At 53.3% G+C, this 65,101-nt stretch overlaps 15 protein-coding genes across 15 annotated transcripts in view; 8 read left to right on the top strand and 7 right to left on the bottom strand.

The window, feature by feature from the left end:
* The window catches only part of HER10_EVM0001379 (uncharacterized protein), a 3,916-nt gene extending 109 nt beyond the window's left edge, over positions 1-3,807 (bottom strand). Inside the window, exons 1-3 of the mRNA XM_035482859.1 lie at positions 1,860-3,807; positions 1,318-1,769; positions 1-1,248 (exon numbers count right to left, since the gene is read on the bottom strand). The exon at positions 1-1,248 is cut by the window's left edge and continues 109 nt beyond it. Coding sequence (XP_035334633.1) covers positions 1,121-1,248; positions 1,318-1,769; positions 1,860-2,401 — 1,122 coding nt within the window. The 5' untranslated portion in view covers positions 2,402-3,807 and the 3' untranslated portion in view covers positions 1-1,120. The remainder of the gene's footprint in view (positions 1,249-1,317; positions 1,770-1,859) is intronic.
* Positions 3,808-18,910: 15,103 nt separating this feature from the next.
* HER10_EVM0006565 (splicing factor 3B subunit 1) lies at positions 18,911-23,097 on the bottom strand. Its single transcript, XM_035476148.1, has one exon. The coding sequence runs from the start codon at positions 22,990-22,992 to the stop codon at positions 19,342-19,344; it is 3,651 nt and encodes a 1,216-aa protein (XP_035335022.1). The 5' UTR covers positions 22,993-23,097; the 3' UTR covers positions 18,911-19,341.
* A 398-nt stretch (positions 23,098-23,495) lies between these two features.
* On the bottom strand, positions 23,496-24,946 carry HER10_EVM0009714 (8-oxoguanine DNA-glycosylase; the record flags this gene model as incomplete). Its single annotated transcript, XM_035479191.1, has 3 exons — positions 24,700-24,946; positions 24,307-24,643; positions 23,496-24,254 (listed from the first exon to the last, which is right to left on the bottom strand). The coding sequence occupies exons 1-3, from the start codon at positions 24,816-24,818 to the stop codon at positions 23,496-23,498; spliced, it is 1,215 nt and encodes a 404-aa protein (XP_035335255.1). The 5' UTR covers positions 24,819-24,946.
* Positions 24,947-25,197: 251 nt separating this feature from the next.
* HER10_EVM0002117 (U6 snRNA-associated Sm-like protein LSm2) lies at positions 25,198-26,078 on the top strand. Its single transcript, XM_035471843.1, has 4 exons — positions 25,198-25,263; positions 25,372-25,519; positions 25,622-25,724; positions 25,787-26,078. Exons 1-4 carry the CDS (start codon positions 25,250-25,252, stop codon positions 25,816-25,818), a joined length of 297 nt encoding a protein of 98 aa, XP_035334695.1. The 5' UTR covers positions 25,198-25,249; the 3' UTR covers positions 25,819-26,078.
* A 46-nt stretch (positions 26,079-26,124) lies between these two features.
* HER10_EVM0003636 (DNA repair metallo-beta-lactamase) lies at positions 26,125-28,931 on the bottom strand (the record flags this gene model as incomplete). Its single annotated transcript, XM_035473303.1, has 1 exon — positions 26,125-28,931. Exon 1 carries the CDS (start codon positions 28,006-28,008, stop codon positions 26,125-26,127), a length of 1,884 nt encoding a protein of 627 aa, XP_035334817.1. The 5' UTR covers positions 28,009-28,931.
* A 442-nt stretch (positions 28,932-29,373) lies between these two features.
* On the bottom strand, positions 29,374-29,886 carry HER10_EVM0012967 (uncharacterized protein; the record flags this gene model as incomplete). The annotated part of the gene is made up of 1 exon (XM_035482341.1): positions 29,374-29,886. The coding sequence occupies one exon, from the start codon at positions 29,884-29,886 to the stop codon at positions 29,374-29,376; it is 513 nt and encodes a 170-aa protein (XP_035335502.1).
* A 985-nt stretch (positions 29,887-30,871) lies between these two features.
* Positions 30,872-32,991, bottom strand: HER10_EVM0002664 (uncharacterized protein; the record flags this gene model as incomplete). Its single annotated transcript, XM_035472366.1, has 2 exons — positions 30,872-32,404; positions 32,563-32,991. 2 exons carry the CDS (start codon positions 32,989-32,991, stop codon positions 30,872-30,874), a joined length of 1,962 nt encoding a protein of 653 aa, XP_035334731.1.
* Positions 32,992-34,918: 1,927 nt separating this feature from the next.
* On the top strand, positions 34,919-36,159 carry HER10_EVM0003179 (uncharacterized protein). The gene is made up of 2 exons (XM_035472863.1): positions 34,919-35,263; positions 35,471-36,159. The coding sequence occupies exons 1-2, from the start codon at positions 35,125-35,127 to the stop codon at positions 35,746-35,748; spliced, it is 417 nt and encodes a 138-aa protein (XP_035334781.1). The 5' UTR covers positions 34,919-35,124; the 3' UTR covers positions 35,749-36,159.
* Positions 36,160-38,307: 2,148 nt separating this feature from the next.
* On the top strand, positions 38,308-41,703 carry HER10_EVM0008851 (autophagy protein Atg22). Its single transcript, XM_035478359.1, has 2 exons — positions 38,308-40,585; positions 40,663-41,703. Exons 1-2 carry the CDS (start codon positions 39,962-39,964, stop codon positions 41,569-41,571), a joined length of 1,533 nt encoding a protein of 510 aa, XP_035335194.1. The 5' UTR covers positions 38,308-39,961; the 3' UTR covers positions 41,572-41,703.
* Positions 41,704-42,151: 448 nt separating this feature from the next.
* HER10_EVM0012241 (BAH domain-containing protein) lies at positions 42,152-44,771 on the top strand. Its single transcript, XM_035481639.1, has 4 exons — positions 42,152-42,928; positions 42,989-43,303; positions 43,354-43,484; positions 43,543-44,771. The coding sequence occupies exons 1-4, from the start codon at positions 42,640-42,642 to the stop codon at positions 44,182-44,184; spliced, it is 1,377 nt and encodes a 458-aa protein (XP_035335437.1). The 5' UTR covers positions 42,152-42,639; the 3' UTR covers positions 44,185-44,771.
* Positions 44,772-45,162: 391 nt separating this feature from the next.
* HER10_EVM0011715 (F-actin capping protein) lies at positions 45,163-46,680 on the top strand. Its single transcript, XM_035481138.1, has 3 exons — positions 45,163-45,312; positions 45,399-45,826; positions 45,893-46,680. Exons 1-3 carry the CDS (start codon positions 45,281-45,283, stop codon positions 46,282-46,284), a joined length of 852 nt encoding a protein of 283 aa, XP_035335395.1. The 5' UTR covers positions 45,163-45,280; the 3' UTR covers positions 46,285-46,680.
* A 4,967-nt stretch (positions 46,681-51,647) lies between these two features.
* Positions 51,648-55,144, top strand: HER10_EVM0001395 (NAD dependent epimerase/dehydratase). The gene is made up of 3 exons (XM_035471143.1): positions 51,648-52,772; positions 53,005-53,305; positions 53,413-55,144. The coding sequence occupies exons 1-3, from the start codon at positions 52,571-52,573 to the stop codon at positions 54,035-54,037; spliced, it is 1,128 nt and encodes a 375-aa protein (XP_035334638.1). The 5' UTR covers positions 51,648-52,570; the 3' UTR covers positions 54,038-55,144.
* A 1,476-nt stretch (positions 55,145-56,620) lies between these two features.
* On the top strand, positions 56,621-57,898 carry HER10_EVM0005320 (uncharacterized protein). The gene is made up of 2 exons (XM_035474941.1): positions 56,621-57,097; positions 57,182-57,898. The coding sequence occupies exons 1-2, from the start codon at positions 57,044-57,046 to the stop codon at positions 57,710-57,712; spliced, it is 585 nt and encodes a 194-aa protein (XP_035334935.1). The 5' UTR covers positions 56,621-57,043; the 3' UTR covers positions 57,713-57,898.
* A 16-nt stretch (positions 57,899-57,914) lies between these two features.
* Positions 57,915-59,476, bottom strand: HER10_EVM0011454 (uncharacterized protein). Its single transcript, XM_035480887.1, has 2 exons — positions 58,728-59,476; positions 57,915-58,617 (listed from the first exon to the last, which is right to left on the bottom strand). Exons 1-2 carry the CDS (start codon positions 58,827-58,829, stop codon positions 58,198-58,200), a joined length of 522 nt encoding a protein of 173 aa, XP_035335375.1. The 5' UTR covers positions 58,830-59,476; the 3' UTR covers positions 57,915-58,197.
* A 494-nt stretch (positions 59,477-59,970) lies between these two features.
* HER10_EVM0007949 (uncharacterized protein) lies at positions 59,971-62,519 on the top strand. The gene is made up of 6 exons (XM_035477487.1): positions 59,971-60,374; positions 60,448-60,472; positions 60,665-61,045; positions 61,201-61,410; positions 61,491-62,069; positions 62,132-62,519. Exons 1-6 carry the CDS (start codon positions 60,058-60,060, stop codon positions 62,198-62,200), a joined length of 1,581 nt encoding a protein of 526 aa, XP_035335126.1. The 5' UTR covers positions 59,971-60,057; the 3' UTR covers positions 62,201-62,519.
* Positions 62,520-65,101: the final 2,582 nt, after the last annotated feature.

Genomic DNA, 65,101 nt, shown 5'->3' with positions numbered 1-65,101 from the left:
TGGTTTCCTTAAATCACAACCCATTGCTTTGCTCGCCGCCGCCGCCGCCTTCGCCGCTCAAGTCACGCGGGACATGGAGCAGGGAGTCTCAAAAGTTCAAAAGGAAAAAGTATGTCCTCGACGATGCAAACTAGAAAATGCAGTGGCATTTCTTAGTAAGATGGGTATAGTCATCGTGTGTGGAAGCTAATAGTACAAGTCGCCCTCCCGGTTTGGGAACAGGGTCGAGTTTTTGCGAGGTGTGCCGCCAAGGCACCAACCTCTGGTTCGTCATCTAAGAAAAAGGACCCTTTTGGTGGAAAATCCCAACGGGCGGAAATGACATGATGAGCGCGCAACAAAGTAACAAGATGACGAAAAAAACAAAACGCAGAAAACAACAAGAGTGCAGCCCAGTAGCCGTTCAACGCCAAGGGTGAGGGTATCGCCAGGTCCTCCGTGACCTCTTGGAGATCTTCTTCCTCTTTCGAACATTTGAAAACCGAAAATGCACAAGAATGTGGTTGGTCCAGCCACCAACCAGACCCGTATCCTGGGGGTTGTATGGTGTGGGGTTGAGCGATCGACAACGAAGTGAATCCGCGCCCTTGTTCCCCTTTCTCCTCCTGCAGTTTCCCCCTTTCCCATGCGTACCTCACAACCATGAGGTGCCGTCGATTCTGCCGCATCGTTCCGGAGCCCGCGGGCTCGAATAGTCGCAGGTAAAAATAAGCCAAAAAAATTGGTAAAAAGATCTCCAACATATCATGAGACACCCTTTATGACGATGATCCGAAAGTGACAACCCGCCCGCCAATTCCTTTGCCGCCGCCTGACTTTTGTCTCTTTCGCTCGCAGATAGATGGATATTATAACGATTGTAAGAATGGTATCGTGTGAAAACCGATGAAAAAACGAAGACCGTCTATAAGAAATTTTGAAAAATCACAACCCCGTTATCGAGCCACGCGCAGATGTGGAGGGGGTTTTGGTGTCGAGAGTGGGTATAGACTGTTGGTCATGACTCGAACCGGGAAAACTCGTGAGCTCGTACTAATCCTACTCGCCGAGGATTGTTTCGAGGACAACAATGTTGCCGTTACAGCTTGTTGTACAGGTGGGTATGGCGAGTTGAGTCCGATTAATCGGAGTGGTGGTCTTCAGAACCAGCCTCGGAGCGAGCGTCGCCCTTGTGAACCTTCTTGTGCCTCCGCAGATTTGAGACTACGGAGAAGTGACGACCGCAACCTTCGACTTCGCAGGCAAAGGCTATACTGCTATTAGCGTGTGTAATCTGGGAGATATGCCTTGGCATAAATGATAATGAGTGTAACATACGCTTCTCGCCAGTGTGGCTGTACATGTGCGTCTGAAGAGAAGAAGGGCGAGTGAAGCGCTTGTCGCAAACCTTGCACTTGTGCTTCTTCTGCGTGCTGGACGACACCTTGGAGCTGAACTGGCCCATCATGGATTGGGGCGCAGGCGGAATCTGGGGCGCCATGAGTCCATGGGGCCTGGGAAGGGTCCGGGAGGTGACAGACTCGATGTCTGAGCCGGCAGTAGAGTAGTCGCTAACAGAGTCGGCGCCATAGTAGTTGCCGAATCCAGAAGCGGAGGATACGGAAGAGCTGGTAGAGTGCGTTGAGGGGAAGCCGTACGAGTCACCTGAAGCCCTGTCGCTACGGGCACCATAGATGTTACGGGGGGTCTCTTGGCTCATGGCGAGCATGCCGTGGCTTGCGTCGAGGGCATCAGCGAAGCTCCTGCGCTCATCGTGGTGGTGAATTCCTCTGTTGTTAAAGTCAATCATGGAGTTGCGATGGGGCCGGGCCAGAACAGTGGGGTTTGTGACATCGACCAGGGAGGTTGAGGGTACTGACGAGTGAGAGAATCTCCGAGAGTGTTCGGGTTCCGGAGCAAGGGCGAAAGTAGAGCGCATGGGAGCAGGTGCGTAGCCCATGGTCTCGTAGGGGCTGGGAGAAGCCGTGTAAGTGGCGTTGACGGGGGAAGCGGCGGTCGCGTAGGGAGCATCACCGTAGGCAGGGGCCGAGGTGGCAGCCATGCGGTTGATACTGAGGATATCTTGGGGAAGAGTGAGTAAGTCCGACCTAGGCAGAGGGTCTGCCATGGGGAGACTACCTGCTGAAGCTGCCGTCACTGGGATCTGTCCATAAGAACCCAAAGATGAGGCATTGCTGCTGGTGCTAGTCCTAGCAGTGTGTGACCTGTCCAAACCCAGACCCGAGTTGAGAGAGTGACCGTGGTGAGGGGCATACAAGCCCTGAGGAGCTTGAGGTGATGAAGTGTTTGCCCACGGGTTTGAGAACTGGGGGGAGGAGGAGGATGAATGTGCGTAGGAAGACATGTGGTCGAATGTGTTTAAGGGTCCGAATCGTTGCTGAGAATCTAATGTCATAGTCATGATGGTATGGTTTGGCGGTGTTGATGATGGTGGTGATGAGAGATTGCAGTGGTGGTGGTGAGATGGGATGACGAGGTTGAGCGTCAACAAAGGTAGATGTCCGGTGGAATAGCGTTTGCTGATCGGATGCAAGTGCAACGGCTTTGAGAAAGAGCCAAGTCGTGTTACGGATCAGATAGAACTGGATGATCCCGTGGGAATTGGGTGAGTTGAGGTTGGGGGATCAGCGAGGTTTAAGTGTGTGCCTGTGGACTACTGACACACGAGTATTTGAACCAGTTGAGAGCTGAGACCAATCGTTTGGGCCGACCAGGCAAGAGTCGTATGAAGCTTGTTGCACAGTGGTCAGCGGGACATGGGAGAGTCGTGTGGAGACTCGTTCTCTGCAGACAGCTGTGACGACTCCGACTCAGAGTGATCGACAGCGCCAATATCCCGTGGGAAAGAGGCCGAGGCGGACAGGGTTGGGGGCGATTAGGTAGGGTAGCAGGATGGTTCAGATTAGGACCGGGGGGCAGGCTGAGGAGGAGGAGCCTTGAGGGAGGGAACGACCAGGTTGAGGTACAGTAGTGAGGTACTCCGTAGTGCAAGGTAGTGTACGAAGTAGGTGTAGACCAGCGAGAGCGGAGCGGATGCACGGTAGTGCGTAGCGTGGGTTTAGAGGTGTGTAAAGTGAGTGAGTGAGGATGTGGGATTGTGGATGAGAATGAGAGAGGAGAGAGAGAGAGAAAGAGATGGTGGCCCAATTTTTGACAAGTTGGCCAGGATGGAAGAGGAGGAGAGACCTGGAGTACGTCCCTGGGACGAAGTCGAAATGGGAGAAAGATCTGCGGTGTCGAGGACGGTTTGGTGAAAAGTCTCGAGGTCAATTGGGGAGCCGTGACAGGGACCCCAGGTGTAGTTCAGTAGTGCGGTGTAAAGTGCGGACGGCTCTGAAGTCAGCCGGGAGAAGACGACCGATAATTGGAGGTGCGTTGGTGTTTTTTTTTTCTCCCCTTCCCTTTTTCCTCAAGTTCGCAAATAGTGGGGCTCTCCCGTGTTGTGTGTGTGTGTACGTAGTGTACGTAGCGTGGTGTTTTTTTTTTTTGTGGTGTAAAAGGTACCGGTATCTTTCCCCCGTTCTTGTGTGTGTGGAAGAGAGAAAGATATGGGGGCAGTGTAGAAGAACAGACAGTTGCTTCTTTTTTTTTGATTTTGCTGCCTCTCAATGCGCTCTCTATCTCTTTCTGTTCAGTTGTGACGAACCGAAAGCACAGGGCAAGCAGGAAAGAAGGCGGAGCGCTCTGTCTGTAATGCGTGGTTGGGTCTGAGGTTGGATGATGGAGCTGATGATCTCTCTGATGATGAGCGTTCAGAAAAATTGGGTCAAGGTGTAGAATTCGCAAAGAGGGATGGGGGAGGCGAGGGAACAACGCTTTTACATCCTGTGGTGCTTCCGGGTCAGGCAGGAGAGACAGTAGATGAAGCTATGATGTCGCTTTACTTGGTGTTAGAGTGCCTTGTGTGGAGCGATGAGGTGGAGGGGTGGGGTGAGAAAACTGATGGAGAGGGTGCGTATTTTGTTTTTGCAGCGAGAAAGAAGAGGAAGAGGACGTGTGGTGGGGTCATTCTAGTAAGGGAAGAGGGATGGGGGTTCGACCGGGGGTAAGGGGGGGCGGGCAAGGAAGGAGAGAAGGAAGACAACGGGAGGGAAGGGGGTGTGTAGTTGAGTGGGAAGGAGTGGGTGAAGTGAGGGGGAAGAGACAGGCAGGGACCATGGGAAGTGGATACCCGGCTGTCCTAAGCCAGGCAAGAGAAAGTGTGCACACACACACACACACACACACACACCTCTCTCTCTCCTCTCAGAGTCTTTCTGTCTCTCCAGTGTGAGGAGACTGAGAGGGGGGCACCTACTGCGTATACATCAGAGAAAGCGGTACCCGCAGGCACTACAGATGCGGAAACCTGCGAAGTGAAGAGCCGGGCTCAGGCTTGTACCGTCCAAGTCAGGCGCGCCGCACGCAGGTACCAAGCCTGACGGGTAGAACTACCAACGTAAAGCGCGGCTGTCGACGCCTCGACCACGTCCCGTCTCAAGTACCCGAGTACGTCGTCTATACTTTAGGCAAGGCTAGCACGCTCGAGCATATGCTGCCCTCTCGTCCACCTACGAAAGTACTGTACGGGGACTTTGCAAGTCTACCTACCTATCTACCTTGCTGCATAGTATGGCAAGGTGAGGTAGGTATTCGTGCACCAGCATTGAGAGGAAAGCCCCCCAGTCCACAAGGTGCCGGTATCTGTCTCTCCCGCCCGCCATCGCCTCTAGCGCCAGGCCACGGGCAAGAGCTCTGTTCTCCCCCCATCACTTCCAATCCGAGCAGCCCAACACTAGCCTTCACCTGGGCTAGTCAACTTAAGGTCAGGACTCAGCGTAACGTAGGATAGGGTACGGCGTCACGGCGTCTAGGGCATGCGGATACGCATTGCGCCTCCCTCGGGGTAGGAAGAATCAGAAGAAGCCAAAAAAGCGCCACTGATGATGGGTAGGCAAGGGCACGGAGACTATGGGAGGGGCGGCCATGGCATGGAATGGGACGGGATGGGGGTTCGAGTTGGTGGGCAGACTCTCCTTTCTCGCGCATCTACGAAAAGCAGACCAAAAGTGCAGATTTGTAGAGTCCCCCATGCTGGTTACGGATACTAGCATCGGGTCTGATCAAGGTTGAGGAGGAAGGGTGTGTACGCTATGGTTTCTCTTCTTCTCCTACGACCATGACGGATATGTACGGATAGGATAGTCAGGGCGAGGGGTACGGAGTAGGGAAGGAAGAATTGTTCCTAGGTTAACCGTACTCCGGAGGTGGATTTTGACGGCTGGCTTGCCTGACGTCCAAGCCATGAGTTAATCAATCGCCAATGCCTGTAGAATAGAGATGAGATATGCAGGGTCTTTCTCTGCCAAAGCAGAGGAAGGGGAACAAAATACATCAAAACTCGATTCTCCGACCCTAGGTGCCATCTACGCCATACCGGATACGTAGTCAGCCAGCATCATGTCCAGATTCAGACCTGCCATGGCTTGACTCGGAACGGCGCTTGCTCGCCAGTGTCGCCACAAAGTCCCCTTGGGCTGAGATGGATGTCGCGATATCTGAGAGGGGAATGGCTCCAGGGCCGGGGTAGGGGACCATGTATTCCGGTCCAACGACTTTTTGATACCATCCTCCTCCTTGCGAAGCTAAATGCCTGATGACAGCACTCGCCGTCCCGCTGGCTGAAAGGAGCGAAAGAATGATGGATGTGGTGGTGATGGTGGTAGTGGTGTGCGAACGTGCCTGCCTGCGTGCCTTGTGATGGGATCGCGTTCTGCGGCCTCTGCACTCGGCAAAGTGTGAAAGTGTCAAGACGAGCATGAAAGTAAAAAGAGTGGAGGGCAGACCAAGAGAAGGGCTCTCAATGGTGACATTTCGTCCATACTCCATACTCCATCGACGAGACCAACCGCAGCGTATCACGGGCGTCGAGATGCCGGCTTTGGCTCCTCTCAAGTGGCTCCCGTCAATTTGCTGGGAAAAGGTCTCCGGTCTCTCCCAAAGTCATTGGAAAAGTACGGATACCAGTATTCCGTATGGATACCCAGGTCAGGTTACAATGAAGACTGCGGGAGCATTCTTGTTGTCGTCGTCGGTTCGGTGCCTCATGTCTTTCTCTCTCTCTTGTCCCTTTCCCACTCCAACGCACGCAAATTCGCATCTGGCGTTCGTACGGATACTGCGTTCAACGCTCGTTCGCTTGGGGGCGTCCCACTCTCTGGCATTCAAACAATATCAATGGCATCCTTGCGAAGAGGAGAGACCAGGGCGGGTTCGAGAGGTAGCGTGGGCGTTTGAAAGGGCAAAATGTAGGGGTAAGCCTTGGAGAAAGGCGCAAAGAATCAGAAAATGTGGGCCCGAGGGCTGTACTGAATACCTTCCTCTTGTTCTTTCTTGCTGCCCGTCTGTCTCCTCCCACCCTTCCTTTGCCTGCGCGATGAAAATAAGCAACCACGGGCCAATGTCGATGAGAGCGCCAAGAAATACCTCTCTCAGACGGATCCTGAGCAACTTTGGAGAGAGAAAGAGCAGGGGCTCTCTCTGACGACGGGGGGAAGGAAGAACTAAAGCGGGGGCGTGAAAAAGAGAGAAGGGAAGGGTGGTACGGCGTGCGTTTAACCCTCCAAGTGGATACCAGGGCGTCTTTCGACGGCTACCACTGACGTAAGGCACGTCAATGTATTGATGCGTTTCGAGCAAGGGTGTGCAAGATTGAAACAACCTCCACAGTGCCCACCCGGACACTGCTGTCATCAACTGGCAGGGGCCAAGGCAAAGAGAAGGGGGGGCACGGGGGCCCTTTGGGAGGGGATTGTGCCCTTGGTTCGTTCGTCAGTGAGGAAGTCGATGGTATCCGTACCTACAGTGTAGTGTACGGAGTATTGAAGTGGAGGGAAGCGAATGAGGAGGGGAAAGAGGAGCCGCCAATTCGATTCGACCGCAAGACGACGCAAGAATAAATTCCCCCATGCTTTGCAAAGTACCTGCACTACGTATCTCGAGATCGAAATTGCCAGCAGAAAGAAGCGTCAAATTTTGGGTCTGATACGTACCTGCAAGACTCGGAAGAAAGTCACACGTCCAGGAAGTGGGAAACACACTGCACTTGCACTGCACGCCAGGATCTGTTCTGTCCTGGCCCATCCCACATGTACAGTCAATCCCTTTGCTTTCCACGCCCGTTATTACATGCTGCGTAGAGTACGGAGTACATACTTCACACCTGGGAGGGGGAGGGGGGAAGATGACAAGGGACCTGCCACAAGATGAGAGCGGGCGGTCTTGGATGAGAGGGTGCTGATGGAACCACATCGCAACCGTGGGTTTGGGCAGCAAGAATGCATGGTCAAAGACAGAAGGGTTCGACATTGTCGTCATATCATGGCATCTCTGTTACGATGACGGCCCATGCCTGTAACCCATCATCACTCAACTCAACGCAACCAAGACATATGTGTGTTGCCGAGCAAAACAGAAAAGTGCTTTTGACCGTGTGGGCTGGGCGGGAGCGACTAGCCTTACTGTTCCTGTGGGAATGTCAATTCCGGCAATAAGTGACAGACAAGCCACTGAGCCTCATAGTAAAATGGTGGTAGTCGCGTACTCTTGTCCAGCTATACGTACGAAGACCGCATTCAATGCCTTCGAGTAAACCAGCCTGGTGCTGCCAACCACGAAACAAGCACACAGTGTATACGTACAGCTCCGATAAGCTGCCGCCATAGCTACTGTTGATTCAAGTCAAGTGCTTGGCTCTTCCATCGAATGCGTTTCTCATATGATCCGCTCCAAAAGAACCGATCTCTGGTTGATGAACCGCATGTTGTTTTTCCAATGGCTTGCATGCAAACATGAGCCTGGCTTCTTGATGACGAACTTCGTCCGCTCTCTGATATGAAGGAACCCCTTCCATGATGGATGCACGGAAATCGCGTCAATAATGACCTTTCCCGTGGCTGCATCTAGGACACACAGAATATCCATACTGTTACATGTATGACGCGGGTGCCAGCTTACTCGTCTGGGATGAGGCAGCGAACCTCCCAAGGTGGCCTGCGGTTCATGTAGCCTTGGGTATCCGTATCTGCCTGTGTCGAGTATGACGGGGGTTGACAGAGGTAAACCGCATGGGGGGTGGTAGTGTCGTCTGTGAGGCCAGTGGATTTCGACTGACGTAGCGTGCCTCTTTCCATCCTTTCCATGATCAGGATTCTTTCCTTCTCGTGTTTGAGTTGCGGCATGCTGGACGACAAGGACGACAAACCATAATCTGGCAGCATTGGTTGGTCGGCCATCCAGCCGGCCAGGCATTGCTTGTCAGCATTCAAACGGCCCAGCGATTACATCAACGATCCGGGGTACCCTCGATCAACGCGCTGCCCCTCATGCATCCTACAATGGCGCAAGTGGAGATGTTGCCCTTTCTCCAGTCGTTTCCCAGCGCACCACATGTCATCGTCTGCCTTGCGCAGATTCAGCTATTGCCCGTGGAAACATAACCCAGAAGATCTCTTTTCTTCACGTGTTGAGCAGGAAAAGTGTCCGTCTCGCCGTGTCTGCAGGGTACCGTCCTCCAGCCGAAGCTGCCGTTAACGCCCCCGTTGCACTCCACACCAAGAATCTTTCATCTCTCAGGAAAATTCCATACCCAACTTGGACAGCATCCACCATGGGCTATTGCGAAGATGGAGATGCTTGGCAATATTTGAAGGTCTGGAAGGCTCTCTTGATAAATATCACCAAGAAATGATGGGTCGCAAACGCCTTCCGGACAAAAAAGTAGGCTCAACATGTTGGTATACTCCGTACACTCCCCTTGACTCTTTAGTTTGTTGGTGTCCCTTACAACAAACATGGGATGCGGAGATCGATACACACTCTGGAGTGTAAACACTCAAAGCCTGGCAGCAATGTCTCGCGGCTTCCCGGATCTTCGATGCCTGAGGTCCGAGTGAGGGTTGGCATTGCTCAGGAATATGCCCTCTATCCCCAATGCGACGCATAGCAGGGGCTGTCAGGATTAGCGTAGGTGTCCGCAGAGAGAGAGAGAGAGGGCAAAAAGGGAAAGCAAAAAAAAAAAAAGAGGAACTCGGTACTTGATTGCACCAGAGACAAGATCCACATAATCTGCAAGGATATACAAGGGAGATGATCCACCGTTGCTTTTCAGGGAGATGACGGGTGATGGGAGTGGCGCCGCACTAGCAGCTTTTCCGCTGCAGCCAGACAACGACCGCCGTCGACGACCGCTACCTCTGCAAGTGCCACACACCAACACTTTGACGCTCTCGAAATCAACCGCTCTATTCTCACGATTCGCTCTTTGCCCATGGCCGGTGTCGCGACGCTAGCTAGGACTCTGAGAGTGCGGAACGTTCCTGCAACCCCGGTTGTTTCTCCGCCTCCCTAGCAGAGACCGGGGCAAACGGGATATTGAAGAGCGGTCACGAAGTGCCCATTGCCCGCAACAGACTAATCTCTGACACAATCCCCTAGTGTCATCTAATCGTGCTTAGTGCGCAAGCTGGACCCTGATGAGCATTTTGCCTCCTTGATTGCAACGGTTCAAGGCAGCCAATCATCATTGGCCTATGTTTCAAAGACATGCCGAACTGAGATTCCTGTGTCGACAGCAACACTTCACCTAACCTCCACGTTTTGAAGAGGCTTAGAAGCTAAGGAGTAGCTGCGCTGGCACGATGTTTGGCGCTTCGACGACTTCTTCGCGGCAATCAAAAGCGGCCCGATATCAGTTCAGAGGCGCATGTCCATGTACTAGTGGAATCACCGTGGAACTGCCCAAGACTTTCGTGTGAGCTTCCATCTCGTGGCAAGGTCCGAAGGCAAGAAGAAGTGGCAAATAACATCTGCCGTGATGGCCCAATAGAGATGGCTTCATTTGGCCCCCATCCAAAAACGGATTCCCTGGAGCCGATAACAAGAACCCATCTTCTTAATAACGGATAATTCTTTTTGAATTCTTCTGGATTACGACCCGGATCCCTAGGGCCTAGGAGATGGCAGGTGGGGTCCTCAGCTCAAAGGCCATCTGTCGGCTGAAGACCCTGGCAGCCTGGGCAGAGCCAGGCCTGAAGTGTAAAGTTCTCTTCGGCAATAAAATCCCCGGACGTCTGTCTCCAGTGTGTAGAGTTCCGCAGATGATCGGCCAGGAGCAACCCTGCCTGATGGAACGCCGGTTTAGGAGACTGGCCCAATAAACCTTTCAGCAACAGCCGACAGACAAGGAATTGTTGGATGAGGATGAGCCGTCTTTGGAGGACTCAACAGCCTTTGCTGGGTCAACTCTGCAGGTCCTTTCCCGAAGAAGATGATCAGATGGTGGTGTTTTCGGAATGAGCGAAATGGGATATGCGGAACATGGAGAGTTGCGACAAGGTTCTCAAGATTGCCCCCAGCGTTCATCTCAAATCAAAGCCTCACTATGCCCTATTCGAAAGGATGGCAATTGGCGGTAACCTCGAAAGAGACAGTTGAAACACGCTAGACATGGGAGGTCCATGCCCAAAGTGTTGATAGCAGCAATGTTAAGGTCGCCGATGAGCCCGGGGATCCAGGTGAGTGAACAGACTTCGAAGTCTGAGAACGTGCCAACCAGCCAACGTAGCGGAGACTGACAAGCACCTCAGCGCTGATCCAGCAGTTTTTGAAATGGCTTCGTTGATGGAGTGGGATCTCTCGACATGATAGTTTCTTGTCGTTGAGAGTGGGACATGCTGATTGAGAAAGGTTTCCATGGCAGGCAACCCGACGAGACCCGGCTCCATCAGCTCAAGGGGAGCGAACGCGTCCCCTCCACATGCAGAACCCGATGGTAGGTGGCGACAACAACCGGCTGTCCATCCGTACCGTACTCCGTACACGAGAAGGCCGCGCTCGTCCCTTGACCGAGCAATGGGTCTATTGGAAAACGGCGCGATGGCTCGGTGAGCCACGGGATGATTAAGCCTGGCCCCCAAAGCTTCTGGCAGTCAACGGCATTGAGTAGGGCCGAACGCACAGGAGAATTCATGGAGCCGACAATGAGGTGCAGTCGAGCGTGGAGTGCCACCTGATCCAGATACCCGAGATGATGACGGCGCCGATCACCGCCCAGAGTCCGGCGGCGGAACGGCACCTGACTGATCTTCTCTCCCAAAACATCGACAGGGTCGCATTGAAGGAAACATTCTCTGTCGGCTGGAATCTGTAGGCAATCTGTCATATTACCGTCCAAGCGGGTGAGCGGGCTGCGGGCGGCCGGGCTTGTGCGGAATCAGAGTGGATGTTTGCAACCTGCCAAAGTCGGTGATGGTCAATAGTAAGGGCACGACCCACAGCGCCTCGGGTGCAACGTTGGTGGTGGATTAAAGTTCGAGAGGGAAAAAAAAAAATGCAATGTCGAGGACGGGGTTGAATAGGGTTGCCTAGTGTAAGGCCAGGTGGGATTCGACGATAGTGGATGGCAGTGCAGGCACATCGCGGCAGCTGAGTACGAGAAACTCATCAAAAGCACCCTTGGCGATAGTTGTTATGAAAGGAGTGCGTATATGTAAAGGGGTGAGCATTGGCTGCAGCCTGAGTGTGCACTGCGAGCGAGAGCGGAGGAGACGGGAGGGCATAGCGATCAAGCAGCCTACCCCTTGCTGATTGAATTGACCAGGGAATGTCTCAGAATCGACATGGATTCCCCAAAGGCGGGTCTTCTTGTCTCTCCAAAGCAATCAAGCAATCCAGAGAGACTCCAGACAGCTCCCTTGGCATTGAATTGTATGGAGACGCTACGCCGGAATGGATAGTAGCGCACTGTATCATCCTGGCTCTTCTGCAGCCCACAGCGGGGAATGTCGATCATGACCGTTTTCTGTTGTCCTGCAGACGGCCCAGCCGTGCCAGCCTCACTTTGTCAAGGTTCCTGTGCCTGGGGTGCCTGAAGCACAGAGTACCATCGTGTTGTTTCTTGTCTCTGGGCTCCTAGAGTTGATCGAGGAGGCTTAATTAGAGCGAGGAAGAGCCGTGAGGCGCGCCAGTGGTGAGAAATGTTAATAGAAACATGACAGGATACGCGCTGGCCGTTGGCCGCTTGGTCGTTGTCTCTTGTCCCCCAAGACTCGATTATCTAGGGACCGGGACGGCAGCGAAGCCCTAGCTGGAGATTTTAGCGGCTAGGCGTGTCCTGCGTGCTGCTTCACTACAGACATACCTGGGGGGGGGGGGGAGGAGGGAGGCCTTGCATATCCGTACGGATACTGCTGTTGCTATCGAAAAATGAGGTGCTGTTGGTGACTTGATGTTGCTACTCGAAGCCATGCAATTCGATAACCCTGTGAACAGGCATTGATTTGGATTTCTATGTGGGGCCATCAGAGCGTTGTCGCCAGATAGATGGCCAGCAGTGGGTTGGCACATGGTTTCTCGAAGTCGAAATTTCCTGTCCTCGCATTTTGCGGGTGTGCGGTTGCATTGGAAATAATGGAGCAGCCATTTTGACGATGCTAAGCGGCATCTGTCTGAGAGCGTGTCCAGGATGCGCAGGATGCGAGATGGAGCCGCAGAATTACCAGTACTATCTCGCGCTCAAGATCATGTAAGGTTTTTTTTTTTTTTTTAGTGTTGGAAGCCGGCTCGAAATAGCTATTGAAGGCCGGGGAGAGATGGAGCGATTGGCCCCGTCCCGTCCTGTCATGTCTCTCTCGTGTTTGGCGGTGTGCTATCCGTGATCCGTTCCTGTAAAAAGGGGGGAAAGGCAAAACCGAGAGGCCTTCAGACGTGTTGTTAGTCGACGTCGGAAGCTCGGTTGTATGTTGTGTGAGTTTCTCAGCTCCTGAAGATGGTGGAGCGAATGACGGGTGACGCGCGTATCCTGTTGCAGACGATATGTGGCTGACAGCCAAACGCCCTGAGCAACGCCTACCGAGACGGGACGAACGTCTCCCTGGCAGCATCGGAATGTTCGTGTTGATCCCGTAGCTCCAGTTTAATGCCATGGAAGTGACATGGCCGTAAGAGCAGAGGGAAAGGCCAAAGCCCAAATGCCATGGCAGAGGCCAAAGAGGCAGGGCCGCGAGCCAGGTAGTTGCATCTTCTAATGGCGGAATTGCTGGAGCCGGCAAGCCTTGTGCCAACACGCGAGTAACGGTGCGAATCGGTCAGGACAAGAACAGAATAGCATGGAGCTACCAGGCGGCGGCGTCATGCTGAGGTCAAGGCGATGTGGATTGACTAGCGCTGAGAAAGGGGATAGTTCGAAGGAAATGTCCACCTTGGTCAAAGCCGCGAACGAGGGACCTTGGAGGGGAACAGGAAAATGAAGTCAGCGCTTGACAGCATCGGCGATGAAGTACATGATGAGCGTGCGGATGCCATCATTGCTGAGACTTGTTGTGGATGGAGTTCGAAACGCAGAGTATTGTTGATAGAACTTAGCCGTGTAATCTTGATCCGATGTGGTCGACTCGCGCTGAGGGGTGAGGGGATGGGCTCGACCTGGTAGGAGACAGACGTTGGCGTTAGGAAAGGCAAATGTGGTTTTTCGCTTTCTCAGTGGTGAGGTTGGATGACATGAGGTCAGTGCTGTCGAAATCGGACGGATGTTGTCGTGATGGTTCTTAATTAATTACCTAAGGCAAGGTAAGACGGGAGAGGAAGGCGCGGCTCCCAGGCGGCTGCCCTGAACAGTGGTGAACTCATTCCAGTTGGGTGATTTCATTCTCAATTGCTTCCTTCCTTACCGTGCGATCAGGGCAGCAATATTCTCAAGGCAGGTATCCGTACCTATCTTAGGCAAAGCATTGAATGAGGTACGCTTCTTTCCTTGGTACCAGACATCTGACACCTCTTAGTGTACATACACATCTGATGTTGAGGCAGGTGTATCCGTACGGAGCTCTCGGTACTCGGTAGGGCTGGCTGTGCTTGCCGCATCTTCACGCCTCCAAACATGGGGAAAACCGAGCGTGGAAGGGGCATCGTGGGATATGTTTCGAAACACTCAATGACGTAAACACCCCTTGCAAGCCTGCTTTCGCCTACCTCTTATTCCGAAACAGCAAGAGGTCACCTTGCGATCTTTCCCCTTTCCCAATTAATTATTCACCGTGCTACCTTACCCTTCCAACCTTCCCCCGATTCCACCTTCCGTCTGATATGTGCACAGGCAGGCACGTAGGTAGGTATGCACTCAGGTCATCCTCATGTGAGGTACCTACAAAAGTAACAAAAGTACGGATACCCCCCTCTTTCTCACCTTGAGTAAAATGGAAAGCAGGATATATACCGAGTAGGAACGCCCCAGCTTGTGTACCCCGAGTTTATTAACTTTTCTTTCCCCGGAATTGTTTCGTCCCAGCAATTCAGATCATCCCCCGTAACAACTTTTCGTCTGTCATTTCAAAAGATATCAACCGAAACGCACTCCCGCCTTCACATTTGCATTTGCAGATGCATGCGCCTGCGCAGCCTGCCCCGTGCCTTGCGTTGTCGTACACAGCTGTTGCGGTTTGCCACTCTCGTTCTCCGGGTCAGTCCCTGAGGATGAGGCTTTCCAGATGCAAATTTGATTCGGACAAGGCCTTCCCGATACAACGACGCGCAACCCCCGCGCCAACGCTCCCTCCATACCTTCCTTGTCCGCACTCATCCTCCCTTACAGATGCTTCAGATCTGGAATTCAGCAGGTGCTCATAATGTCCTGCCATCCCTCTCGTCCTTGCTATACGAATACCTCCGTGCCTCCATAGCTGTCAGGCGCTGCTCGAGTCACTCTCAAAACCACTCAACAGTCATGGCCTGCCAAGCTTGACTTACTCGCTCAGTCGAGGAGACGGCACAGTTGCTCCGTCATCTTCCCTGCAACTTGCAAGCTTGCGAGAACTTACTTCGTCGTTCCGAATGTCCCCCGGCGCCAAACCGTTTGCTAGTGGAATGCGCTGACCAGTGTATTCCAATGCGCCAACCTGCACCTTGCGCAGCCCTGCGCCTTTGGCGCAAACTCTGTTCCCAGAAGCGCCTGCTGAGCATTTGCATATGCACTAATCAGCAATCCCGCGGTAAATCCGCCGCTGCCTTCACCGAACTTGGATGGTCACGGGGCACGCTGGCGGCCTGCCTGCCAGTGCAGCAGTGCAGCAGTGCCTGCTTCTTGCGGCTTGGTAAACAAAATGGGGTGGAGCAGTCTGGGGAAGCTTTCGGGCCATGTTGAATCCTCGTGGGAGAAGGGACGACAGCACGATGACAACGATGATCTATGACGATCATGGAGATCTCGCACATGAGACGACACGAGGACGATGCCGATATGATCTAGGGACGAAACGCCAGTTATCGATATGTCTTCTTCTGTTCTGTCGAACACGGTCGAAACCATTCTGTTGCTTGTGAGCATGCCCATTCTCGGATACTGAAAACCGCCACCCCCCCCCCCCCCTCCTTTGGATCAAAAGTTCACAACGGCGCGTCGGCACTACAACCTCATTATCTGTGTCTGTGACGACTCTTTTCTAATCAGATGAGACATGGCGCAGTGGTCTAGTTGAATGCGTACCGCATACCTTAAACACGCCTTGCCTTCCATGCCCTTGGTCTAGTGGTTCGATGGAGGCGGCATGTAAATGAGGCAACGTTGTCTAGGGAATCTGAGTCTCATCGGCTTTCCGCTGTGGCTGTCTCGAACATGTCTTTCCATAGAGAGTCCCGCTATGCCCGCCTCAAGATTCGCCAATTCCTCCTGCGAAGAGTCCTTGTCCTGCCAGTGAATTTGGCCGAGATCACCGAGACAGTGCTTACTGTTTTAGTCTTGGTCGTTATCCACGTTATTTAGAGATGAAGACGGCGCCGCGGGAGTTGAAATAATTCCCGGGGGTGAAATGTCGATCGTTGCTTGAGAGAGGAACACCAATACGGAGTATAGGGGACTGAAGTGGTTGGTCCAAGCACTGTAGAAGGGCGATAATCACACTAGGAACGCCTCAAGTCAGCCCAAACTATGGCCGTCTAGCCTCAACTCTGTTTACCCAGTTGACGCAGGCGCGCAGATCCCCCGCAGTGTCCCTTTGCGCGAGAGGCAACGCTGACGCCGTCGCGACCGTTTCCTTTGCCAGCGAGGCTTGAGAACATACGTAGACGCGGCCTGGAGAAAAGGAAGCAAAGATGGGGCGCTTTATGGTAGTGAGCTGGGTATGAGACGGCGCGGATGTCCGCAAACCGCTGGACGAAAACAACGGAATGTCTCAGGAGCCAGAAAAGCCGCTCGCTTGTACGGATTACCTTGCGTGGTGGGCACTTTCGGGGGTTTGCATATCCGAGCAAGAGCAAGCCCACGGCAGAGACCAAGACCGTATTTCACTTTCCGATGTCGCCTCTTGCAGTCGCAGCGCCACCAGGCCTAGGTAGCAACTTTACATAGCGAACCGTTTGCGATGAGGTTGGCGAACTCAGGAATTGAGGCTCTTTGCACTTGAAACGAGACCTTGATCCCGTTTCCCTCCATATTTTACACTACAACATTCGACAATCTACCCGCGTTGGCTCACCTGAATCTCGCATTTTTCGACAGGAGGGGTTTTCCATTCCCCACGGGAACTGTACCATACAGCGAAGGGGAAGGGGGGAGGGAACACAAGAACAACAAACTAATAAGGGCAGCGTGGTACCGACAGCAACATCAGGAGCGCAACCCGCAGCCTGCCAGCCCACCGCCAGCCGAGCGTGCCAACCGACCATCCAAACCAGCCCTGCCCCTGAGTGAGTTGCATTCCGTCGACATCTCAAACAACACAAAAGAGGGGAGAAGGGGACGGCGATATGCTGCCCTCTGACCCACAAGATAGGTACGGTGGTACTGCTGATCGCGGCGTCGACGACAATGACGGACGGCGACGACACTTGAGTAGGTATTGACTGACGATATTGACGTGAGAGCGGTAGGGACTTGCAAATTTTTATTCAAGCTGGGAAGCTTGAATAAGTGGTTCATTCTGTCAACCAAACAAGGTACCCTTTCACCCGGTTGTTCCTGCGGCACGGGGCCAAGCTCTCCCCCGTACGGAGGTGGGAAAGGATCATGTTTGTAAAACTTTTCTCCTCTTCCTTTCGACCAATATGTGGGATGCTTATTTTTAACCATCCGCCGACGCAATAAGGAACACGTGAGCTGTGCCTGACGGTAGCAAGGCCATCCATCCATCTAATCCATTCGCTGGGCCGAAGTGGAAAGGCAGATGGATCGGCGTTTTCAAAATCCTCTTCAACCTTTGGGTAAACTTATATCGGGGCCATCCTTGGACGACATGTATACCAGGACACGATTCTATTTTTCCCACGTCCTCCTGCTTGGATCAAGCTGGGCACTGGGGGAATCGGGGATGATGATGATGGGGTTCAGATTTCATAGTTCAGACCTTTTCAACGGGGCTGCAGAGTTTCCCCAGTTTAAGAGAGTTGTTGTGGTAATACATTTGTGCTATACGCAACGCGTTTGAGGACGCAAGACGGCCGATGGGACCGAGGCTGACTGGTTTTCTTGAATCGCGCGGCGGGGGTCGGGCAAAAGTTCACGATGACTTCCCATCCCCAGACTCCCCGTGGGCTCGCGGAGGTCTATCACAGCAGACATATTCCGAAGAACAGATTCCCTCCTTTCTGGTTTCTCCTGTGCCTTTCCCCGTTCATCAATCTCTCTCTCTCCCACTCCCACTCCCGTGGCCGCGGGACGACAAGCGGGGGGGGTCCGGGTTTCCCGATATACAATGCTCGGTGAACATGACTAGAATACACAGTATTGTACCAAAACATGACTTATACGCAATCAAGACTCAAGAGCACACCCCCTTTCGCCCCACCAGCTCTCCGCTATACACCAGATGACCCGGGAAGACTGCATTTGGAAATTGTTGATTTTTGAGTGTAAATGTGGTTCCTCTTCTTCTATGTGTGCTCCGTACAATATGCGGAATACAAGTGTAGCTAGGCAAGACGAGGCTGAATCGTGTGTCAAGCTTTCAAGCTTCTTCCCCCTTCCCCCTACTAGGGCGGCAGGCCCCAAGCTTTTTCTTCTTCTTCTTCTTCTTCTCCTCCTCCTCCTCCTCATCCCGCAATATCGGCGAGTGGGTGTGGACGTTAGATGTTGGTCCTTGCTTTGCATTGCGCCCGTTTCCCAATGTCTGAATATAGGATAGTAAGTAGTCACTTACGGATGGATATCTTGGCTGTTGGCACTTGCTCCCTGAGTCCCCTAATGCCTCTTTGACTCCCGCTGCCGGCGTGCCGAGACTGGGGTGGTTTGGACAACATTCATTTCGAGGGAAGGGTTCAGGATGTGAATAGGGCGCGGGCAGGTATACATTGTCAACACGCCACGTCTTGTCGAGAAGACACACTGAACACGAGCGGGTCAGAACAATAGTTTAGCATGCCGTACGGATCCCACATCATATAGGTACCATACACACGGATGAGATAGTAAACATGCGTTCATCCTCCGCGTACAAACTCTCTACCTCATTTGCCAGCCGGTCGTGGGTCGGTGTTCAATTAGGTATCTAGCTACGATGCATTCGCCGAAAAACTCTGTATCCAGAGAAGGTCGTTTGCCGCTTACTATAACCCCATTCATTCGGTGCCTTACAGAATCCGCAGAGTTCTCTCACAGAGTGGGAACAAGAATCCCCGTCGCCTTCAGACCGGTAACCCGTGAGACGTGAAAAGCTTCACGGAGACAGCCGTTCGAGCGAGATACAGCCCACCCCATTTTCACCCCGCCGTCCGGAAACCCCGAGTCATATTACAGCGAACGGACGAGCACGTTTCTCCAGTTCAGGGTCACCCGGGGGGGCTTCTGCGGGCACAGCGAGATGAGGAAGCATGTAGGGAAAAAAAAAGGAGGGAATTATTACTGGTATCCCAAGTTCTCAACAACAAGAATCAAAATGGAGCTTTCATCGTGGAATTTTAATTCTGCCCATTAAGATCAAATAACGCCGCTGATTTGTTTTTTGGCTGCTCTGAATGCTCCACCACATGAAGAAAAAAAAACAACAAGAAAAGTCTACACGATGCGAGTATTATGACTCAAGTACAATGGCTGCCTACCCTGCGCCCGTCGAACACGCGCTACAAGTCTCTTGCTCTTCTTCTTCTGCTTCTTCTTTCTTCCTTCCCCTAAGCTCGGATCAGAGCCTCACCCCCGCGGCCCGTCTGTTCGCTCGCTCTCGGAACACGCTCCCCTAGAGCCTGTGCGGACCCGGACAAAAAAAAAAAAAAGAACACATCCCTTCTTGGATATCGTAGAAGTAAAAAACCCTGAAAACCCGTTGAACCTTATGCCCCGCTTGCCTCTAATATCCCTCCCTTCCCGTGTTCTTCCTAAACTTAGAGCATGATTGCAAGCTCTGACCTGTCAACCTTTTCCTCGTCCAGGTTGGGATAGTATGGTACCATGGCATCGGCACCCTGGACGTACGCGTCGTTGTACAGCCGCCAATAAGGCTGCCGCACCTTGCGCGCAGGGTGGAACAGGCCTGCCCATACATAGTTGAGAACGACGCCGGGGCCAACTGCCATGCGGATGGCTTCGATGGCCTCGATGATACGGTCGATGACGTGTGGACTCGTTTCGAAGAGGTTGGGGTATAGGAGGTTGAGGAGATGAACCATTGCGTCCTCGCATCCAAGGCCGACAACGCCAAGCGCGATATGCTTGACGACAGATGCGGCCGTCTGTCGATGGACTTGGTCGCGGTCGATGAGAGCGTCCTCGAGCAGAGGGGTGACAGCATAGACGTAGTCCTTGGCCATCTCACCAATATACTCGAACAGGAAAGAGAGGGATTTGAGCACACCGTTTTGTACGTTGAGCTCGGGAACGCGGTACTCGTTCATGAGGGCGGGAAGAACAGTGAAAGGGGCGCAAGTCTCGGCAACGATACCAATGGCAACAGCTGTGTTGACACGGGACTGACGCTCCTGCACGCGAAGGTTGTTCAGCAGCGTGGCGAGCACATCCTGGGGACCGATGGCCTTGGCGATGAAACCGAAAGTGTTGTTGGCGGCACGACGGATGCCCTTCTTGTGTGCCTTCAGCATGTCGAGGAGCTCGAAGCAGATACGCATCCACTCGCGGGCGTTCACACTCTCGGGGCCGCGATCCGCGATACGACCGACCAGGTCGATGGTGTTTTCTTGGACCTTTTCGTGTCGGTTGCGCAGGATAGGGGTAAGTCTTGGCAACAAGTCTTTGATAGGAGGTTGCATCTGTGTAATACCGACAACCGTGACGATCGACCTCAGAGCTCCCAAGATGGAACCAAGAACCTCAGGGTACTCCTCACCCAGGTATTCGTAAAGGACGATACCAAGCTTGCCCATCAAGGCATCCTCTCCGCATTGCTTCATGACCATAGCAATGCGTGAGATGAGGTCGGCTGCTTGCTGCCGTACTGTTGCTGACTTGTTGTTCAATCGCCAGAGGATAGTACTGACGATCTGGGGCAAGTATGGCTTGCAGCGCGATCCAAGGGCGTTGACGACAGAGCCGAAACCGTTGAGCATGACAATGTCTTCCACGCTTTGTTCCTGGAACGAGTGTAGAATACCATCGATCAAGCGCTCCTCGAGACGCTCGCCGATGTCTGCTGCGCCCAAACTAGCGACAATCTTCTCCACTGTCTCGACGGTCATTTTCCTGTAGGCCTCGCTCTCGTCCTTGAGGTTCACTACGATTCGTTCCAGGATTTCGCTGACGCCGACCTTTTGGCCAATGTCGACGGTGGTCTCGACAACCTGTCTGTAGTTGCGCTTGTCCAAGGCCATTCTTCTCACCCAGAAGCTCTTGAAGAACTCGTCCAGGACATGCTCCTTGAGGTAGCCTGCGGTGACACCATCAGTACCAGCGCACTGAGACACAACCTTCAGGACAACCTTCTTCATCTCCTCGTCTGGGGAGGAAAATTCGCGAAGGAGAATCTCCATAATCTGACTGGTATAGTAATTGGCATACTCCTCGTCCATGAGCGGAATGATGAAGCCAACGGCCTTGAGGAAACCAGCCAAGCCCTTGCCTCTTTGTTTGCGAGCTCCAGTCCACAGCGGGTTAAGGATATCGTCGAAGCTCTCGATACCGTAGGGGTTTGAAGCTTCAGCAAGCGCAGCAATAGCCAAACTGGTGACTGTCCTGACTTTGGTCTGCTCATCGTTCAGGTTGGGGCCAATGCAGTCGACCAAGCCCTTGAGGTGCGGAAGGACGGCGCAGCCCATTAGGATAGGAATTTGCTGCACAATCTTGACACCGGTATGACGGGCCTGCCATGACTTCTTGCTGCGACACACTGCCCGAAGGAAAGGCAACAGGGCCGGAATACCGAGGGCAGACGCCACAACAGCGAACGCTCTTGCGGTGGTGTTTCGCACGTACTCGTCGACATGGTCGATGTCTGGTCTCATCGTGCTGATCATGGTAGCCAGACCAGCCGCTTTACTGAGGTTGGAAATGATCTCACGACCTTCGACTCTGGCGTAGTAGTCTTGATCGATGAGCAGCGGCTCGATAACGACCAAAATCTTGTGGACATATGGCCGCACCAAGTCATCGAGCTTGTAGAGAATACGGTCGATGACCTTGACAAGCAAATGACGCTCCTGGTCTTCCAAAGTCTTCTCCATGAGCAGAGGAAGAATCTGGTCGAAGAGCGGACCGGCTCCAAACTGCCTGGCATTATCGGTGAGCTGTCTCAGAGCAGTTTTACGCATCGGTGGAGTACCATTCTTGACTTTCAAGAGCAGCCTCATGATCTTCCTTTCCTTCATTTCGTCCACGCTCAAGCTGTTCTCGTCAGAGCCATCGGTCAGCTTACCGAAGTACGCCATATCCTCGGCCTTGAAGAACTGCAGGTCACCAATGCCCGGGATTTCTGCCGGCACAGGCTTTCCGCTCAACCTCACGGCGTCAGGGTCCTGCATCATGAACCCAGTCTGCGGTGCTGGCGTAGCCATGAGCTTATGAGCAGGCGCACGAATCGGAGCGTATCCTGGCGGTGGCTCGAGAATCTTGTACCCCTGTTCCTCGCCTGGGAGAAGCGCGTCCAACTCTTCGTCACTGATGGGCGCGTTGCGTCCTGAGATATCCGTACCGAAAGTCGTAGGCAAGGCTGCGCTTCCCGCCTGCGACGGGTGCATTGGCGTGGCGAGACCCTGGTTACCCATTGGAGTGGCCGAAGGGGCCTGATCCCACCTCGACCGTTTCTTTGGTGCATCTGCAGGCTCTAGAGAGGGGGCCTGGTCCCAACGCGAGCGCTTCGACTTGGCGGGCTCAGATGGCTGAGCAGCTTCCTCGTCAGCTGTCGTGGTCGCGACATCCCACCTCTTCTTGCGCTTCCTTCCAGACGAGACAGCATCGGTAGAGCCAGCTTCCGCGTTTTCCTTATCGTCGTCCCTCAGAGTCGCTGGGGCGACGTTGCCGTCTTCCTCGGATCCCCTCGCGGCCTTGGCCTGGATTTCCCTTGCAACGCGTTCCTCCTCTCTTTCAAGCTCTCTCCGCTGCATGATCTCGCGGTAGCTGTCGCCGTTTTTGCTGTCTCCGTTGGCGAAGGCATCGGTTCGGGAAGGGGAGAGACCGCGATCGAATCGGCGCTTCTGGTAGTCTGTCTCGCGATCGGTAATCCTGTTGCTCTTCTCGCCCCGGCCAGCCAAGGGATCATCCTCTTCGACGCCATCGCCGCGTGCGAACTCGTCAATCATTTCACGCGATGCCGTGTACTGGCCGACGAGACGGCGCGTGTTGTCGGTGTCTTCCATCTCGTCATCATCGTCATCGCCGGCCGGGATGGACGTGTTGTATCCGGCAAACTTGTCGACGCCATTTCGATCGTACAGATCGGTGTCGAAGCTATCGGTGAGTTTCTGCTTGGTGCCAGCGTCGGCACGTTGATTGTTCGGGTCGAAAGTGGTCGAACCCTTCTTCGCAGCGGCGGCAGCGTTGCGCTCCGCCTGGAGCTTCCGGACAGTCTCGAAGTCTGCGTCGGACATTTTGAATTATGGGCAAGGTTGCTTCATGTCACTTGAAGATGCAAGTGGGCGATCGACGATGGCGGCGCGCATCAGTAATGGTTGTTGTGTTGCTGATGAGGCTGAAGGGGGTAGCAAATGGCCGGGTCGCAGGAGAGTTTGCAATCTGCGCAGGCAAAAGCTTTGCTGTCGGCGACGCCACCAGAATTTGGGCGCCCGAATTTTAGCCGAGAACGCCAAGGCTGGGAGCTTCTGCACCTCAACCTGAGACCATCCGCGACTGGTGAACAACAACAAATACGATATCAATTTTATTTTTTCATGGCTTTCACCTGCATAAGATGAGGTAGAAGCTATCTGAGAGATTCAGCTAGGTCCACCTGCATATCACAGTAAATCAATGCTACAAAACTTTGTCTACGCGCTTCAAGACGTGGCCGGGGATGCGAAGCTAGTGAGTAGGCAACTTGGTAGGATGTCGCTCATGTCGAGCATGACGAAGTCGTATAACTAAGGTAGAGGTATCAGCTCGTCTTTCGAGCCTGCGATCGTGTTCTCCTCCGCTTCGGCGATGATTCTAGCAGGGCAGTGTCGGGCACTTCATGCTCAACCTCAACCTTGACCTTTGTCTTCACAACCTTACGTTTCTGACCCAAAATGGGCGTTTCTTGATCAACGGTTACCTCCTTCTTCACCCTCACCGTCTGGTCCTCTTCCTTCTTCACTGTCCGCTCAGAAAAGGTCTTGAGGTCCGCCGTAAAGAGCACAGAGTGCGCCCAGCCCGCATACTTACCCCAGAGCTCCCTAAAATGATCTCCCACGGCATCGTACATCGCCTTGTTGAACGTCTTGGTCTTGGTCTTGCCGAACTTGTAGTCTCTCTGGGCAATCTGCCAGACGTGCGTGTCCACCGGCACGGCCTCACCCCAACCCAGGCCCATCAGACAGACACAATCGGCCACCTTGGGGCCTACGCCCGATAATTGGAGCAGCTGTTCATGTGCCTCTTTGTATGTACACTGTGGCAGCTTAGATCCCTCGGCCGTTTTGATGTAGCATGGGTTCTCTGGGTTGGTAAGACTCTCGAACCATCCCTTTGGCCTATCATTGACCACAATTGAAGCCGTCTGCGCGATGTACTTTGCGCGATAGCCAAACCCGAGCTCCCTCAGATGCGCCTCTACTGAGCTTCCCGTCAAAGCCTCTGGTGTTGGGAAATCGTGGAACGTTTCGTCCCCAATCTTCCCAATCAGCGGGCCGTAATGTAGACACAGCTTGTGAACCTGTCCAAGTGTCAGTCCTGGGTTTCTTTTTCCACTTTGCAGCAGTTCTTACCATTTGCGATATCCTGGCGATATTGTTGTTGCTACTGCAGATAAAGCATATCAATGCCTCCCATGCATCTTGGCTCAGCATACGAACACCTCCAAACTCTGGGGCCCTCTTGCGAAAGTTGGGATCCGCTTTCGACCATTCCTCGTAAAGAGACTTGAGGTCCAACTTGAGGCTCAGATAATGCCGTAGTAACTCCTCTGTGTCATCTTCACTAGCTTCGCTGTCAAAACTTGGAGGGGTGAGCGGATAAGTTGGTTTCGTAGGCCAAGTGACCTTGTAATGCAGGTGAGTTGAATCTTGCTTTAATGACACGATTCGACCATACAACGTGCAGCACCTAGATGAAATCTTAGCGGAATTGAATCATAATACCAAGAGCTCAATGTGACTGACCACATGTCATTGACTTTACGCCATCGGAAGGACTGGCCACATCGAAGAGTCGTGTCAATGCATAGCTCAGCCAGACTAAGCGGCAGTTTCCGCCATTCAGTCACCCTGGCCACAGACATAACTTGTTGTATTCAGAGACCAAGCTTTTCGTAGGGTCACTTTAACGAATGACAGTGACTCTAGAAGATGCCAAGCCTTGTATCAGAAAGGGAACAGAAAACCAGAATAATCGATATGAAGATGTGCGAGTCACATGAAGTTGAATAAAAGTCGCTGCTGAGGCTGATCACTTTGCGAGTTCTTCCCCTGAACGGACTGGCCGATTCAGTGGCCAGTTGCCACCACAGAACTGGCTCTAGCGGAAGCCGTCAGCCACAAGGGCTAAGCCACATCACAGTGTGGTTCATGGTGAAGTCCAATACCGAGACAGCCGTGCACACTGTATAGAAACACAGTACGCAAGCCCCCACACCTCTTCGCATTCAATCAAGAGCATCACGACCTTACTGAGCGGCTCATCACACCCTAGCATCCAGTCCAACCGCCCACCATGCTCTTCTTCAGGCAAGTCTCGAGCTTCACTCGGGGAACGCGATAATCCACGGGCTTTCAAACCCAGAGTTGCGCCCCGCGCAGGCTGGATGATGCAATCACTGACGCTACGCCTGCTAGTTTCTTCAAGACGCTCATCGACCACGAGGTCACCGTCGAGCTCAAGAACGACATCCAGATCCGCGGCATCCTCAAGAGCGTCGACCAGTACCTCAACATCAAGTTGGAGGAGATTTCGGTCGTCGAGGAGCTCAAGTACCCGCATCTGGTCCGTCTGCCGCCTTCCACCCTTGTACCAAGGCTCTCATCTCACGTATCCTTGTGTGGCCGAAGAGCCAGCCTTGAGAATGTCGCTAACGAAACCATGCAGAGCTCTGTCAAGAATGTCTTCATCCGTGGCTCCGTCGTTCGTTATGTACACTTGCCTGCTGGCTCAGTAGACGTGCCCCTCCTGGAGGACGCGACGCGCAGAGGTGAGTCTTGCGTTTCCATCACGTTCATCGCAGGTATGGGGATAGCGCTAACCCCACCACAGAGGCTGCTGCTCAGGCCGCAAAGGCCAAATAGGCTATTGGTAAAAGAGTAGTAGGAGTTCAGAATGACTCTTGTGAATCATGGCGATATGACCGGGGCACTGAAAAAGCCGGTTCTCCCATGTGGTGGAATGAAGGCCAAACCTCACAACTAGGTACACGTGCTTAACGATATTTTTGGCGTCTGGCAAGACCTGGTGTGGCAGCTCCTCATGGAGTATGAGATGAGGGGATATGATATCCAGACAGAGATCTACGAAACAAATCAAACGTTCAACGGGAGTTGCGCCCGACCGCATGGTACTCGTTATTCATTATGCTATTCTGATGAAGCAAGCAATCACCACCAGACGCCTCCTCCACGGCTGTCTTTGCCGTTCCACAGTGCAACCTCTTTACCTTCGGCATCTTCGCCTTCGAGAGGATGCACGAGTCCGCCCTTTCTCCTCTCAGACAGCCATTTATCAATCCAGCCCTTCATCCTTTTCCTCGATACTTCGCTGCCGACATTGACCGTGGGTACTACCTTGTCGATGCGCAGGGACATCACGAACATAGTCAGCTCCCGGAAGCTGCTATGCTCACTGTATGGCACACCAAAGCACATGGCTTCTTTCGTGCTGCCACGTTGCGCGACGAAATCCTTTGCCCCAAACCGAGGCCGCCAGGCCTTGCCTTGCAGAATCTGTGTCATCGGAATCGTGCCAGGTTGAGTGCTAGCTGTCACCGCCTTGCTAGCGCCTTGTGGCCGGTAGTTCCAGCCGGAAGGTCGAAACCCTACGATACGACTGAAATGCGGCTTGTACCCGTTGAGATATTCTTGTAGTGTCTCAGCGCGGATTTCCATCAGCATTTGCATGTGAACCTGAGCTTCATGCGGATTATCCGTCATAAGTGCCGTCAGCTCTGGGTCTCCGAGTTTGGACACAATGCGGATCTTCGACTTGGACGCAAATATCTTGCTTCCTAGAGCTTGGGCAATAGCTTTGCAAATCCGCTCCTTACCAATCGAGTAAGTACCGCAAATAACAAGGAGACGTTCTTTTGGGGCGTTTTTCTTCTTCGCCTTTGTAGTGGCGTCTTCCGCATTTGTCTTGGTGAAGAACTTGCTGACCGTCTCCGTGCCAGCCTCTCTGTTGATCTTGTCCCACGTGTTGTCTTCTGACGTTTGGTCTGGAGCAAGTGACTTGCACATGTCTGCGCATGCCTTTATTACGTCGTTCTGAGGCGGGAAAGAATAGCGAGGGTTGAGGTAGGTCGTGTCTAAGTAACAAACATCAATCTTTTGCTGCTTGAGCTTGCCCGATGCCGAATCTTGTATGTCCGGCTTGAGTAGAGGATGGGCAACCTGAGCTGGACAGGCTCTAAAGTCGCCACAATGCAAGATTCTTTGCTTTCTCGCACTTGGACCCTTTCCCATTGTCTTTTCAAACAGAAACAGGGAGCTGCCGGGACAGTGGTTGGCAGGGATCATAGTCACGGTCACACCCTCGGTGCCCGGGACCTCCTCCGTCTGATTGAACTCGAGAGCAATAACCCACTTAGCAGCAACTCGCAATTGCATCTTGACCAGGTCTCCGGTGACTTTGCTGCAGTATATTGGGCCGTGCGTCCAGGTGGAAGTCAAGCCGATGTAGTGATCGCTGTGAAAATGGCTCAAGAAATAGGCATTGCATCCCTTGACCGCACCATACCTGAAGGCATCTACGCAGATGTAGAACCCAGGCATTATCTTGTAAAATGGACAGGTCCGTTGATACGCGGGCTTCCCACGTGATGAATGCTCTGCAGCAGCGGCGCCGGCCCACGCAGCGTCTTCAGCATGACCAGACATCAATTTGGTGAAGGCAGAAGTCGACTTGTTCTGGACTTCGCTCAGCTTGAATGGGTTGGCTTGGCCCTCTCGTGGTACTGCTGCGCGAGCAAGTCGTTTGTTTACTTCAGGGGGTTCAAGGATTGGCGGTCTGGCGACTTCATCTTTGACTTTCTTAGTCTCCTTGGGTTGGGGCAGTGGAATTGGGTTGCCATCGAGGCAGGCGTTCACATGTCGTGTTGCTTCGTCAGGTGTAATGCCGGCAAGTGTGCCGTCGCAAATGGGACAGTTGGCCACCATGGCATCGCTAGGCCGTACAGGATCGGCTAATTCGTCGCAAGAATAGTCGCCCGTATCTGCAGCCTCGGCCTCTGCTTCCAAACGGGCTTGTTCCTCCATGAACTGCATCATGCGGTATTCTTCGCCGCCGAAATCTTCGTCGTTGGGGAAATCGTCTAGGTCACCAAAGTCGTCAACATTTGCAAATTCGGCGTCGATCGAGTCCTCAACCTTCAATGGCGGTGGCGGGCAGCTCGTTTCCGTCGCTGGCGGTTTTGCCTCCTCTTCTTCCTCCTCCAGCTGAACCAACGGCGGAGAAACATTATCTTGCTTCATTGCCGGAGACATCGCGTCGTCCTCCGACTTGACCGGTGGGACGATGGGCGGTCGACTGCGAATAGCACCGATGAGACTTGATTTCCGAGCTGTAGGAAGCGCTTCTTCTTCTTCACTGTCAGATTCGTCGAGAAAGGGGCCTTTCCGCTTAGTGGCCACCTTCTTAGAAGGCCTCTCTGTGGGTGATGAGGGTGGTGGTTCGGACACCACAGGGCTGTTGGAATCTCTTGCGGCTGACTGTTCCCCTTCGTCATTCTCGGGCTCTTGGCTTAGCCGCCGCTTCTTGTTTGGCACCTCAACCTCATTAAACCTCTCCTCCTCCTCCCATGGTTCGGCATCATATATCTCTGGCACCTCATCATCTTCCTTTTGGGGAACAATGAGCTTTTCGTGGCCATCGATAAACAACGTCTGCTCGGGCTTTTCGGCCTTTTGAAAGAAGCTCAGAATGCTAGCATTGGGTTTTCCTGCAGGCTTCTTCGAAGGAGGCAACCTGGTTAATGGTTTTTTGGGAGTCGTCGTAGGCCTCTTTCGCGCTGCCGTTGATGGAGGGCCCATTTTGCCACAAATGCCCAGTGAATGGGTGCTCTTCTCAAGAGATCCGAATTGTCGAGGGTTCTGATGTTGCAAGTACTGTCGAGACCGCCATCTACACTTGCATTGTGCTACACGAGTCGAAGGGGCGAAATCTGGAGGCGAAGTCTGGACAAGGGGCGAAGTGGTCAAAAAGTAATGACGTTGGGGCTAGGACTGACTAAAACACGAAAATCGCGGGGTCTTTTGGGGTGCGTCGCGAAGTCACGTGCTCTTTCCGAAATATTATAGTGCCTGGTCTTAGCTCCGGTGTAAAATTATGCTCAGCAATGTATAAGGAGACAACCATCCCTGAGCACGATGTTCTTATGAAAAGAATGTCTCACAGTCTTGATCTTGGAACAGGTGTTTTATTCTTATTTACGCCAAGTGCGATGATGTCTGCTTGATTTAACCGAGTCCTCTTGCGTCCTGTTCCCCGGTCTTCCCATGTAGCTTCACGCAAAGCCATGGATCTCCATCCCAGCCCGAGCTTCGTACAAGCATGTGAAAGCCCATCCGTAGTAGAGTGCGAAGGCCTCATCAGTACTCTGTAGCATAGACAATGAGTTCCACATCGCTGGTGCCTCAGTTGAGGGCTCGGCGGCTGCTACGCATGAGCTCCCAGAGGAAGAGCACCTTGATGTACGCCTGGCGCAGCGTATAGGCGGTGATAGAAGTGATGATAGCCGCCAACGCCACACCGGTGCCCTGTACATTCGCGCCCCCATCGAGCCGATGCTGGCGCCAACGCCGAAACAGATGGGCCTCGACGGCAAATAGGCTGAATTGCATACAGAGGTAGGAGAAGGAGCCGAATCTTGCGACGTTGCGTGGTAGTTGATACCGGCGGCAGAAGCTGGTCCACCTCTTCTTGTGGATGATGTAGGGAACCTCGGTCGTATAGACGATAATGTGGCGGACAAAGAACAACATGAAGTAGCGAAGCATCAAGGTCGTTGTGGCTCCCACGATGGCGGAACGGAGAGCCAAGACCACGATGAGGGCGGTGATAATGTCACGACCGACGATCATGTACACCAGCATTGTCGCCAGGAGATGCGCGTCATCAATATCTTGCTGCTGGTTGAAATAGTCCATGGCGGAGACTTCGATGCGTATGCCAGTGTCGATAGCGAAACGCGCTCTCAAAACTCAAGGTGACTGTGTTTCTCTGTTTTGGATGAAAAGAGAGCTGGGTACGTCTGTCCTGCTGCGCGTTTAGTTTGTTTCAAAGATACTGCGGATAATGGAACAATCCTGGCAAAGCTCACTGATGAAGTTGTTGATGGGGTGTTGCGGTTGGTTGTTTACCTCAGCCATGATACGACAGAAAGAACATGTGCGAAGAAGAAAAGGGAGCTCAAAAGGAAACAAGCTGTAAAGAGAGCATTGATATTGAGCCTACATAGGCTAGGTATTTGTCGACATCCGCCTTTCACATCGTCTTGGGTATTGGGGCCCGTATGGTTATTGTTGAGGATGGCCAGCTCAAAGGGAGTGAATCGTTATGGGCTGGGAGTCAATGGAACTCCTTGTGATGACGACGTCCCGGGGAAGTCTCTTGACCAGACTTGCGTGTTTCTAGCTCGAGCCCTTCCACTCGAACGCATATCTTATTGAACCCCTTGTGATATTTGCATCTTCGGTTGAGAACCGAATAGGCCTCACCTTGTAAGATGAGAAAGCATGTATCGGTGTTGTGAAATCAAGCTTCATTGTTCTACGCATGATGATTTGAAAACACTCGCTTCTTGCTTTCCAGCAGTTCCTTTTACGAAAGCCATAGCCTGTCCGAGTATATAATCTCACCTGTCCACATTTTTCGATCTGAACGATATTTACCATCCATCACCATCTCCCCGAGCATTGTTGGTCTCGTAGTAGAGAGTCTAAGACGTATCAAGGATGACAGATCGAGCTAAGAGCTTTTTCTCATTCAGACCAAGACAAATCTCCAACAATCAGACAGCATGTAAATGCGAAAAGAAACACCAGGCTCCTCTACTTACATCTCATTCCGTCGCTCAATATAAGCAAGAATCCAGGGGCCACTTCGAACCAGACTCGTGATCATCGCACTACACTACTCGCCCCTATACCTCTCAATGAACTCCGCTACTTCAACGGCCCCATGCGCCCTCGCAACCTCAGCTGCCGTCCCCCTGACCTTGAAGGGTGCCCTCATCTTCGTCGGCATGACCTGCTTATCGATGCCCAGCTCTAGAAGAAACTTCACGCACTCCATCTTGCCTGTCCTCGCCGCATAGTGTAGCGCAGTATAATCCCCCTCGGTCCTGTGATGCAGGTCTTGGCCACAGCCGAGAAAGAAGCTCACGCACACGACGCTTCCGCCGGACGATGACCAAATAAACGCGTTTGAGCCTTGAGGCGTCGTGTAAGACCACTGAGCTCCGTGCTTAAGCAGGAGCCTGACCATTGGCAGCGAGCCGATCTCGGCTGCTGCCATGATCGGAGTCGCTGTGCGGTATCCCTTGGCCCCTACATTGGCCCTATTATCTAGCAGAAGACGAGCTATCGGGAAATCCTTGGCCCAGACTGCCGAATGGAGAGGTGTATCGTTACTAGATGATTTGGCATCCAGCTCGGCTTTGTATTTGATCAGCAACTTAGCCAGCTCAAGCCAATGCTTCGTCGCCGCAAGATGAAGAAGAGTTTTTCCATTGCTCTTTGCACGCGGATCTGCGCCAGCTTCGAGAAGCTTGGTCGCGATGCTTAGATCTGGGTTGCAAGCGGCGTACCATAGGGCAGTCGGCGCCGTACCATCTTTTGAAGTCTCTCTCGCGTTCACGTTGGCTCCACGTTTGAGCAGAACGTCTACGGCGTCTGAATGTTTGTTCTTGACCGCAATAAGGAGCGGCGTTTCACCCTGAGAGTTTCCTACCAGTGGTAGTTCGAGAGTCTTGGCCTCCTTGACCAAGATCGCAAGCTCCTTTGCGTGCCCGCTCGACGCAAGCCCGTGAATCGGAGTTCTGCCGGTGTTCCAACCCCCAAGCGTCGGATCTGCTCCTCGCTCGACGAGTAATCGAATGATTTTCAGGCTGATGACAAAATCATTTTTCTTATCATTCTCCGGGGGAATGCATGCCTTATAAAGGGGAGTATGACCCCATTTGTCTCGAGCATTTGCGTCTGCCCCCTTGTCGAGCAAATACTGCACAACAAGATATGCAGAACTCCTCACGGCTGTGTGTAGCGGCGTAGTCCCGTTGGCATTCCTGATCTTCCAACTGGCCCCGCTCGACAATAGCGCCAATGAAGTGGGAATCTGTCCTCGACTGAGCGCTTGGTGCAATGCGGTATCCTGAAACGCATTCTGGACATTGACGTCTGCTCCGGAAGCAATAAGCCGGTCTAAGACGAGCAGAAATCCCTCGCGAGCGGCAACATGTATGGCCCGGTCACCGCGGTCTCCTAGGGCTATGTTTACAGAGACGCCTTGGGCCAAAATGGGCTCAAGGTCCTCAAGCCGCCCTCCTCGTACAGCGGCAAAGAGGTCGTCAGCAAATCGCTTGCCTGTTGTGTTGATATGAGTATCTGATCTACTCTTCTTCAGCTCCGACGGCGGCTGTAAACCCAGTTGGGGTGGGTTTTGCATCTTCAGAATATGGGGCAATATTTCTCTAAGTATCCCCTCGAGATTGTCAACTCCCTTCTGTACATTATGGACGCCCTCCTTGACTTCTTGACCAGTACGCCTATGACTTATTAGTGTGTGGCTTTGTCTTGTTCGGCGTCTGTCTTGAATGCGTACACTTGCAAAAGCTGGATAACAATACCAAGGCGGGCTTTCTGATCCTGGATACTTTGCGTAGCATCTGAAAACATCTCCTCCCTCCACAAGAACTTCGTCTTGTCCCACTTTCCCATGCGCGAGTCACTTTTGCTCTGCACCTTGCTGACTTCATGTTTCAAGTCTTTGAGTGTCTTCTCCAAATTTTCCACGCATGTATCAAGCATCTTCCGCAAACCATCCTCGGTACTGTTTTTGACCGGGTTTTTGAGGATATCAGTCTGTGAGACTTGATTCTGCAAATTGAGACACACATCTTTCGTCAAGTTGCACTCGACAATGATCTCGTCCACAGCCTTGGGTGCATTCTTGTACTTTTCCACAAGGCTTTGAATCTGACGAGCAACGCCGAAAAGTTCGACGGCACTCGTTAGGGCGGTGATGGGATCCATCTCGCACGAAATGTAAGTCTTTGAAGCAAGGTTGAAGATACCCCTCTCTCAGGCGCAAGCATGGGGCGAAGGTAAGCTTCATATAATAGCGGAGAAATGGTATCGTGGTGCATCGCCTCAACTAGCCATCCTGTCTGCGGCCAATCGTAACTGTAGCTAGGGCTGACATGCATGGATGCTACCCACCGGCTGATAATTCACAAGGCTGCCTCCCATTTCGGTATCACTGCTGTAGTGTCTTTCTTCGGGAAGAGGGGGCGGGTAAGCTGTTGCATAGATTGGAAGTAAGATGAAAAGATGTTTCATAAGATAGATGGTAGTCAGAATATAGTCGCTTTTGATTGCTCGAGTTTCTAGAAAGCTGACTTTGCACCGCTATTCTCCTATCGCGAAGCAGTTAGACACCATGACACCTTTCGATTCATTGTTTGCCCGAATATCACCAAATGAACATAATCGAGGGCCATCACCGGCGAGCCTTGAGTGAAGATCTTAAACTTTACCAACTCTACAGTGTGTCGGCTACGATGCTGCCGCCTCCTCCAGCGACGCTGGTACCGGGCATGGCGCAGCATATCCTCTTCTCATTCCTGACAGCTTCATCGTTACGACTTTCTGGGGTCTCCAGAAGTATATTCGATGGAGAGTATACGGAGAGAGCGGGTCAGACAGGACAGTCACAGTGACAGCTATATTAGCAAGGGGGGTCAGTGACGATAGCTGTAGAGAAGATGCCTGTACCGGAAACTTGAGTTTTTATAACTTATTTCGAAGACAATCACTTCCTTGAGTTCACATTATTTGTTTACTCTGGTAAGGTCGCATCCATTTCCTTCTAGCACCTCAGTAGGCAATTGGACGAATGGCTTGAGCGAACGGTAAGGGTCAAGTCAACTCGACTCTAGCTTACATATATCCCGAGCGCACAATGAGCAATTTGATACGGCCCCAGTGCCACTCATGTAAACATGTCGTTCTAATGAACTATTAAACCTTACATACCACTCATCCGACCCGGTGTCTGAATGCGAATGCATCAAAGGGTGAGCACAAATGTCAACAATTTCATTGCCTTCGTGGTGGTTAAGTCGTGCGACTAACTGTACCGGTGACACTGCAACTAAGCAGGTGAGGGGCAATGACGACATCCACCGAACATCAATAGACAAGGACCGGGGTTATGATGAGAAGGTTTAGCTCTCAATAACAAACCGTTCAAGCCTGCAGACTGCTCTTCCAGGAACATGAAGTGACCGTTGATTAGATAGCGCCGATGATGAGCGCAATACCAGCACACCGTAAAGTCCATGAGTGACGACGACGCATGCTCAATCCAGATTATAAGTTGTCGCGCAAAATGAGCCCGAAGAAATAGGAATGGGTGCCAATGGCGGCGCTCACTAGGGGCTAGCGCTGGGCTGATGCCGATGCGTAATGTTCCCAGAGCTCTCACGAAATCCAGGTACGTAAACCAAAAGTTTTATCAGAGCAGAGGCTGCTGTCATTCGCCGATCGTCTCATCGAGCCGTTGGTTGGCTTGTCCCAGTATGCCATGTGTGTAGAAGTACCGTTGTGCCGTGGAGGCAGGGGGGGGGGGGGGGTTAGCTCTCAAGCATGTGCAAGTGCTTTTCGAAGAGAGATGGAGGAAACCTTGGCTCACCAGGAGTATCACCCACCTGTAATCCCCACGCCCAGCGGCCCCCAAGACACTAGACATCCCGCATTCAGTCGCAGGCTTGATGAGCTGCCTCCCAGATTCGTGGATGGGTTGACTTCTGTCAGAGAGATAACCTTAGCTTTGGGGGGGCGGGGGAGGTATCCCTACTAGGAGCTCGCTCACACTCACTGATAAGTAGATGTACGGAGTACTTCACTTATCTTACCTTACCATATGATGTGATGTACGGTAGAGAGCTGCCAGGAACAGGTGCCTTATCTATATATAATATCGCTGACGTACCTGGTCTCGATTTGTTATTCTCTCGTCCCATCTTGCAAAGTTGCTCAAATAAAGTTGCGCACCCACTTTGTTTTCCCCCGAAAGGCATTCCCACTGAACTCATCCTACAACGAACTCACTCACCATAGCTCACGAACCACACGCCCTACATCCATACCCGGAACTCGAACACGATGACTGCCGAAGTATCTCACGGAAGAGGTGGCGCCGGAAACATGGCCGTTGACGACACCCAGTACGTCGACGGCGAGGTCGTGAGAACAGGCCCCGAGGGGTCTCAGGGAACTGGCGCATTCAGCGCAGGTCGTGGAGGTGAGTCTTGACGCGGGACGAGTGCGCCCAGCGCATCGCCTTATCATCCAGCCCGCCAAGCGGCGTCGGCGCAATCGCCCACTTGGCCGGATGCTCCGCCCCTAACCATGCTCACTCTCCACCCCACGATGTCTTCAGCTGTTGCAATCACATCATAATCAAACACACCATGCTTTGTAGGCTGACTGTTTGCGCCCTGCCCTCCAGGTGCCGGTAACATTGGCGACGCCAAGAAGGAGCCCGCTCTGCGCTCCGACAAGGACCTCGTCCCCGAGGAGGCCTACCGTCCCTCCATGGAAGGCCAGGACTACCACGTCGGCCGGGGCGGCGCGGGCAACGCCGTCGAGACGGAGAAGTCGGCCGCTCACAAGGAGATTGATCATGAGAAGAAGGCCGCTGCGCAGGCTCGTGCCGACGGCCACTCGGGCGTCAGCGTCGCCGACAAGCTCAAGGCCAAGATCCTCGCCCCCTTCCACAAGAAGTAAAAAGGAAAAGACTGGTCTGTTGGAAAAGGACAAGGATGGTAATTATGGGTGTTGATGTGTTGCGACGGATGCTGGTTGGACCTGGGCTGGAAGTTTGTTTTTGGCATACCCTTCACGATATCCCCCATTTCGTAAGATCTATTTCGTGTCGAGACTTGGTCTCGACTTTTTGAATGATATCCTGCCACTGGCATTATGATTTTCCCTGGCAAAAACTTGCTGGAATGGTTCTCATCGTGTTGTTCCATCTCATGCATCTCAATGTAGGCATCGAGCAAGTTTTTGGTGGGCACGGGTTCCGCGCGGATGCGAGGCGCTGGCGCAACCAACACCTTCCACACAGAAATTATGACTCTGAATGAGGGAATACGTCTGGGAAAGCCTGAAACATAAGTCGACACTCATAAAAAGATACCAACTCATCCGTGGGTGGTAGAAAGCAAAACACACGACGAAGACAAGATTCGAACTTGCGCGGCCGAAGCCATTTGATAGAAGGCTCTGTAGAATCAGAGTTAATTCGAGTCAAACCCATTAACCACTCTGGCACTTCGCCATTGTTTATTTGATGAAAGAAGAGCCCAAAATGCGGGTTATGTTGCTTTGTTGGTGAGATTTGGTGAGAAATCTCATGTGTGTCCTGTGAAGATGCGGATGAGTGAGAGTCGGAGATGCTCGGTGTGGAGAGGAGTGGTCAGTGCACGCGCGCTAGACCCGCCTGGTAGGCGGTGTAGTTGAAATCGGCAGAAACTCGGCAGGGTAGGCCGGGTCCGTGCCCAATCACTCAACCGCTTCAACATGTATGTAGTCAGAATCAAGTCGTCTTTCCAAGCACCTTTCCAAGCCATACATCAACCTTCAACACTTCACATCTTCGTAGGAGCTTCGCTTCATCAAAGTATCGAGAGTCGCAACCTAAGATCCAGATCCATGTTTCACCTGGTCACAGGACAGATGTCTGCTGCAGACAGTGGATTTCATGGGTCCTCCGTCAAGGCCCATCGTCGCGGAACCTTAAACTGAAGCGGTGAACTTTGGCGGGATGCAGCGTCAAGACAGCCATCCGCCTACGTTTTCGGGATATGACATGAATCCCCAGTACGCACAATTTGCCGCTGCCATTGATACTACTCAGCTACTACCCGGATTCTGGTTGCCAAACACTGTGGACTAATAGCATCGACCATGGCGATGCGCTAGCATCGCCATGTCCGCGCTTTGCAATTTTCGTCTGCGTCGATTCGATTTACGTGCCGGTGATCGTCGCTCAGGGTCCAACGGGTCTTGAAATGTGGTGGGCAGACATGCTCACTGGCGCGAAGAGGAACCGCAGATCGCTCGGGCACTTACAGAATGCCCGCCCCCGCAAGCCCCAGTCCGGCTTGGATCGCCATAAAGCCTCGCCGCAGTGCTGCGACGAGAATTGGGTTGCAATACACACAGTAGCTGCGTTTCATCATGAGAAAACGAGTGCTAGAGGAGCGTGGTCGAGTGCGAGAGTTCATTGAACGGAGCTTTGTGCAGTATCGACATCCAAGGAACGCCGCATGCTAGTCAAAATTGACCTGGGGTCGTTTTTACCCAACTGGAAAACCAACCGTTCCCAAGACGGCACGGCTCTAGCCAAGGAAACGCAACCCCCTGGAGACTTGGTGAACCTAACCCGGCGAGGTACAGTTGACAGATCTGTACCGATATTTCGGCTTTCAAAGGTCTCGACTCTATCAAGTCTACGAGACTCGGAATTTTCAAAGAACCCGATGGGGTTGAGACGCTGATTCGTGTCGACCAGGGAGGGCTTGTATCCCTATGAGGCCGAACAAGAGAAACTCCAGGGGAGCCGGGGAGGCCGTTGAAGAATTAACCAATGCTGTAGGATTCAGCCTCTTGCGGTGTAGGCAACGCAAAGTGCCAATGGCCATGGAGGTTGGAAATGGGGAATTTGTGGTGTACGATCAATGCCCAATCCCAAAGGCGGATGCAGCGCATATCCATCGACGCATGCCGGCCATGGAATATCGGACGAATGAAGAACCTGGTTCGTCTCACGACGCATGTCGTTCAACGCGCATCCTCTCACGATAAATGGAGTCCATTGCCTCATAGCGCGATATGCTTCAAGCGTGGCAGCGACGCTAGGAAGGAACACCGTCCCATCGGCGATGATCTAGTTGGATGCATCCATGTTTGTCGTCGCAGCGCTTGCGAGATTGGGCAACGGTTTTCGTCGCGACTGGGGTATTTGGAGAAGATTTTGTCACTCCCTTACACACATTACAGACGTACAGGGAGGAGAGCGGTTGGGCGGAGGAGGGTTGAGAGGGGAGATGCGATGTGATGAACGGCGGACGGCGGGCCTTTGGTGGCCTTGGCTCAGCTTAGAACGGCTCCGGCAAAGGAGCCGCGGCGCAGAAGACAGGCAAAAGGGCAGAGAGCGACCAAGTACTCCGTAGACATGGAGCTAAAGGCCGGGAGAGACCATGGATTGACACTGTCACCCTAGATGTCCATGTCCTTGCTTCTCTGCTCTGGCCCGGCCTGCTTTCGACGACTTTTGCGACGCCATATAACCAACCACGCCGGCCCACAGCCGGATCTCGCAAACCTGACGACACATCAACCTGCCTCGCCTCATTTTTCCCGTCCGGTTCTTGTTCTACTTTCTTTTCCAGTTCTGTCTCGTCTTTCCATCGTCTGTCCTGGTATTGACTGATAGAATCCGCTGTGGCCCCATGTAGCTGTCCCCGCGGACCAAAGACCGACCTCGCAATTCGCAAACACGACGTATTCGGACTGACGCATAGTGGTCACTATTGAACAGCTCGCATAGCCGCATCTCACAAGTCGCCTCTTTTCTCAGGCCCATTACAACCGGCATCCTTTATTCGGAATCGGCAGGCCCTCACAGGCGAATACTCCATTGACGAGCCCTCGGAAAACAGATTGGGTAGGCTGCTACCATAGCCAACAGTAACTGGAAAGTGGAAAATCACCGAGTGGTTCGACTGAGCTGCACCATCAGCGGGGTCCGAATACAAGCCCGTCATCAACTCGGCTCTCACTTTGGCGAGGTGCCTAGCACTTGCGACGAGTACGACGCTTCAGTGCTAGGTGCCTTGCCCGAACCGCACCCGCATCTGCACCCGCAATCCGCATTGGCATTGGAATTCCGTCGTCGCATTATCTGACTGCATTACCTACCTGCCCGGTTGGTAAGTCAACTTCCTTGGTGAAGGTACTTTGTCCCGTCCAAAGTGAAGTGCTCAACAGAGGCTGGCAGGTTCCCGCGGGTCGTTCTGCAGCAGTGCAGCCTAAACTCAAGGCAGCTGCAGGTTACAAGAGACGGAAGAGACGGGAAAGAGACATCTCTCCAGTTCTGACCAGTTCTGGGCCATCTGGACCTTGTTCTGGTTGCGTGCTGTGACCGGAGTGCATCCGTCCGGTGAGACAAGGTGACAGGCCCGCACAGGCACAGAAGTCAGCTGTCCGACCTTGCCCGTCCAGTAAAGCTGCGCCCACACCTGCGGCCTACCCGTGTCAGCCGCCATGGTTCCAAGACAAGAGCAACACGCTCGACCACCACCTGCACCACGCTTATGGTCGCGTCTTTCAACTTTGTCAAAACGCTCTTTTCGCTCCTTCACCTCCGACTTCGAGGCCGATGACGAGCGTTCCGATACAGATTCCGACTTCGACAGAATGAGCGGCAGCAGTAGTGATGGTTTCCTTCACGGCCCAGGTCGTTACAAAGGCGAAGACACTCGGCCCACGAGCCAGAAGGAGCTGTCTGGTTGGTATGCATACGCCTTTGCTGCCGAAACCTATGTCATATGTGGTGAGTGTCCAGCCCATGGATCTGGATGTGTGCGCATGCGCTGACTGAGAATAGCTATCGGTAAGTTGTCACAGTCTGTCACTCCGTCTTCGAGCAGTGACATTCGTCGCGAGACAGTGATCAAGCTGTGGAGCCTGGACAGCTCGAGATGCTGGAGCTACAGCATTGCCGTGCACCCCGCCCCGAACTCGTTGCGCTGACACCACACGATGCCCAGGTTCCTTCATCCCGATCCTCCTCGAGACCCTCGCCCGCGAAAATGGCGTCCTATTGTCTGATCGAACGACCCCGTGTGGTACGAGCGACTCGAAAAACAAAACTGATGGACAATGCGTCGTGTATCCTCTGGGTATCGAGATCAACACGGCGAGTTTCGCCATGTACACCTTCTCCATAAGCGTCCTGCTGCAGGTTCTCCTCGTCGTGAGCGTCAGCAGTGCCGCAGATCACGGCAACTCGAGAAAGAAGCTTTTGCTCACCTTCGCCTGGGTTGGAAGTTTCTCCGTCATGGCCTACATCTTTGTCAACAAAACCACCTATCTCCTGGGTGCTCTGCTGGCTATCGTTTCGAACACATGTTTTGGCGCCTCATTCGTGCTCCTCAACTCATTTCTGCCGCTATTGGTCCGGCATCATCCGGAAGTGATTGCCTCCGAGACTGTTCACACTCCCGACTTGGGACATTCGAACCTGGAATCGCGACCGCTCAATGGTTCCCACGTTGACGAAGATCCCGCCAGTGCCGAGGTTGAGGACCAACATTCGCCCCTACTCAGTGGGCATGGGAACGGAAACGGAGGCTACCCGCTAGTTCGGAAAGCTACTCACGAGGAGCTCACTTCCGTCGAGCTCCAGCTGTCCACTCAGATTTCCGCCAAGGGGATTGGCATTGGCTACATTGCCGGCCTATTCGTACAGTGTGTCGCCATCGCCATAGTGATTGCACTGAAAAACACTACCTGGTCGCAAAGGGTTGCGTTGTCTTTTTGCGGTCTTTGGTGGGTATGTGACGAGCCCTTTCTCTCCATCTCATCCCCGTCGCCTGGGCGCATTATCCACCGTTACTGACCATCTTACAGGCAGTCTTCACGATCCCTGCTGCCATGTGGCTCCGCCCTCGGCCAGGTCCACCAATGCCCATCACGTCGGGCAAAGGAATCCGAGCTTGGCCAACTTATGTGGCTATGGCCTGGAAATCGTTATTCAACACTGTCCGGCTTGCTCGTCGCCTACGAGACATCGTTCTGTTCTTATGCGCATGGTTTTTGGTCAGTGATGCGATTGCAACGACATCTTCCACGGCCATATTATTCGCCAAAACGCAACTCCACATGAAGCCTTGGGCTTTGGGTATGATCAATGTGATCTCCACTATAGCTGGTGTTATCGGTGCCTTCAGCTGGGCTTTCATCTCACGCAAGTTCCACTTGAAGCCACATCAGACAATCCTTGTCTGTATCGGCCTCTTCGAGCTCATTCCGATTTACGGACTTCTCGGATATTTGCCGATTGTGCAGAGATGGGGCGTGATCGGACTGCAGCAACCGTGGGAAATGTATCCTCTAGCTGCTGTGTACGGGCTGGTGTTGGGAGGTTTGAGTTCATATTGCAGATCGCTGTACGGCGAGTTGATCCCCGAGGGAAGTGAAGCTGCCTTTTACGCTCTATACGCTGCATCCGACAAAGGTTCGAGTGTTTTTGGGCCTGCGATTGTCGGAGCCATCATTGATCAGTCTGGTGATATCCGGCCGGCGTTTTGGTTCTTGGCGGCATTGGTTGGGCTTCCGGCGCCTCTCATCTGGAGCGTGAACGTGGAGCGTGGCAAGCGGGAGGGCCAGAAACTTGCAGAGACTATTGAGGGATTCAAGAGTCTACAGGCCGAAACCGGCAGCGAGACAGAGGACAGCGACGATCGTCCGATTCTCAGTGCCTATGACGATGAGGAGGAAGAAGTCGAACACGAGCATAACCGGACCAGGGGTAACTGAGCCCCCATCACCGAACATATCTGCATAGCAACGGCGTAGGTAAATCAAGTTAGCGATATTGTATGTTTTACTCAAAAGCGCCAAGTAATGAACAGTCGACTTTGTCGTTGATTCTGTTGTCGTCTCTACCGCCTCCAACATGCTCGCCGCCTCCGTCGTATCTCCTATCTTCTTTGTTGCTCTTTGATCCCCACACTCTTCTGTTCATATTCGCGTCAGAACACTTGGGGAAGGTGATTGATTATTGATTTGAATGATGATGATGAAACTTCTATCCTTTTGGGCCATCCACCCAGCTCATTTATATCAGAAGAAAGGCGTAAGGCATGAGACACGAAGACAACAGTGTAAAAGATCATGGTAAAGCGACGAGACCGGTATATAGCCAATCAGGTAACGGAGAAATAAGTGTCGGCGCTTGTTGTGGGAACCTTGACCAGGATTTTGGTATGCGCGGATGGTTCTAGCTCCTGTTGTCTGCTGTGCTTACGTGACACGCCCGGTCCATTTGTGGCACGCCGCACGCCGCACACCTGCTGCCCGCATCGTGATTGCTGGTCCGTCCTCTGGGTCGCTGAGGTGGACGCTTAGTCGGAGGGACGCCGCGCTCACGTGACCGAGCAGAATAGTCATCCTGCGCCACCTTTTTTTCGCTGGGTAGCAAGAACGCGCTCCGCTCCTCGTCCCGGAATTGCCAGATCCTCAATCCGCGATTTTCCCAATTTTGCGCATCGTGGCCATCATTGGTCGTCGATAACCGGCCTGGACCATCTTCAGGCTTGCCAGAGTATTTGCACACTTGACAAAGTCAACAAAGAGCGCCCATCTAGGACCGCGCGCTTGCCACACAGCTTCATACCACCCCCCCCGGCCCTTTGGGCGACCCATTCGTCTTCCAGCCACCCCGTGCTCCTTCCCTTCGGTCGCGACATCCCAGCGAGCTCTTTGCACCAACGTCATTCGTCTCGGACACCATCAATCGAGATCGCATCACTCCGATCACTCTCATACCCGCGATAACATCACCGCACTCGCGTTTGCGACTCCGAACCTCCTACTACACCAATTATGTCCACTTCGCGCAAGCGCCCTCGCGCCGAGGTCGAGGAAAACAAGGCCGAATGCCCCTTCAGCATCACCTACGCCGAACCCGACATCAAGGCACAGAAGAAATCCAAGAAGAGGAGGAAACCAGAGCAAGAAGAGGAAGATGGGAAGAAGAGCTCCAAGCAACTCTCTCCCTTCTCCCCTTCCGGCGACTTCAACGGCAAGAGCGCTAACGATGTTCTGGACTTGGAATACCATGTGCATCCGCAGAAGAAGTGGTTGGAGATGACACGATACAACAGCTTCGTCCGTAAGTTGCTCAACGATAGTCCATCTGCGATGGTCTTGTACTAACAGTGACGGGCGGTAGTAAACGGGACGAAGTATTTCAGTGAAGGCTTTATCTACGTCGCAAACGACCAGACAGTCCAACGTCAAAAGGCCGCAGCGGAAGGCTCGACAGATGCCAACGAGCCTGAGAAGGTCCTGAAGCGGTCCAAGTCCGAAGACGACTGGGTAGCGCGCATTCTGGAGATCCGCGCTAGTGATGAACACCACGTCTATGCGCGCATATACTGGATGTACTGGCCGGAGGAGCTGCCCGAGGGCACGATGGAAGGAAAGAGATACACGGGAGGTCGTCAGCCGTACCACGGCCACAACGAGCTCATTGCTTCCAACCATAGTAGGTTTCATACTTCCCTAGACAGTGATCTCAGCACTGACGCGAAGCAGTGGACATCATCAACGTCGTTAGTGTGACATTGCCCGCCACCGTCAAGCAATGGATTGAGGAGAACGACGACGAGATTCAGGAGGCCCTCTATTGGCGTCAGGCCTTTGACTGTCGCACCCAGCAGCTCTCGGTATGCATAAATACCCCCGAAGCCTAGAGTAGGCGATTGTCGCTAACCCGGCATACAGTCAGTTGAACGCACCTGCAAATGCCGACAGCCCGCCAACCCGGATAAGACCCTCGTCGGGTGCTCCAACAAGGAATGCGGAAAGTGGCTACACGAGCACTGTCTTCGAGAAGAAACCCTGATGCGAACATACGAGCGACTTGGCAAGGACAAGCCCCACTTCACCGCGAAACCCCCGACAGACGGAACAGCGTCGGTCGCTGAGAGCGACAAGGTCAAGGAAGAAAAGCCGCTTGACGATGGTGTAAACGAACCCCTCAGCCCTACCGAGAGCGGTGCCGATGTGAAGCAAACAATCGATGCCAAGCCGAGCGATGCGCTGGAAGAGACCAACGGGCAGTCAGTAACCGAGGGAACGCCTGCGGTTGTCGATGAGCGCGTTTCGCAACCACCCACAACTCCTGCCACACCGACCGTACCCGAGGTGTCGGCAGCGACGTCGTCACGCAAGGTGAGATCCTTCAAGAAGAAGCCAACTTCCGCCGACGTAAAGCCGTGGGAGGGCTTGTTCGAGGCGAGAATCTTGATGGACATGACCCCATCGACGATTGAAATCAGGGATCTTCGAGAGAATGTCACTGAAGGCGAGAAGGTGTGGACTGAGCCGCTGCTCTGCGTCGTTTGCGGAGTGGGAATCAGCTAAATAATCGGCCTCTCCGTGACTGCCAAATTACCGATCGATCTCTCGAATTATGGGTCATTTTACAACCCGCCAACGCGACGATGGGGTGCCGAGCTTCACTTCTCGATGTACTTATTCCAGCAGGCACTTTATTCAACACACCGGAGCGGTGACTTAGGAAGTGCTGCTGTTTTGCTTATGACGATTTCCAATATGATTGGGGTTCGTAAACCGACCCTGAAGACAAGTATGGGGAGAGGAATACATGCCAAGAGGCATGTTGCAGGGGATGAGAGAGGACAGGTCTGGGCAGGCGGGGGCGAGACCTGGACAGCTGAAGGCGAGTCTCGAGGATGAAGACTGGTTATTCGGGTGTGGCTGGAGTGCAGTTTTATTTTTCGCGCGAGGCGTTGGCGAATGGAGGGGGGATTCATCTCGCAACTGAGTGAGGTTGGCATAAGGAATTGGTCTTGGTGTATTCTCAAGAGACAGACAGAAGGACGCCAACAAAAGGGGACGCAAAAGGCGAACAAGGCCAGCAGAGCGGCCAATCTGGAGACCAGAGTCTTGCGAGCAGTTTCCTAGAGCTTACATGGTTTGTGGTCAAATGTTTACCTTATCCTCTTTTACTCTGCATCAGCCATTGTCATGATTGATGAGACTTGCTCGATTGACTAGAGACGTCTCATGTGATGGTTCACAGTGACTATTGCAGTTCAACACCGAGAGCTCCAAGAGCTCCAGGTACAGTGGAGAGCTGTGCTGACTCGGAAGGTAGCAATAGCTCCAAGAACTCACTCCCTTTGTCCAGCTAGGTGAAGAGGTACCTTAGGTGGGTGAGGTACCTCAGATAATGACGTGCCTTTCATAAGGTAGCTCCGTGCCTCTTCAACATGCCCGAGGTGGTAGGTGCAGCCCAGAACTCCCTGGCTGTGGGGTCCTGGGGAAGTACACCCAGGGGCTAAGGACCGTCTACCCCGCCAGACCTTCCGCTAACACCCCAACCTCAAAGACCATCCAAATCCAATCGACACCGCCACCCTTTCATCGCCAACGACTCCGAAGAAGCTCAAAGACAACATCTTCCAGCGATAGACACACATACAAAGAGCCCATCATGGCCTCCGTCGACCCTTTCGACTCGGCTCTGTAAGACCGCAGCAGCCCTGACCCCCTAAACGTCATGCATCAAAGCAAATCATCTCTAACCTCTGCCGCGTGTTCTCCCCGTCTAGCGACCTCCTCCGCCGCCTGAACCCGAAACACACGACCGACCACCTGAATGCAATCATTTCCCTCGCACCGGATCTGACGGAGGATCTTCTCTCGTCCGTCGACCAACCCCTGACCGTCAAGCGCTGCAAGCAGACGGGTCGCGACTATCTCCTCTGCGACTACAACCGCGACGGCGACAGCTACCGCTCCCCATGGAGCAACCAATTCGACCCGCCTCTGGACGAGGGCGGCGTCGGCGGCGTCGGTGCCGGCGGTAGCGAGGGCGCCGGCGAAGGCGCGATCCCCAGCGAGAGGGTCCGCAAGATGGAGGTCAAGGCCAATGAGGCGTTTGACGTGTACCGAGATCTGTACTACGAGGGTGGTGTGAGCAGCGTATACTTTTGGAACCTGGACGATGGATTCGCCGGCGTGGTTCTCTTGAAGAAATGTGCGTTCCCACCTGTGATCAGGCATTGGATCCTTTTTTAGCTGACAAGACACCTCACAATCACAGCCGCGACACCCGGTGGAAGCGCAGAGGGCGTATGGGACTCGATCCACGTCTTCGAGGCCATTGAGCGCGGCCGCACGACGCAGTACAAGCTCACCTCGACCGTCATCCTCTCGCTCTCCACCTCGACCAACACTCTGGGCGACATGGACCTCAGCGGCAACATGACGCGGCAGGTCGAGCAGGAGCTCCCCGTCGACGGCGACGAGAGCCACATTGCCAACGTGGGACGGCTCGTCGAGGACATGGAGCTCAAGATGCGTAACCTGCTGCAGGAGGTCTACTTTGGCAAGGCCAAGGACGTCGTCGGCGACCTGCGGAGCGTGGGCAGCCTTAGCGAGGCTGGTAGGGACCGCGCGGCGCAGAGGGAGATTATCGGGAGCATGCAGAAGTGATTTGAAACCGGTCTGGTTCTCCTTGAGCTCATCAGAGGCTGTATCCTAGGAATTGGAGCTACGATTGATACCCCGCTCATGATATTGCGGGCATCGTGGTTGATGGTAGATGAGAGTAGCACGGGCGTGGCGCAGGATATCGAGATCGGGTTGTACGGCTTGGCTTTTCCCAAGTCGGGCTTTTCAATATCCCCCAAGATCGAGTTCACTGTTGTGCGTCGTTGGCGTCGGTGAAGGGGAAAAAGGAAACGATCGCGCGTGCCTACATCTCTTGTCTTGAATCTCTAGATCCCTTGGCAGATGCATTCTTTTTCTTTCTCCGGCAGCAGGGCTGTAGCCCATCATTCCCGTTCACTCTTTTCTGAAGCGAGAATGAGACGGGCGATAGAGAGAGAGAAAAAAAAAATAAGATGGTGTGGCTGTAATCCAGAATTTCGTGTAACTCTGTGTTCTTGAGTAAATCCATATCACTGCAGCGTCCCTTTGCCTGATTCGGTTTTTGATCTGGGTGGTTTCTTGGGAGAGAAATTCGTCTCCGATGTTCGGCATGATTTGCGTTCAACAAGGCTCTCCCTGCTGGATCTCTGTATCACCGTGGGCGCTCGGATGGATCACTTTGGCTTTCGAGACTTTTCGTCTCTTTGCCTCTTTATGGTATACCCAAGTATACAAGTCCTTGGTTTCTGGATATGGTGGTGTCTTCTTATAGAGAGACATGCGTTGTAAAACTCTGCATACGTTTCTCAGTCCCCGTTGCGCGGCACCGGCTACTTTACACTTCCATGATTGATGCACGAGACAACCGATTCGGCGTGTGTGGTCTCGTTTTTTGGCCTGAAGATGTGATCACGGTTGACAGCAGCGCACTGGAGTACCATTGAGGGACACGTTTGAACTGGAAACGAGGAAATAAGCCTTTACAATATACGACGTGGGGGAAAGGCCCGATATCTTGAGTGTTGAAACCAGGAGGTCATCATGGTGTACTCATGCAAAGACCTCAGTCAACAGTCGGAAGGGTTCGTTTCTTGCCCCCTAGCAGCCACAAAGAAGAGGACCGGCCTCGTGGGCGAGGCTTGGTTGGCATCAGCTCAAATCACAGCCCAGCACCAAGTGGACACAAGTGCTTCCCAGAAGCCCCTGAGGCCGGACTGTTGACTCGATCAATGGATGGGCAAGATAAGGTCGATGAACTTGACAAGGAGTGCAAATAGAGCAAGTAGGTAGGCTTTCACGGCAAGCCACTCATGTGAGCTTCCGGCAAGATCTTCCAGCCTGCTCTAGTTCTAGCAGTTGACCATTCTCTACTATACTCTCACTTTTGAAGCGCCCCGCGAGGATCAAGAGACAACCTTCGGGTAGGTAACTATAAGTGAAGCGATCAAATATGACACCGGTATGGCTCGCCTACATGCAGTAAGCTTAGTTGCGGCTAATTGCTTTAACGCAACAGATTCCCTTGGCCATGTCCGCAAAGTGATGGGCCGGGAAGTGATTCGACGATTGCCGGGTAACGTAATGTGGATCGAAATCGTGAGAAACACCACTCAACAGCCTGGAAGCCGAATTCGTTTTACACAGAGGCCAGTCAGAGACCTGCCGACGTAAAAGCAGCTCCAACCTTGTGGCGATTGTAAGCGTGCCAGGAACGTGGTTGCATAATACTGCCCTTACCGTAAACTATGCGTCAAATTAGGACCGATAGTAGGGGTCCTACAGAGGTTCGGATCAAATCGAGCCAGAGCTGACAGAGACTCCGTTGCCCAGTCTGATTCTGACTCTGATTCTCGTTCTCGTTCTCAGAACTAGGACACGTAATTGCACAAATAGATCCGATCAGTCGAAACCCCCGTAACCTACCTAGTGTGCCTGGCTGGAAGGTAAGCTCTGGAGCGAACCCGGTGACCCTGGCATCGTCGGATTCACGCTGTATGTCCGGCTCGGTCTGCTTCTTTCGATAGGCTTTGGGAGCGCAGTCAGGATTTGTTTGATGACGAAGAGCATGAGTGTCGCACTGGGCGAATGATGCCCAACGTTGCCTGTCGAAGCTTAGGCGGTTAACGCGCCGACGCGGGAGCTGTCCATTCAAGGTGGGGTTTGGTTTGCTAAGGAAGAGACCTGATAGAGTTGGCGGTTGCTGCATGGGTTGGTACTGTGGAGCCTCCTTGGCTTTGATGGCGGACCTGCAACATCAATAGTTGGCTCTGGCTCTGTCTCTGGCGCCGAGGGCGGCTGGGTTCCTAGCTTCAACGTCGTTGGCGCTGGCGCCGGCGCTGGCGTCGACGCTGGTGTTCGTGCCTTGGTGGCGCATAACCAAAATGCCCGAGTCGATTATTTTGGGAAACACATGAGAGTGAGTACGATGCCAGCCAATGTCTCTCGTGCCCTCGTTGATCTTCAGGGGCCTAGCTGATGTGAAAAGCGACAAGATAAGGGTTGGTCATTTGGATAAATGGATTAGCATTCACTTTCGCCCAAAAAAGAAAGCATGCGTGCTCCGTTGCAGAACAGATCCCACAAGATTTCTAGAACATGCAGCAGATCTCCTCTAGGACTCCCCGCATGCAGGATGCAGGGAGATGCGAAACGCGAAAAGCCAAGTGGCCGAAAGCTGAGCCCGAGCCCGAACCCGCCCGTGGAGCGCGCCGGTGCGTGTGCGGTTCACTGGTTAATAGCCCCTTTTAAAGTTGAAGTACGGCGGCATGGCCCAGGCAAGAAGCACCCATCTGCGAAGAGCATCATGGAAGGCCCCTGAGCGGGAACGGGGCGGGATCCATGGGATGGACACTTCGCGCCGCTGGCGCTAGCCGGAAGCTTGGGACGCAAGGTAGCCAACAGGAACAGGAGAGCCAATAAGAATTTTGTTTTTCCATTGCATCTCGCATTGTTCATTTCGTAATTTGTTTCCAACGAGATGGGCGTGTTACTCGAAATCGAGGCTGATGGTGAGACAAGATCTGTTGTATCACTGTCTTGACTTTAGGGGATGGACTGTGGATAGCCGTGGTTCCTGGCCCGGGCCGGACAATAAAAAGAAAAGACGGAGATGCCGGCCGGCAAGCAGGGCAAGCCGCGAGTGTTGAAGTGAGTGCGTGGGTGGATGACCGGGAATAGCGGGAGGGAAATCGACAAGTTGCCATCGGGCATGGATTGTTCCCTGCTTTTTGGCGAAGATCTCGGTGGCACGGGAAGGGTTGGACACGATATCAGGTATGTGTTGGGAGAAACCTGAGTCGGAACGCAACAGAATCCGAGGCTGTCAAGAGACATTATTGGACAATGGAAGGCAATTAGGGCGCAGAATTGCAGTGCGAGGGCACCGTGGGCGCGTACCTTGCATGGCTTTTCTTTTTTCTTTTTTTCCAAATACGGGCACCGATATCTCTCTCTGGCGAGTATATTCTGTCTCTGACACATTGCGCGCATGTCTCTGCCGTGTATTTGGGATTCGACGGTGCCAATAGATGCAAGATAGTGACGACAATCACGACGACCAGGGGAAGAGGTGACGGGATTAGGCCTGGTTGGAGGCTCTGAGCAGCACACAGACACAAGTTTCTCGTCTGGATTTCGATTTCCGGCAGTACGAATATTCATTGATGAATGTGGCTGACCTCCCCCCTCCCCTATTGTGACGATAATTGATAGAGGATGCTTGTCGTCGCCCAAAAGATGGTGGACGCCACGGGCATGGAGTGGACCGGGGGATATCTTGCTGCTGCAACGATGTGGGGTTTCTGAGGAAGCACGGGGCACTGTAAATTTCGCGACAAGGAGGCAGGCGGCAGACCGTCTTGGTGTCCAGCCCATGGCTCCCGAATCCCCATGGCCCTTTTTATGTGTGTGACCGAGTGAGAGCGGGGGGATGGCGAAGAAGCAGCTTGGCGAAGACTGTCGATATCGGATGAAGATGAGCATGCGATACCGGAGCTTTGGTCGTAGAATCCATTTAGTGGTCGGTGGTATTTCGCCCCTTCCATGGAACGCTGGCTTACCTAGTGAGAGTGATATCGCGGCCCTTCTCAGATAGTAGAGGCACGTTATCCGAACCAAAGTTCTTCGTTCGGTAGAAAATCTAGCACGGCACTTGGGTATGACTGTGGATGTACGGATATTAGGTGCTTGTATCGATTAAGATAGAGCGCAGCAGCCGCCGCCAGAACATGTTCCTTTGGATCGGGGATTGACTTCTCGGTGGATTACGCCGCAGCCAGGGTTCAGGGTGTTGGAAAAGGATGCTCTCTGGACTTTGGAGAAGGCAAAGGATCGCTAGCGTGTCAACGGAGTGACTCAGACGGAGCTGGCACGGCAGGCAGGACAATATGGGACATGTCAGCGAGCTGCGTACATTGAGACTTGAGATGATGGCGGGAAGACACCGATGGGAGCTGCTGCAAGCTAAAGCTTCCTTACCTACTTAGCTTACGCAGTATGGGTACTTAGAGCAGGTAGGCACGTAGGTAAGCAAGGTGTGGTATGGTGGTGGTGAGGTCAGCAGACATGGGCTCGGGAATCGGGAGGAAAGAGCTGATGGGAGCAAAGTTATGTGTTCCTGCTTGGTGAACACTGAATACACAGCCCCAGTAAGGTACCTTACGGAGACTAAGAAGTCAAGGAAAGAATGGACTAGGCGTTGGACCTGCCTGGACCTGAAGCTGGCGGCGAGAATGGAAGTGGCAGGAGTTGTCACCGGGTTACCTAAGGTAGGTACCTACTCAAGTAAGAGAGGCAACAGCAGCCCGAGCCAAAGCACCTGGCAGGGTTCAGCTCTGTAAGTGTGAAGTTTGAAGCTGCATAAAGGCTCCACCGGCTATCCATCGGCAGCTTGATGAGCGAGAGCCCTCTCGATTACAACAAGTGAGACTGTAAGTGCTTTGGTATGGGGAGGTAACTTGTGTGTGCGTGTGTGTGTGTGTGTGTGTGTGTGTGTGTGTGTGTGTGTGTGTGTGTGTGTGTGTGTGTGTGTGTGTGTGTGCTGTCCCTAGGGATATTGTCATTTCCAGAATCTCCTCTTTTCCTCCCACTTTCTTCGAGTCTTCATACTATGTGGGCAGTAGTAGGTAGCCCCCCCAGTATCCCCCTCGTTCCTTGACCCGCTCTCCATTCGTTCCAACTTCCACGGCCCGCTCCAATATCCATCTAGCCCCCGTTTTGAATGACAGCACCATTGTATTGGAGGATACTCCGTACTGGAGCTCGTTTTTGCTCTGTTTCGTCTCTTTTTTTATGCTGCTGCATCTCCGCTAAATTTTTTGACCATTCTCTTCTTATTATTCTTGTACTTGCACGGGAGGGAACACACAAAAAAGGAAAAAGGGGAAAGGACCATGTGTCGTCTCAAGTTTTTTTTTATTATCGATTTTGTTCTTTTCCACGACGTGCGCAACGCCGCTGCTACCTTGACTTATGTGCTTTTCGATATCATTAGACGTAATCAACCAACTCGAATCTTTTACACTTGAATAAACATATACACACACACCTAGCCTACCATACCTTTCCTTTCCTTGCTTTAGACGCACAAACATACCGTCCTGCGTACCTTACACAAACACATATACACATATACAGACGCACCCACGCATACTTGTATCCGTACATACGCACACCACCATCAAGCCTACAACCTCCTTTTTGTCATTATTACTCTTGCCCCCCTCGTCCGCTTCTCTCCTTCTTGTTCTTCCTCACCTCCCTCTTTCTGTTCCTCTTCACACCCCTCCGACCAGTCTCCCCGCCTCTGCCACCTGACATCAACAACATTGACTGCCCTGCTGTCCGTAACTTGTACCTAATCTAGGCCATCCTCTGCGTCTGCCATCTTCGTTCGTCGCCCTCCCCAAGTCCTTCCCACAAACTATCCCGGTTGGACCGTCGCCCCCCCTCGACGCCCCCCTGCCGAGCTTCGCCCGCATCCATCCCGCTGCACCGTGGTTTACACTAAACTCGCGCAATCCCGGTGCTGCAACTCTCGTTCCAGGGGGCCAGGGCAACTCACCCCTAACTCGACGGGAACCTGGACACCAGACGTCAACCCCGCCGTCCGTTACCCTCGCTGTCCTTGTCGTCCCTGCCCGTCAGAGGTACCTTTCTTCCCGCCTTGCCGCTGAGCGCCCAGTGCACCACTACCACAACCACGACCTCGAACCCCTCTGCCCCCAAACTCGTCAACTTGCGCTGCTCATAATATCCTTTTCTTTCCGACGACACAACACCGCACACAAACGCACAACCTCTCGACGACCGCCTCTGCCACCGAATTTCCCCCCTCCCCCTTCCCTTCACCATGGCCGAGAAACCCTCAGTCCTGATCATCGGGGGGCTGGGCTACATCGGTCGCTTCCTGGCTCGCTACATCCACGACAATGACCTCGCCTCAGAGGTCCGCGTTGTCGACAAGGCCTTGCCCCAACTCGCATGGCTTGCTCCCGAATTCCAGGACGCCTGCGCCGGCAGCAAATTCATGCAGGCCGATGCAAGCAGAGAACGTAAGTCACCAGACTAAACGACAACATGACCTGTTTTCTCCTTTTACTTTCCCATTCACCGCCCATCACCACTCATTTGTCCATGTCTCTTCTCTTCTCTGTAGCCCATCCCCTCCCCCCTCTGTCTCTGGGGTCTCTAAAGCTGCCAACCGACCCGACATCCCCAGATAAACAACCAACTGTCATGTCGCTCTTGGCTAACGTTTCTTGCTTTTTCTTTGCCCTGTTGCAGAAGCCCTAGCAAAGATATTCGACCGCGCCGACGGCAAACAGTGGGACTACGTTTTCAATTGCGGCGGCGAGACGAGATATTCGCAAGAGGATGAGGTCTACAAGTTGCGCTCTCTCGGCCTGTCGCTTGCTGTTGGCAAGGAGGCAGCCAAGCGCAAGGTCAAGGCCTTCATCGAGCTCAGCACCGGCATGGTCTACAAGTCAGACTCGTCCCCAAGCAAAGAGGGCGACAAGTTGAAGCCTTGGAGCAAGATCGCAGTCTACAAGCTGCAAGCCGAGGAGGAATTAGCAAAAATCGAGGGGTACGTATCCAAGGCGTCATCACCAAGCGTTCTCAGAGCTGCCTTTACCTTGCGGGGCGCATTTTCGTGTATCGTTCCAAACTGACGCAAGGACACTCTTTCTCTAGACTGAATCTCATCATTGTGCGCTTGGCACACGTCTACGGCCCGTACGCGTCGCAATGGGTTGCTACGGCACTTTGCATGGCCCGTGTCTACCAATACCTGGAGAGCGAAATGAAGTGGCTGTGGGACAAGGGCCTCCGACAGAACACGGTACACATTACAGATGCCGTACGAGCACTTTGGGATATCACGGCGTGGTACAGCAAAGGCAAGGACAAGTGGGATGTTAAGACCATGGGCAAGGTGCCCACGTTTAACGTTGTCGACAAGGGCATCACCACACAAGGCACCATGTCCGAGATTATTGGCGACATCTTCAAGATCGAAACGGGATTTCAGGGACAACTCATCAGCACATTTGCGCGCCTGAACATGGACAGCGTCGTCGACGACGTCAACGACGAGCTCATGGGACCATGGGCCGAACTACTCGAGAAGGCGGGCATTGCGCGACCGGGACCTCTTACGCCCTTCATGGAGAAGGAGCTGTTGAAAGACACGGACCTGAGCATGGACGGTAACCGCTTAGAACAGGTTGTCGGCTTCCAGTACGAAAAGCCCAAGTTGACCAAGGAATTGGTCGAGGAGGTGATTGAGAGCTACAAGACGATGAACTGGTGGCCGTGACGGTCACGGACGGACGGAAACGAATTAGAAGCATAAAACGGCGTGCGGATGATGACTTTCGGCCTGGATTCGTTTGAATCGAAGCACGGGGAAGGGTACCAACGCAGGCGCGGGCGCGGGTTGCGGAATCGAGAAGGGGGAAGCGAGAGAGACAGAGAGAGAGCGCGCCATGATATCAGTCGAATCGTTTGTTTGGAAACTCCACTGCGTGCGAGCAGCATTCAGGAGCCGATGGCGGGGAGTGCCGGGGAGTGCCGGGGCATTTGTATAACCAAGATATCCTTTTCCTTTTATTACTCTTCGTAGCTCCGGCCATGTATATTGGCGACATTTTTGAAGGCAGTAATCCACGACGAAATTAGGCCAAAATAAATAAATAAATGGAGCGCGCATATTCTTGAAGCATGTTGAAAGAAAGGGAGCTGTACCTGAGCTGTCACAAGCAGGGGGTTGCCTGCTGGCATATTCTTGAAACAGCAAAGAGCTCTCACGTGTGGTTTTCCGCGGGCGGGAACGTCGCGGACGGCCACCTCTTGGCCCCCGTGGGAGCTGGGATTCTCCTGCCTGCGTGACCGACTTCTTTGGAGCTTGACCCCGCCGCAACGAGGTGTCTCCCTCTTCGCTGCGGCGCTACTTGCCATCTCGAAGAATTGAAGACTTGAAGCTTCGTTCATCGGCCGGACCCATTTCGGACGCAGGAGTCATCCCAACCAGGCACCGGAAATCCTCGAGACGATTCGTCGAATAGACGAGTTTTATTCGGATGCCTCTCATTGCGCTTCGGTTCGCTCGCTTGTGTGACGGATGCTAAAACACATCGTTCCCCGATGGTCGGTTCAGGGTCTGGTTCAGAAACCCGGAGCGAGGAACAAGGAGCCAAAGACAAGTTCGGTCGACGTCGACGTTGACGTTGGTCGGCTGGCACTACTGTGCGAGTTGTCAAATAAATGTCTGCAGTTTCCCAAGCTGATGCAGCGAGCCGCTGACGGGATGCTGTCGTGCGATGAGGCACCCGAGACGGGTAGCAGTGGTACCAGCTAGTCGACAACCGAGTCCACTGCTGAGTGCTCTGAGATGCTGAGATTGACACGATGGCTTGAGCCAGACTTGTGGAAGGTTTTATGGAGATGAACCCCACGGACGGAGAGAGCGAGCCTGAACTGGAAAAAGAATGCAGCTCGCTTGGTTGGCCCCGTCCCAATCCACCACCACGGGCAAAACCAAGCGTCCGTCCCGCACATGCTTCGGACTGAAAAGGCCGAGTGTGACCAAAAGTCTGCCGAAGCCGTGGGTTGACATCTTCCGCCTGATCGCCCGAGACGGGATGGAGAGTTTGGGGGGACCGAGTTCGTGACTGGCGTTGTGTCATTGGCGGAGTAGAGGGGGAGAGAAGCTGTCGGTGTATGCGACATTGCTTTTCGGATACAAGCGTCAAGCAGTGTCGAAGCTCTCAGACGAATTGTGCGCCTGTGAGCTGTTGTCTGTCCCTGCGTCTGTCTGCTTTACCCGTCATGCATATATGCCTGCCTTGATTGCTTTGAGTAATGACCCTTGCCGGCCCTACATCGTGAAGACCGTGCAAAAGCCCCTCGAGTCTTTTTTTTCTTCTTCTTTTTCTTTTGTTCTTCAGCGCTGCCTCGAGCCTCGGAAGCTGCAGCGTCCGTTCGCCTCTGGGCTTGTCCTTTCTTGGCTGCCTGATTGGGAACTTGAGAAGTGACACTCAGGGTGCACGTGGGACCGGAATGAGCATCGTCGAGGATAGTGTTCTAGTAGTCATGAAGAACGGTTGTTCGGATTGCTACGTTCCCCGTACTATCTCCAGATGGACGCAACGCAGACCGGGCTAGGCGGCCAGATTGGGGTTATGAGTGTCGGTCTGGTTGCTATCATTGGCCGTTTGTTTCGCGCAGGTTCAGGTGGTATGCTGGCATGCCCAGATTCGGGGAGTTAAGAGGAGGATTAAACTGCTGACAGGAGTGCAGAGTTCTGGGGGTGGGAGGTTGCAGTCTGCAGAGAAGGGTGTATGCGGTCATGATCTCACGCGCGATCCCTTTTCGAGATAGATTGGCAGGGTCTGGGGTAAATCGTAAGGGTGTGGAGGTTGTCTCGCGAGCCTCGGCCCCGACATCTGAGCGGTCGCAGAACGTTCGTGTGATACTAGAGAGCTGTCCTCATTCGGGGCTTGCTGAGCGATTGCGAAGGTGAGAGTGTGAGAGAGCGAGAGCTTCTTCTCTTCATGTGAAAGCCGTGGCAGTGGCAGTGTCAGTGTGGGGAGGATACTTCCCCGCCCCGCTTGTCCAAGGTAAGGTAAGGGTACGAATAAGGTAAGGACGGTAAGTACCTACGTAGATGACAGAGAAATTGGCCGGTCTTCTAAGCATCGAGCCTGGGAAAAGCGGCCAATTCATCTGACCCCCGCGGTGGTACCTTATACCGTAGGTACCTTCCAACTCCAATCCGTATGTATTAGGTAGGTAGGTACTCCGTCCTGCGGCAGGCACCTGGCGAGCTTGTTCCTGACTTGACCTGACTGGAAAAGAGCTGATACCGGACCAGGCGGCGTATAAGAAGGCGGCGACGGATTGGACGCCTCCCATCCGGAGTCAAATTCCACGTCACCTTTGTTGCTCAGCCCAGCTTGTTCATTCCCATCTTTTTATTTATTCTACCGCCAATCTGCGAACAAAAGAAGAAGGTGGCTTACCTGAAACAGAGTTTGTGCCTGCTTTGAGTAACGACTTTGGCTTGACGGCATTTCACCTTTGCAAACCAGGCTTACCTACATTTACGTATCTCACCTCTGCGGACCCGTTGACAATTTGTCCCCGTTGCAACCCCTCCGACCACCGACCCAAGGTACTTTACCACCGCCACCACCACACCTTTACCTCCCATTCTACTTGTTGAAGCTCACCAAACCTCCAGGACATAAAACGTCGAATATTTCTTCAGCTAGTTCTCGCCGCAACACATACCAAACGCATCCACACAACACATCGCATCACAATGGCTGCTCCTGCCACAAAGACGATCGCCGACCTCAACGGCAAGTGGGTCATGGTACGTTCACCCATGTTCTGGATACTTTAGCACCACCAAGGAGCAGAGATGCGCACAAGGAAAGAAAATTGACAACGCCAATAGAACAAGACCCTCTCCGATTCTCCGGAGCCTGCTCTCGCCCTCCAGGGCATTGGCTGGATGACCCGCAAGGCTGTCGGCCTCGCCACTGTCACCCTCGACGTCAAGCAGTACACCGCTCCTCCCTCCCCTCCTGGCACCGGCACTGAGGCCGTCACCCACTTCGATATTGATCAGTTCGCCACGGCCGGCCTCAAGGGCACCACAGAGAAGCGCTGTGTCGACAATGAGTGGCGTGAGCATTCCGACTGGATGTTTGGCAGCGTCCGTGGTCAGAGCCGCTGGATGACCCTCGCCGAGATTGAGGACGAGTTCCTCAAGAAGGGCTGGCTCGAGGGCGACGCCGAGGCCACCGGCCCCGATGGCAAGGCCCACCTCTACAGCCACGTCGAGAGCATCGACAACGGCTGGACTGCTTCCCAGATCTGGGGCTTCCAGACCGTCGAGGGCGAGAGACGCTACACTCGTAACGTCCTCGTTCAGAAGGGCGGCAAGAGAGTCGAGATCCGCCTCGTTTACGACTACCTTCCTTAATTCTGACGCACGCGGCGTTTTCTGGGAAATTCTTGCATTGGGGTTGGATGATGGGACCGATCGAACCACACACGAAGTATGGCTACTACACGCACTTGCAGGGCGCCTAATGCCGTTATGCTCTTGGGCTATGATAGATAGCACGGCGAAGAGTAGACTTTGAGAGCATGCATAACAAATAAACCCGTCTGAAAAACTCCTGTTCCGTGGATGCTCATTTGTAAAAAAGATATACGTGATGACAAGGGAGAGCAATGTTGAATCGTCTGCCTGTGTACCAGTCATTGTCCCAATGCTTCCCTCCGGTTCTACATGCGAACCACCAACGCCTGAGTTGATGCAGCCAACCGTCTCATCTACCATGTTTCGTCGTGCCATAGATTCATTACGACCGTTGGATGGTCGTCGCCATCCCAGTTTTCTGGATATAACACTGCTCGGCCCCAAACCTCTCACTCTTAAATCCGTCCTCGACAAGCGCACACTCACGCCGGTCTCCTCTTGACAAACTCCTCGAGATCCTGCACCGTCGCGACGCCGAGCACGAACCGCCGCTTCTCGTCCGTGATGACGGCAAAGTGGCTCTTCTTCGCCTCGACGCCGTCGCCGGCGAAGAAGGCCTCGAGCTCCTCGAGGGGCGTCTGCATGGTGATGACGCGGTAGGTGCGGCCCTTGCGCTGGAAGCGGACCATGGCCTTGGAGAGGGGGTCCTCGGGCTTGACCTTGCCGGCGTCGAGGAGGGCCTGGAGGTGGGGGATGGCGAGGTAGCCGACGAGGGCGCGGTGAGCGTCGACGACGGTCAGGTGGGTGTAGTCGCGCTCAAAGGCGGAGATGAGGGCGTGGGAGATGGGGTCGGTCGGCGTCAGGGAGAGGGCGGCGGGGGGGTCGATGTCTTCTACTGTAGCCTGGATGATGAGAACGTAAAAGTTAGTTACTTGTTGGGAAGGTTCCAAGGTCTTTGATCTGAGAGACAAGAGGGAGAAGCGGGATTCGGTTCAAGGGGATGTTCACGTACACCGCGATAACGGGAAGACCATTTTGAGACGAAGGGACTGGAGGTTTCGCTGGTTTGCGACGTAGGTGCCGCCGCGGCGGGAGTGGAAGCCAAAGCCGCCATTGCTGGGAATTGAAAGAGCTTTCCGGGCCTCGAGTGAGCACTTGTCACGATAACAGTCGATCGTCGAGGCAGAGTGGGTATCGTTTGATCGTGGTTGGTGGTGGTCGCTCGCGCAGTTGCGTTGGAAATGATATCAATTATCGCGGGGTTCTTCAGAGGGAGGGAGGGGCGGTGTCGACATCGACAGGGCTGAAAGATTTGGCGGTAAGGTACGGAGTACGGGAGAACGCCACACTTGAGAGTCGGGCGGTGTCTCGGATTTGCTCACAGACGCGCGCGCCGGGGGCGGCTGCCCGCCATTGCGAATTTGCATGTCGGGGGGGTGGGATCCCAACACGGTCCACTTGCGCCTTGTATCCATCCGCAAATTGTTAAGGTTTCGCTGAAGCTGCCTGCCGCCGTTCCTTCACCGACCTTGGGGGTTCCACAGCGGGGTGTTGCTGCTGAAGAGTCACCAAACGCCACGGGAGCTATCGGGTTGAGTATCACGGATCAGTCCGTTGGTAGAATATCTCGCGAAGTCGAAACAAGGAATACCAGATTAGACCTACCATTTCGAGAATGAGATCCATAGAATTCCGGTCATCTGCTCGCTGAAATTTTCTCATCGCGCGCATCGAGAATGAGAATAGTCATTCTAAAATCCCTCGACGGAAGTTCTTACGATCGCGGTCAGCCTGGATGCTTTAGTGTAGTTTCAAAGCAATTTCCTATTTGGGTCATCGGCTCTGTCACGGTCAGTTTGCAGCGTATCTCCATTTCCATCTCTCCGTCGTTTACCACAGACTATATGAAGCAGAATCAAGGGGAAAAGAGCGATCAAAAGGGAATAAATTGTTACTCAAATAAAAATTTCAATTGGACAGTGATTGATGGACAAGAGGGTTGGAAAATGCGGCCGGGAGACGAAACACTGAAATCACGGCGAAGCTCCGCAAAATCCGGGGATAAGCGCGGGCCATTTCGCGATAACACGGGAGCTTTCCCTCTCGTCGTATTCTGTCGCATGCCGGTGCCCCACTCAAGCTACCTTACTCCTGTTCTAGTACACAGTACAGCACGTCTCACAGCTCTGCATCAGAGTCGAGACCTCCCCTTATGAGGTGTGATGTCACCCATACCCTCCCAACACCTTCCGCCGCAGCTGTCGGTCACTGGCGCGTAAGCTCTACCCAAGTCCAGGCGACTTTGTACGGCAAACTGTTGATGAGGTCGAGGTACCCGCGACATGGACGTGACCGAATCATCCGAACCGACCCCTTCCTTCCCTCACCTCCTGGGCCTTATTCTAGAGGCAATCACTGCTTACCTCCTCGTTGGAACCCCGTTCCTTCCTGAGCTATCCTGTCCGTCCACTCATCAGCGCCGGCGCCCCCTTTCCCCCAATTATATTCGCATGATAATAAACCTGCTTCTGACCTCTCTCTCGTCCTGGCTTCTTCTTCTTCTTCCTGTGTATGCGTGTTTGCGACGACTTCACTCGCAATCTTCTCCTCTTCCTCTGATTCCGCATTCTCGAGAAGTACCCAGCTCTCGACTCTCAAGGTGCTGTCGCTCATACGCCGGAAACGGTCATTTGTGTCGCGCGACTAACGTTGCACACTGTTCTTTGAGCTAGAAACCCCTCTCAGCTCGCTCTTTTGGTGAGTAGAGGTCTTCAACTTCTTTTGTCTACTCTCTTCAACATCGTGTCGTATACGCCCATTGCCGGCGTCGCCCGTCTCCTTCGAGCGGGAGCTTCCATTGCGAAAATCAATTACGCGCTCAATCCACCTCTCAAGCTTATCGCAGGGGTATGATCGTCCTTGACCTTACCTCCCGACTAACTTCATCAGCCAGATATCCTTGCGGAAGAAATCCCACATCATTCAACCCTCCCGGTCCAGACGAATTGCGTCCCGACCACCATGTCATTCCTCTACCCTAGACAAGATACCCTCAAGGGATGCTTTGCGTCCCCTTTTGGCAGCCGTCCTAACAAGGCAGTGGACACCATGGCCATGGCGAAACCTACGCGCTACCAGGCCCGCCCCGAGTTCTACGGCGCATTCTCCACCGTTGACGACGTCAAGGGCAAGGCGAAGCAGCTCAGCGCCGAGGCTACGGCCGAGTTTGAGAAGGCCAGCGCCAAGGCCCAGTCTGCGGCTGGCGGCAAGATTGAGCTGTACTCTGGAAAGTACTATGCTGCTTGCACCGTCGGTGGCCTCATGGCCTGCGTGAGTTCCCCTTGTCTTCCTTGACTTTGACGCGTCCTTGTTGTCCATGATGGGTGTCCTCGTCTCCGCTCCGGGGTCCCCACAACGGCGCCGGGCCCCGGCTCCGGGCCGCAACGAAAACTTAGGAGAACGACTCGACTAACACTAAACGCTAGGGCTTGACGCATACCGCCGTCACTCCTCTGGATCTTGTCAAAGTGAGAAGACAAATCGACTCGAAGCTGTACCGCGGAAACTTCCAGGCTTGGGGAATGATCTTCCGAAAGGAGGGTCTCCGTGGCATCATGACAGGCTGGGGCCCGACTTTCTGGGGCTACTCCGCGCAGGGAGCTTGCAAGTACGGATTCTACGAATACTTCAAAAAGGTAAGGAGATACAAATCCACGCCAAATTTCACATCTCAGCCCGACGAAGGAAGCCTCGTGACTAACACGCAACTTCCAAGACCTACGCCGACCTCGCGGGCCCCGACAACGCCAAAAAGTACCAGACGATTCTCTTCCTCTCCGCCTCAGCCTCCGCCGAATTCCTCGCCGACATCGCTCTCTGCCCCTTTGAGGCTGTCAAGGTCCGCATGCAGGGTGGTATCCCGTCCCCCTATAAGGGCACTCTCGACGGCATCAGCAAGGTCACGGCCAAGGAAGGGTGGGGAGGCCTCTACAAGGGCCTGTACCCGCTCTGGGGCCGACAGATTCCCTACACCATGATGAAGTTCGCCTCCTTCGAGACCATTGTCGAGATGATGTACGCCCGCCTCCCGGGTCAAAAGTCTGACTACAGCAAGGCCGCCCAGACGGGCGTGTCGTTTGTCAGCGGTTACCTGGCAGGTATCCTCTGCGCCATCGTCTCACACCCGGCCGATGTCATGGTCAGCAAGCTCAACGCGAACCGCGCGCAGGGCGAGGCGTTCGGTGCGGCTATGGGCAGGATCTACAAGGACATTGGATTCTCTGGTCTCTGGAACGGTCTGCCTGTCCGTATCGTCATGATTGGTACCCTGACCGGTCTCCAGTGGATGATCTACGTGAGTGGCCGTCATAATGTTATTGAAAGGAGTTGAGAACAGTGACTAACATGAATGAACAGGACTACTTCAAGATCTTCATGGGCTTCCCCACCACCGGAGGAGCAGCTCCCCCCGCCGAGAAGAAGTAATTCAGCAGATATCCTAATGGTTGGGTGAACGGAGGGTTGGACCACTGCAACCTGGGTTGTCCAGCTAGTATACTATGAACACTGAGGATCTCTCGAGGGAGTTCTCTTAGCTCTTACACTACTGTAACAATGAAAGAGTCTTTTTACAAATGTGTAGAAGCTCACCTAGCTTAAACTCGCACCCACGCTTCTTCGAGCCTTCTTATTTTCATGTTCGTGTTAACATCCTTTGACCAAAGCATGGGTCTAGCGTCTCAACAAGAGGTCCGTCATCAGTCATTCTTCTCTCACGTGGGACGCTTTGGCCAGAAGAACCGCGCTTGGTCGGATCGCGATGCCACATTGCAATTTATCTCGTTCAAGTATGATCTTTTGAATCGATACATTTCTTGCTCATCTCTGTGTGCTTTTGCCACTACTGTGAGAATCTGTAGCAGGTAATTTGAATGCTAAGACGGGTACAGTTGCCCCTATTCCACATGTTCATGGCAACCGCAGTGACATTTGTCTGTTTGTCTTTTCCCTTCCCCGTCAAAGTCGTATGCTTAGAGATCAACTTGTAGCCCCCAGGGGGAGTTGAAATATCACGCACGTTTTCTTCTTCTTTCTTTTTTCTTTCGCGCTCTCTCCTCATAACTGGGTTCGCCCTCATCGTAAATCTTTCTCCTCGGCGTCACTTGGCGTCCCGTTACCAGTACGTCCGTACATGAAAAGCGAATGTTTTTCCCTCGGCCTGGCTTCAGACTGGAGACGATCAAACTTGACATGGGATACGGTTTTAACGGTAGGACATAAACCACCATGCCCATACTGTAATGCACCTGCAAAGCTGTGATGCTACTTTCAGGCATTCAAATTGTGAGAAGATCTATGTTGAGGACGGGGGATGGCGGGGGGAACCGAGGAACTTGATAAAAGGAGAAGAAGAAAACCCGGGCAGAAACGGAAAAAGGTCTGGAGCAAAAGACGGGAAGCGTAGACGTTATTGATTTGAACGACGTCCTTGAATACAGATCAGAATACTATTCCCAAGCCTAGATCTCCCGTCTAAAGCTGATGCCGACTATCAACGACCGAACTGCATCATCTGTCTTGGACAGCAACGGAACGAATGCCGTCTTGCTAGCACATTCATCTTTTCAACAACGAAAAGAAAGAAAAGACTCAACGTGGCCTTAGGTTTTGGCCTTCAAGGTTTAAGCTTCACGTTTGGGTTTGTCTCAACGTGTCATATGAAGGATAGCATCGTGTCAAAAGGTGCCAAACCCACACGATGTGAAATGGCACAGTCAAATCAGTCAACTCAGTGCACCAGGTGATGATGCTGACCGACTTGTCAGAATAGTCGTACATGGCACTAGAAAACATTAGCTCCAACAGAACAACGTAGTGACGAGAAAAAGGCCAGGCCCGGACGCCGGCGACGCCGGGGCGGGATACCACACCACCTGCAGAGCGACTTAGCCGTCCGAACTTAGGCGCGGGGGACGCTCCGGCAGTCGTGCGCCGGCACCGGTAAAGGTCTCTCTGCAGTTGGATGGATAAGACTTCTGAGGCCTGATCCCCTGTACCCGGCCTCTGAAGAGTCGAGACTTCCCGAGTCTTGCTAAGCAAAATTTGGAGCTTTGGGTCGAAGAGTGAAGAGCAATAATTCGTCATTTCACAGTGCTTGGGCGGCAGTGGGGGAAATGGCACCGAGGGATGCAGAGCATGACGTCCATGTCTTCCAGAAGTTCGTGGGAATCGGGCCGGTACGGGACCGTGTGGAGGACGCTGACCTACCAGAAACCGCCAGTGTGCTGCACATGGTGGATGATGGAGCGCGGGTGGTTCTAGAGGTGGCATCTGCAAATCGGTTGGCTGCGATACCCTACCTAATGGTAGTGCCTGTTGGCCAAAGATGTTCGATGGATTAAGCCAAGTAAGCCAAGGTGCGCCACGAGCGAGGCACAACGAAGATAGCTCCAGACACAATAGCTAAGTGGCGTTGGCGTTGAACGTAGGTATGCCTTCCCCTCGGCCGTACTAGTCTCCCGTAAACAATGCAATGTCTCCCGAATTTGTTATCCGTTCGGGTGCTTTTCGTCGAAAAGTGACGAGGGGCTCTTGGGGTCCGCTCATGGATGATACCTGTTATGACTGCGGAGTTGTTGAGGAGGTGAGGGTTTGGGAGTGAGCGTTCAGGATGGGCCATGATGGAGTGGTTTCGATCGGACATGGATGCGACGAAGGTGCAGTGAAGAAGCGAGTGGGTGTAATGCTGATTGGCAATGTCAATTGGGCATTCTGTCGGTGTCGAGCGGATATCCCCCGCATAGATGCTGGCCAGGTATAATAGCGTTCCCCATGCCTGGTGAGAGGGACATGCTGAAGCAAGGGGAGGCGAACAGCAGCAGATCGACAGAGCTTTGCTCCACTGTTGTGTTTGTGAAAAGACTCGGCGTGTGTCGGAGGGGAGAGACGGGAGGCATGTCTTAAGATGGACCGAATAAGCACGGGAGGTGAGTTGACGAATGAGCTCGGGTCCAGCAGCGTGGATGAAGGTAACAACGGCGTCGTCCCCCGTCCAGCTAGACACGGAATCGGACCAGTAGCGTCGAGCCGTCGATCCTCTCACACCAACCGCGATGCAACAATGTCTTTCGGGGTGGCTGCACCGCACCAAGGGATCCAACACGGCGGAGAGGCATGTGTAGGGGTTTCGAGGTAGTCGTATGTGGCCCTGACCTGGCATGACGGGTCAACCAGCTGTTCATTGGCGCTCGCTCTCGCCCGTTGTAGTGAATCTGCCATCTTCAGGTAGGGCGGGTTACGTTGCGTTGGAGTGTAATTCGCAACTCGCAACCTGTAAGAGAGAGGGGTCATGTCTGGGTTACCTACCGAGACGCTCCTGTGCGAGTC

The sequence above is a fragment of the Colletotrichum scovillei genome (genome assembly GCF_011075155.1).
Source record: "Colletotrichum scovillei strain TJNH1 chromosome Unknown Contig00004, whole genome shotgun sequence".
Classification (NCBI taxonomy): domain Eukaryota; kingdom Fungi; phylum Ascomycota; class Sordariomycetes; order Glomerellales; family Glomerellaceae; genus Colletotrichum; species Colletotrichum scovillei.
This window is presented reverse-complemented; position numbering and strand designations above follow the sequence as displayed.

Excerpts from the sequence above, each read along its gene's own strand:
- HER10_EVM0006565 (XM_035476148.1), bottom strand. The coding sequence starts at position 22,992 with ATGTCCGACGCAGACTTCGAGACTGTCCGGAAGCTCCAGGCGGAGCGC.
- HER10_EVM0002117 (XM_035471843.1), top strand. Across the intron at positions 25,520-25,621 it reads AGCTCAAGTACCCGCATCTG|AGCTCTGTCAAGAATGTCTT; the intron begins GTCCGTCTGCCG and ends GAAACCATGCAG. Across the intron at positions 25,725-25,786 it reads GGAGGACGCGACGCGCAGAG|AGGCTGCTGCTCAGGCCGCA; the intron begins GTGAGTCTTGCG and ends ACCCCACCACAG.
- HER10_EVM0003179 (XM_035472863.1), top strand. The coding sequence starts at position 35,125 with ATGACTGCCGAAGTATCTCACGGAAGAGGTGGCGCCGGAAACATGGCC. Across the intron at positions 35,264-35,470 it reads ATTCAGCGCAGGTCGTGGAG|GTGCCGGTAACATTGGCGAC; the intron begins GTGAGTCTTGAC and ends CCTGCCCTCCAG.
- HER10_EVM0008851 (XM_035478359.1), top strand. The coding sequence starts at position 39,962 with ATGTACACCTTCTCCATAAGCGTCCTGCTGCAGGTTCTCCTCGTCGTG. Across the intron at positions 40,586-40,662 it reads CTTTTTGCGGTCTTTGGTGG|GCAGTCTTCACGATCCCTGC; the intron begins GTATGTGACGAG and ends ACCATCTTACAG.
- HER10_EVM0012241 (XM_035481639.1), top strand. The coding sequence starts at position 42,640 with ATGTCCACTTCGCGCAAGCGCCCTCGCGCCGAGGTCGAGGAAAACAAG. Across the intron at positions 42,929-42,988 it reads ACGATACAACAGCTTCGTCC|TAAACGGGACGAAGTATTTC; the intron begins GTAAGTTGCTCA and ends GACGGGCGGTAG. Across the intron at positions 43,304-43,353 it reads GCTCATTGCTTCCAACCATA|TGGACATCATCAACGTCGTT; the intron begins GTAGGTTTCATA and ends GACGCGAAGCAG.
- HER10_EVM0011715 (XM_035481138.1), top strand. The coding sequence starts at position 45,281 with ATGGCCTCCGTCGACCCTTTCGACTCGGCTCT. Across the intron at positions 45,313-45,398 it reads GACCCTTTCGACTCGGCTCT|CGACCTCCTCCGCCGCCTGA; the intron begins GTAAGACCGCAG and ends CTCCCCGTCTAG. Across the intron at positions 45,827-45,892 it reads CGTGGTTCTCTTGAAGAAAT|CCGCGACACCCGGTGGAAGC; the intron begins GTGCGTTCCCAC and ends TCACAATCACAG.
- HER10_EVM0001395 (XM_035471143.1), top strand. The coding sequence starts at position 52,571 with ATGGCCGAGAAACCCTCAGTCCTGATCATCGGGGGGCTGGGCTACATC. Across the intron at positions 52,773-53,004 it reads GGCCGATGCAAGCAGAGAAC|AAGCCCTAGCAAAGATATTC; the intron begins GTAAGTCACCAG and ends GCCCTGTTGCAG. Across the intron at positions 53,306-53,412 it reads GAATTAGCAAAAATCGAGGG|ACTGAATCTCATCATTGTGC; the intron begins GTACGTATCCAA and ends CTCTTTCTCTAG.
- HER10_EVM0005320 (XM_035474941.1), top strand. The coding sequence starts at position 57,044 with ATGGCTGCTCCTGCCACAAAGACGATCGCCGACCTCAACGGCAAGTGG. Across the intron at positions 57,098-57,181 it reads TCAACGGCAAGTGGGTCATG|AACAAGACCCTCTCCGATTC; the intron begins GTACGTTCACCC and ends CAACGCCAATAG.
- HER10_EVM0011454 (XM_035480887.1), bottom strand. The coding sequence starts at position 58,829 with ATGGCGGCTTTGGCTTCCACTCCCGCCGCGGCGGCACCTACGTCGCAA. Across the intron at positions 58,618-58,727 it reads GGTCTTCCCGTTATCGCGGT|GCTACAGTAGAAGACATCGA; the intron begins GTACGTGAACAT and ends CTCATCATCCAG.
- HER10_EVM0007949 (XM_035477487.1), top strand. The coding sequence starts at position 60,058 with ATGGACGTGACCGAATCATCCGAACCGACCCCTTCCTTCCCTCACCTC. Across the intron at positions 60,473-60,664 it reads CCTCTCAGCTCGCTCTTTTG|CCAGATATCCTTGCGGAAGA; the intron begins GTGAGTAGAGGT and ends TAACTTCATCAG. Across the intron at positions 62,070-62,131 it reads GTCTCCAGTGGATGATCTAC|GACTACTTCAAGATCTTCAT; the intron begins GTGAGTGGCCGT and ends ATGAATGAACAG.